General features: G+C 37.0%; 8 protein-coding genes across 10 annotated transcripts; 5 read left to right on the top strand and 3 right to left on the bottom strand.

Annotated features, from left to right (window-relative positions):
* Positions 1-783: 783 nt before the first annotated feature.
* Positions 784-1739, bottom strand: LOC112175298 (21 kDa protein). The gene has a single exon (XM_024312974.2). The coding sequence runs from the start codon at positions 1664-1666 to the stop codon at positions 1073-1075; it is 594 nt and encodes a 197-aa protein (XP_024168742.1). The 5' UTR covers positions 1667-1739; the 3' UTR covers positions 784-1072.
* Positions 1740-15589: 13850 nt separating this feature from the next.
* LOC112179836 (pectinesterase inhibitor 9) lies at positions 15590-18090 on the bottom strand. Its single transcript, XM_040511775.1, has one exon. It carries the CDS (start codon positions 16428-16430, stop codon positions 15807-15809), a length of 624 nt encoding a protein of 207 aa, XP_040367709.1. The 5' UTR covers positions 16431-18090; the 3' UTR covers positions 15590-15806.
* Positions 18091-18292: 202 nt separating this feature from the next.
* LOC112179835 lies at positions 18293-20423 on the bottom strand. Its single transcript, XM_024318315.2, has 8 exons — positions 20252-20423; positions 19996-20142; positions 19772-19869; positions 19569-19641; positions 19419-19479; positions 19236-19321; positions 19053-19142; positions 18293-18506 (listed from the first exon to the last, which is right to left on the bottom strand). Exons 1-8 carry the CDS (start codon positions 20351-20353, stop codon positions 18444-18446), a joined length of 720 nt encoding a protein of 239 aa, XP_024174083.1. The 5' UTR covers positions 20354-20423; the 3' UTR covers positions 18293-18443.
* Positions 20424-27396: 6973 nt separating this feature from the next.
* Positions 27397-29473, top strand: LOC112179898 (non-specific lipid transfer protein GPI-anchored 7). The gene is made up of 3 exons (XM_024318385.2): positions 27397-27830; positions 27968-28003; positions 29073-29473. Exons 1-3 carry the CDS (start codon positions 27518-27520, stop codon positions 29168-29170), a joined length of 447 nt encoding a protein of 148 aa, XP_024174153.1. The 5' UTR covers positions 27397-27517; the 3' UTR covers positions 29171-29473.
* Positions 29474-37040: 7567 nt separating this feature from the next.
* On the top strand, positions 37041-41992 carry LOC112177064 (FAM10 family protein At4g22670). Of its 2 annotated transcripts, XM_024315244.2 has the most exons (11): positions 37042-37270; positions 37369-37420; positions 37507-37662; positions 37753-37840; positions 37922-38002; positions 38112-38176; positions 38503-38643; positions 39590-39706; positions 39790-40101; positions 40374-40431; positions 41680-41992. In XM_024315244.2, exons 1-11 carry the CDS (start codon positions 37161-37163, stop codon positions 41775-41777), a joined length of 1278 nt encoding a protein of 425 aa, XP_024171012.1. In that variant the 5' UTR covers positions 37042-37160; the 3' UTR covers positions 41778-41992. The 2 variants fall into 2 exon arrangements, with proteins under 2 accessions (XP_024171013.1, XP_024171012.1); XM_024315245.2 differs by lacking the exon at positions 40374-40431 and having other exon boundaries at positions 37041-37270.
* A 6082-nt stretch (positions 41993-48074) lies between these two features.
* Positions 48075-49964, top strand: LOC112175109 (MYB-like transcription factor ODO1). Its single transcript, XM_024312772.2, has 2 exons — positions 48075-48474; positions 49121-49964. The coding sequence occupies exons 1-2, from the start codon at positions 48212-48214 to the stop codon at positions 49692-49694; spliced, it is 837 nt and encodes a 278-aa protein (XP_024168540.1). The 5' UTR covers positions 48075-48211; the 3' UTR covers positions 49695-49964.
* A 5688-nt stretch (positions 49965-55652) lies between these two features.
* Positions 55653-58576, top strand: LOC112175802. Its single transcript, XM_024313552.2, has 2 exons — positions 55653-55808; positions 57759-58576. The coding sequence occupies exon 2, from the start codon at positions 57792-57794 to the stop codon at positions 58335-58337; it is 546 nt and encodes a 181-aa protein (XP_024169320.1). The 5' UTR covers positions 55653-55808; positions 57759-57791; the 3' UTR covers positions 58338-58576.
* Positions 58577-59257: 681 nt separating this feature from the next.
* Positions 59258-63240, top strand: LOC112175800. Of its 2 annotated transcripts, XM_024313548.2 has the most exons (3): positions 59258-59479; positions 60698-62372; positions 62705-63239. In XM_024313548.2, the coding sequence occupies exons 2-3, from the start codon at positions 60701-60703 to the stop codon at positions 63064-63066; spliced, it is 2034 nt and encodes a 677-aa protein (XP_024169316.1). In that variant the 5' UTR covers positions 59258-59479; positions 60698-60700; the 3' UTR covers positions 63067-63239. The 2 variants fall into 2 exon arrangements, with proteins under 2 accessions (XP_024169316.1, XP_040366323.1); XM_040510389.1 differs by lacking the exon at positions 59258-59479 and having other exon boundaries at positions 60701-62372; positions 62705-63240.
* The last annotated feature ends 1124 nt before the right edge of the window (positions 63241-64364 follow it).

Raw genomic sequence — 64364 nt, 5'->3', positions numbered from 1 at the left:
ATAGAGTGAACCTAGGAATTGTTCGTGATAGAATACATAAAACCAAAAAACTGATACCATTGCATAACCCCAACAAGCGCTAAACAACACGAAACAAATTGACTATTACATTTAACTTTCAATAAAATGGAAAATTGCAATACAGGAACAGAAAAGCCAGCATAACTGCCAAACCGGGTCCCTAAATCTGCAAATCATAATGTTAAATACCACCGGCCGGCGGCTTATAATTTAAATAACAAAGAAAGCGTCACATTCACATCAAGCCTTCCTAATCTGTAGTATTGCTTAATAGAGGCCAGAGGCCTGAAAAGGACAATACATAGCAAATTGTTGAACCAGCTTTCTCTTCTGTCTTTCTCTTTGGACTAGGAAAAATATTGATCTGTATACATCTAAGTCCCCCAAGATGTTTTTTAATTAGCTTGAAATAACACATGGTGTTGAGAATATATACATCCCACATAGGAAAAATGAGACCTTGCTTATGGGTTTATAAGGCTTTGTGTCACTTCATCCATTGCCAATTTGTTTTAGATGTGAACTTTAGATTACTTTATCATGGTTGATTCATTTCCTTCTCATTAATTAAGCTTTTAGATAAAAATAATTGCCGACATTAAAGCTCTAATACTGGAGGTAGATCCAAGAATATTAAAAAATTTGTATCCCATTCCGATCCCCTCATTTACAAAAAAGTTTGCAAACAAGCAATAGTAACCTCTATACGAAATTAAGCTTAATTTCCACTTATCTATCCTAATTAAACAGAGAGATCATTAATTAGGATACACAATTCATTTCACAAGGTATTATATCGATGCTATAGTTCGAAAGGCTTACAACCACTTTACAGAATCATATTTACAGTACGTTATAAAAACTATGCTTGCTGAATAGTCTACATATTCCCTTATCTCTCACAATCCTAGCAGTTTTTATCAAATAATTTTCTTGTCCTTGATGCTTTTACACATGGACAAGTCTTCCATTTGGACAACAACAGACCATTTATTGGTCCACTCTTGAGTACGTAATGGTATACAATTCTTTCCCAAAGAGCAATACAGCTTTAGTTCGAGGCATAGTTGTTGACGAGTGCCAAGGCATTGCTCGTCAGATGCGCAATTTTCAGTATTTTCCTCCGGACAACAGTCTCCATCCTCCCAGTCAATTTATGCTCATCAAAGCCATCCATGCAGGTGTCCTCATCAGTTAATGCAGCACTAACCCATGTTTGAATATCGCTAATTTGAAACGAGAAATTTCTCGAGCCTCTAACTGCATGACCCAATTCATCTATGGACATCCGGAGCTCATCCAAAGCGTCACTAACCTCCTCCACACAGTCGAGTGCAGCTGCAGTCTCTATAGGCTTCAGTCCATGAACCCTTGAACACCTGTTTATTACCACAGAAGTTGCTTTGGTGGCTGCAAGGGTCACATTGAGGGCGGTATAAGCTAGCACTTTCGGGTTGGTCTTGATTTTTCCTGCATAGATTGAGAGGGAGGTGTAGCACAATTTCGGATAGATTGTGACGCTGCATGATGTCTTTATGTACTCGATGTTTGCTTTGCAAGAAGATGCTGGGGCGGCTGTGCAGGGGCTTATGTGGTAAAGAAGCAACTGGAGAATAGGCAGAGCTAGCATAAGATGGCATTCCATCTCTCTCTCTCTCTCTCTCTCTCCTCTCTTGAAGACTTCCTTTCTTCCTTTTGAGAGATTGATGAATTTGTAGAGGAAGGCATGCCTAACATATATAGAAATTAGCTAAGCTAGTGGTTCCCACTTATGTGGAGCACAAGGTTAATACCGTTAATTTAAAGGAAAACTTTTGAAAATTTATCAGGAGAATCTATTCCCTCTCTGTTATAAATCATAAATCACAAATCACAAATCATTCACTGAATTGTTAAATCAATCCTCTAAAGTAGTAATGTTAGGAAAAAGGATGAAATTCTTATACCAAACTTCAACGATAATTACCACCACTTTGGACAGACAATGCATAAATTCACAAATGGCTGGTAAAGTGGTAATGTTAATTATATATAATTAAGCATAATTCAATCGTACACGTAACTAATGGAGGACTGAAGTGACACTTTGCAACTTGCCAACATGCCTCTTCAATTTTCTCTTGAATATTAAATATTTGATCGATATTGATTGATGTGTTGTGTTTCTGTTCAACTTGGTGGATTGATTAAGAGGGAGAACTTGTGTTTGTGTCATTTTAATGTGAATAGTTCAAGCTTTTGGTCACTAGTTCTTAACTTCCACTACTGTAAATTCTATGCGACAAGCGATAGATCAGAAATAATTGGGTTTAAATTGAACACTACCAGAAATATTTGCTGCAGTACCTGCTGTAAGACCTATGCAGAAATTGGGTGACGTTCTGATTAGACCCAAAAAAATTTTCATCTGGTATTGACTTAACCAGGATCCTAGTAGTGAAAGAAAAAGAAGATTGCTTAAATTTCATTGGTCTTATGACCCTTTATATATGATCCATTCAGTAGCATTGATTTTTTTTCTCGGGTACCCTTTAACCCAATCATACTTCAAAGAAAATGGGGATCAATCCTTGGCCTTTTGGATGAAGACAAACTTATCCTAAGAAACATTATTGTTAGTTAATTTATTTTGTTTTTAAATAAACAATAGATAGACCTCTCCCAAGGAATGCTCAATTTCTGGCCATAGTTCATTTCTTCTGTTTTAGTCAAAGAAAATATTTCAACTTAATCTTACTAACTAGATTGGGATAATGAATACAAGTTTAGTAGAACAAATCCCAAAACCTTTCTCATCATCAAACAGTCATTTGTAAAACAGAAGCTTTAACTTTGATTTCATGAATCTTAGTTTTCTGTAGCTGCTTAGAGATATGGTTAAGCTATCAGCTGCTAAGTGCTATATATGCTTCTCTTATCTAATTGCCGAACTAGATATACACATTATCTATAATATTGGTTGAAAGCCCTGTTGGCAATAAGCAGTTCTGCTTTAACATTGATAGTTAAATACACTTGTACAAACAGGCTTAGCAAGCCCTTCTAAAAGCCTTTACACTATGATCTCTAATCATACTTCCAAACCTTACTGAACAGATATTTCCCCTTGAAAAGGTACATGGTGGTTGCCACTAATCTATTTGTGCTAAGCCATAGGTGATTGGTATAAACATTATTCCAAGACCTCATTCCACTACAAGAGAAAATAGCAAAAGCGAAGAATTTCATTGTGACAACTCAAAATTTGTCGTAAATACGAGGAAATTTTAATTGTCGCAACAACCAATTTGTCGCATAAAGTAGGAATTTGCAAGAAATTGACAGTTGTCGCCCATATGACATTATGTGACACCCAATTCCTCGAAAAATATCAATTAAGCGACAATTTCTACTAATTGTCAGTTAATGTTTATGTGACAACTTTAACTTCGTCACAAAAGATTAATTAGGCGACGACTTCTGTGAATTGTCGCTTAATGTTTATGTGATAACTAGATTTCTGTCACTGAATACTGATTTAGTGACCACTTATGTGAATTGTCGGTTAATGATTATGTGACAACCTTACCTTCCTCACTAAAAATCAATTTGGTGACAACTTTATTTGGTTGTCGCTTAATATTTATGTGACAATTTGAATTTCCTCTCTGAAAATCAATTTGGCGACAACTTTAATGGGTTGTCGCTTAATGTTTATGAGACAATTTGAATTTCCTCACTGAAAATAAATTAGGCAACAACTTCTACTAGTTGTCGATTAATGTATATGGGACAACTTTAATTTTCTCACAAAAGGCCTATAAGGTGACGACTTTTACAGGTTGTCGCTTGATGATTACGTGACAACCTGAACTTCCTCGCTGAAAATCAATTAGGCGACAACTTTTACGAGTTGTCGGTTAGTGTTAATGTGACAACTTTAATTTTCTCACAAAAGACCAATTAGGCGACGAGCTCAACGAGTTGTCGCTTAATGTTTATGTGACAACTTAAAATTCATCGCTAAAAACCAATTAGGCGACAACTTCTATTAGTGGTCGGTTAATGTTTATGTGACAATTTTAATTTTCTTGCAAACGACCAATTAAGTGAGGACTTGTACAGGTTGTTGCTTAATGTTTGTATGATAACTTGAACTTTCTCATTGAAAACCAATTAGACGACCACCTGTACGAGTTGTCGGTTAATGTTTATGCGACAACTTCTAATTTCGTCGCTTTTGACAATAAGTAAAACACATAAGGCGACAACTGGTTGCAACAACCCAAAGTCGTCGCATTTTCAATTCAGCGAGAAATTTTGACTTTTTACGACAACTTTGGGTTGTCGCCGATGACATTTTCTCTTGTAGTGTTCACAACAAGCTTTAGCATTAGCATATTAAAACCAGTTTATCTGGACCAAGGCAATACAGAACAAGGAATGAGATTTTTATCTGAACATGTTAACCAGTTTTCAGAAATTCTATTAGATTTGGGTTTCTTAACTCTTGAGATTCCCGGACTCCCTTGGATACATTAACTTCAAAACCTTTCACTCAAAATAGACCTGCTATATATACAAGGATACATTTTAAGCAGACTTTCTTGGTTCTAAACCAAGTAACATACCAGATCATGATTACTAATTTTTTCTGCCTCATTTTCCTTTTATTAGTTTATTACTTCTTTCAAAGTTTCATACAAACATAAACAGACACTCAAACCTATATTTACATAATCTCCACATGTGAGCTCCATGGCATTTTGTCTGCTTCCAATTAACTTTACAATGCAGGTTGAGCTTGAGCTTCACTATCACATGGTCCACAAATCACTTTTATGGGGACCGGAGGATTTCATTATGCCCCTTAATCATTCACCCATTCATGCATGCAACTGCCTCCCCACCATTTTGGTGGGGTAATTAAACTAATAATTAATCAACTTTTCATTATTCCATGTGCTTCATCTCATTTCCGTGCTCAATGACTAGGCTTGATAAGTCTGATACTCTGATATATTACTCAACTTGATTAATGACTCATTTGTTTAAGCTTAACCAAGTACTCTGATTCTGTTTCAAGCAGTGAGAAACAATTTTGCTGATTGCAGAATGTTTCCGGCACAAGCTCTTGTATAAGACTCCCATCCCATGAAAAAGGCTCTAATTTAAGAGATAAGTTTCTTTAGATATCTCTAATTTGGATTCTCCTTGACAAAGTAAAAAAAACAAAAGGATATCTCTGCATCTTCTTTAGACTGCTTTCATGAAGTGGAAAATCAACTAGCTCTAGATTTGGTCGTCTCGATTCTCGCCTCAAAAGGAAGTCCAAAAGTCGCCAAAGATAAAATAGCAATAATAAGAACTCATCACATTGAAGTTGCCTACAAAGAATAATCACATCGAAAATGACAATGCTTTAACTATAATTTGTTAGTTCATGTAGGCCGAAAATCGCGGCAAAATTGTCTCCCTGTTCTTTGGGATGAATTTTAATTATATATAGCTTCGGAAATCACGTTTATGTTGTGAGATCGAGGAGATTGTCGAATAAGAAGATGCTAGAAATTTTTGTAAAGAAATGCTTTGCGGAAAGCTAAATGAGTGAATGCTCATCCAGATGAACATAAAATTGGGATATGATCATCTTATGTGAAGTGACTAAATAAAGAAAACACTCGAGAAAACATCAGCTTTTACTGAGTCTTGAATTCAGGGTCCAGAAGACTTTGTCACACTAGAAAAGTATAATTCTCAGGAAGAAGGAGAACTTGTTAGGCATCTGCTGACTGCTGTAATATGCAGCTTTTAAATTAATGAACAATTTGATGCGGTCTTAAGCTCTGAAACCGAAAGTTTAGATCCATGTAATCTTTCAAACATTTGTAGATCTTGTGGGGGACATATCTGTTCAATATGTGAATCATGTGATCATTTTCCATTGATGTCTAATTGGTTTTCGTTGTGCAAGGAACTTTCGAAGTGCTACATCAAAGAATTAGGTTCGAAAAATATCAAAGTGGTAGCTGTCATTCTAAATTGAACAGAAAACATGTTGGAACTTGGGGAAGGTCTATCATATTTAGGTGATTGATGATGATGGATGACAGGTCCTAAAACATAGGCCTAGAACTAATAGCACACGTTCAGAAATAAGAAGAACACAACTCATTATAGGAAGCTAAAAATGGAAAATTACAAAATGAATATCAAATCTGTCCAATTAATAATAAAAATACAGCTAAATCTATGCAATTACAAATAAATATATGAGAAAGAAATCAACACTAATTTGCTGCCATGTTTATTGTTGCCTTAATTTTGACTGATCTTTAATTTGACCCATATATGCTCTTGCATCAAACTCCCCAGCTGGTTGGAAAGAATCCGTCCTCGAATTCAAGCCATGGATTAGGGAGAATCCTGGCAAAATGCAATGGTCCAAATCATGGTCAATTCTTTAGCTTGCAATTGGAATAGTCCATTCCAAATTAATAAATATTTGGAATACCTTCCTAATCTTGGCTTGAGAAATTTGGTTTTTGCCAACCCAAAACTTTTACCATCATTCTTCATATGATTGGCAATATCAACTACTATCTTGAGAATTTGAAAATTGAACACATTAAACCCAACAAAATCAACGGATCTGTGAACTTTTATTTTGTAGGTAATGCCTCCAAAACCCACATTTGTATTACTCTCTTCCAAGATTGAATCCTACCCCTGCCTAGTTTTTGGAAGTCCAAGAATCCAAGATTGAAACCCACGTTGGCATCACAAATATGACCACGTACGGTTAGGGTTCATATCACCAATCGTCTCACCAATATCAATTTTTTCAATACTCATACACAGGTAAAGGTCTTCCACTTCAATTGCTGGTACAATAGCTTCAACGACTTGGATAATTGGATCAATTTCTTGCATGTACATTGTAATATTTCCTACAGCTAGCTCAAACTCTTTATCAATAATATTGCTACCATGTTCGCCTCCAAACAATTTCCATCACAAATCTGATCATCACAATTGCCACAACAAGCCTCACAAAAACATTCATAAATTGGTGGTAAACTGAAATCCACAAAACCATCTTTTTTTTCCTTTTTCAAATTATTATTAACTGTTGTAAAACAACAGTAAAAGAATTTGAAAGAGGGAGAGTTTAGACACAAAGGAAATGGGTTCAAATCCCATTAATGCTTCTGGCATTTCGTATAGGTAATAAATTGGGTAAATGCTTCTGGCATTGTAGTAATATTAAATAGGAATCATACATATCAATGTGTCATGATATATGTCAATCAAATCCAAAAACATGAATAAATATATACGACAGATATATATGTATCAACCAAATAAATTAATAAAGTAAATTTGGGGTTCATGCATCATGGTGATTGTTCATATTCAATCAATATGCTCAATAAGCATGAATATAAAATTAGATTTTGGAAAGAAAAATATTTGATGAAGAACAGACGAATCTTTAGTTTATATGTGCAGAACTGAGAAGGTTGTCTTCTCAGCCAATCCAATAACTCAGGAGTTATTCGCCTCTTCTCTTGATTGAATGATGAACCACCTCTTCTCCACAACTCGCAATCTGAATCCTATAGCTTGTCGTGTTGATAACGTGTTGTAAAACGATAGTAAAAGAATTTGAGAGAGGGAGAGTTTAGACACAAAGAATGAAGTATGAGAAAAATGGAGTGATTCTATTCATCTCACAATGAGGTTTATATAGGAGTACCTCAGGTTTACAAAAAGGTAACTATTTAACGATTACATCAATCACTCGTCTGATTATAATCAATCAATCGCTAATTATATTCTGTTAATCACCAATCAATCTTAATTGGCGTATATCACGCAACACTAATTGCTATTACATGAATAGCCACATTAATATTTACAACACTCCCCCTTGGATATTTCATGTCAATAGTGTTGCCCCTGCTATGCGCTTCTAAGTTGTCTCATTAAAAACCTTGCCAAGTAATAAAAACCCTGTGGAAAAAAACAACCTTGGTCGAAAGAGAAAAAGAGCACAACGCGCTTGAGTGTGGATTAGCAGTATCACAGCTTTAGAGATACGTAGAGTCTTCTTATCAGCACCATAAGTAGGTAGTATGTCTACAAGAGGAATGCATTAGAGTTGCTACACCAAAACCTTGCCCAGTAAACCCAGTGGGAGAAACCCGTGGTCGAAGGAAAAAGATGAGCAAATGCATATATGTCAAATCAAAACATCTTCAAGATGTAGTATAAGTGGGGTGACCATGCTAAAGATGTGTCTCATCAAAACCTTGTCAGGTAACAAAACCCTGTGGGACAAAATAACCCTGGACGAAGGACAAAAAAAGTACACGATGGTCAAATCAGTATGCTTCAGGATACTCCCCCTGAAAATTACATGTTAGGTAATTCAGATAATTTACGTAGACCAATACCTTGTACATGCTTCTGGAATGTAGACTTTGGTAGTGACTTAGTAAAGAGGTCTGCACAATTGTCTTCAGATCAAATCTGCTTAACTTCAATCTTCTGATGCTCCTGTTGTTGCTGATTGAAGGAGAACTTCGGTACAATATGTTTGGTGTTGTCTCCTTTGATGAAACTCGCATTTATCTGCTCTATGTAAGCAGCATTATCCTCGGAGATAATGGTTGGTTCATCAGTGGTGGAATGCAGTCCACATGTGCTTCAAACATGCTTTGTAACGGCTCTTAGCCATGTACATTCACATACTACTTTGTGAAGAGCTAGTATCTCAGCATGATTCGAAGAGGTAGCAACAAGTGTCTATTTCATAGACCTCCAAGAAATTACAGTATTCCCAATGGTAAAGATATAACCAGTTTGGGAACGTGCCTTGAGCGGGTCTAATAGATAGTCTATATCAGCATATCCAACAAGGCGAGCATCATTCCGAGGATCAAGGGGGTTTGATCCATTCCTTGATGCATAGGGATAGAATAAGCTCATATCTGTCGTACCTCTAAGGTAGCGAAAAATGTCTTTTATGCCATTCCAGTGGCGGCATGTTGGCGCAGAGCTATATCTAGCTAACAAGTTCACATCGAATGAGATGTCCTATCTAGGGCATTGAACCAAGTACAATAATGCGCCTATTGCACTTAGATATGAGACTTCTAGCACCAATATCTCTTCGTTATCATTTGCAGGACGATACGGTTCTTTCTAGACTTCGGACGACCATGGGTGTGCTTGCTTTTATCCTCATTAAAGCATCTTAACATCTTCTAGATGTAATTTGGTTGATGGACCAAAATTTCATCTGCACACTCCTCGGGCTTCAGGTCGAGACAATAATTTGCTCTCCCAAGGCCTTTCATCTCAAATTCTGACTTCAGGTGCTTTGCGGTTTCCTTGATCTCTTCAGGAGTATCAATCAAATTCATGTCTTTGACATAGACCACACAATTGCTAACCTGGAACTTGTTTCCTTAATAAACACGTATGGGCATAGTTTATTATTCACATATCCTATCCCGATCAAATATTCACTTAGACGGTTATACCACCTCCGTCTAGATTTTTTCAATCTATAAAGTGAACGCCTCAAAACTAATGAAGAGCGTGTTCCGTGGTCTAGAACTATTTGCATCGAGTATCATAAGTCCTTCAGGAACTTTCATGTACATCTCTATATTATGATCCCCATAGAGATAAGCTACGACCACATTCATAAGCTGCATATTCAGTTTTTCAAAAAACTACCAAACTGAAAAGGTAGCAGAACATTTTGACGTCCATTACAGGAGAATACGCCTCCTCGTAATCAATCACAGGGCATTGAGAAAATTCTTGCGCCACTAGACAAGCCTTGTGTATCACAATCTAGTTTTTCTTATTACGCTTCCTTACAAATACCCATTTAAATTCTACGGGTTTAACATGGGGAGGTGTAGGGACAACAGGTCCAAACACCTTTCTCTTTATCAAGGAATCTAATTCGACCTGAATTGCTTATTTCCTTTTTTGGCCAGTCGTCTCTTCGTTGATATTGATCAACAAAGCAAGGTTCGAGGTCATCGCTTTATAGTTTCGGTGGCCACCGCAAATATAAACATATCATCGATAATAATCTCATTCTGATTTTAAATCTCACTAAATTTACCAAGATTTCTCTATTCTCGGGAGTGGGTTCAAATGTTGGAGCGTCCCCCAACATGGTCTCTTCTAGGATGTACCCATAATCCTGATTTATCTCATGAGATGAATCGGTTTGAGATAGCGATGTCAAGAGGATTCGTTTGTGCCAAGTTTACCCTCTTCTAGGGATAAGGATCCTTCGAACCTAATGGTCTACCTCACTTCTGGGTAGCAACATATGACTGGTTAGCCGCCATGGTCGTACCTTGTCCATCTGGGACTACACATCCTACAGGGACTTCTATCCTTGCAGACACATTTGCAGCAGGTATATATGATCTCATCACTTTTGCTAGATCAGAGAAAGTATCTAGCATATTGTATTCTTATACTCTATAGATCTAGAATTGTCCGCACTTCACTATTTTTGTGCGGTTTGGGGATCAAGATGAGACATTGTGGGGACATTCCATGTTAATACACGTCGTTCATCAGGAACGGTGACGTTCTTATCTCCCCCTAACGACGGGAAGACTGTCTCATCAAAGTGACAATCCGCAAATTTAGCGGTAAAGAGATCGCCTGTCAAAGGCTCTAAAGAGCATATAATGGATGGGACTCATAATCGACATGTATGCCCATCCTTTGTTGAGGACCCAACTTTGTACGTTGTGACAGCACAATTGGCACGAGAACTGCATACCCAAATGCGCGTAAGTGCGAAACATCAGGTTCGTACCCAATCACTAGCTATAACGCAGAGTAAGGTTGGTAGCAATGGGCCTCAACAGGACCAACATAGCTGCATGCAAGATTGCCTAGCCCCACGCAAAAACGAGAAGCTTAGCGCGCATTACCAAGAGTCTATTTGCGAGACCATCTTGGGTGTGAACATAGGGAACTATATGTTCAGCATCAATCCCAAGGGATATTCAATAACATTGAAAGATTTTGATGTAAACTCTCTAGTATTATCAAGTCTTATAGACTTTATGGGATAATCCGAATGGTGAACCCTCAATTTCATGATCTGGGTGAGAGTTTAGCAAAAGCAACGTTTTCTTGTGGACAATAGTGTAACATGAAATCACTTTATCGATACATCAACCAAAACTATTAATATTTAACTGGCCCACATAGTGGTTGGATATATATGTCCACAAATTTCCCTTGCATTCTGTGCAGCAAAATGGTGGTGTATGTACTAGTCTTTGCATATGATGGTCTAGTATTAAATATTCTTAACAAGTATGGTATAGTGTGTCATTATATACAAGACCCTTATTTAGAAGGGGATGCACTTGCGATGAGTTGAGAATACGGTACATCATACTTTGACTTGGGTGTCCCAAAAGGTCATGTCATAGCAAGTAATTGCTTGAATTAGTTAGCTTCTAGCTAACAGATTTCAATTTCTCCAATGTACGCTTCTGGCCGTACACTCGGAGCTTATGCAAAGATATTCCACTCATTTTTCTCAATGGTTTCAACGTGGTAACCGTTGGTTCGAATATCCTTAATACTCAATAACGTTCTTCTGGAAAGTGGAGAATATAAGGCCTCATTGATGGTAGGTTCAATACCATTGGACAACATACAGTGGGTTTTGCCATAACCCTCTAACAGGTTGGATTGGCCTGATACGGTTGTCACAGAGATATGAATAGACATAAGTTTGAAAAATATCTCCGATCTGGGAGTATGGTGTGTGTAATAGCACTTTTAACCAGACAACAAACTTCCCCACTAGACATGCCTATTCATAAATTTAATTCAATGGATCACATGTATGAATAAGTTTATTGAATTAAATATATTCGAACATAACCACATTTTTATAATCCAAAATAATTGAAAACATAAATCACCAAAATCCGAAGATGTTTTATGCATTAAAATGAAATAGATATGGCACAAGGGGCCAATTATACCCATGTCTTCGAGTCCTAATCCTTAGTATGTTCAATAACTGCCTGAAAATCCATGATCTCTAATGTGGAATCAATAGAAAATGACCCTTCAATAAAGTTGGTATTTCGAGTTCCGCGACTGGCGTAATACTCATTTACTGCTTCGGTTATCGCACAGCAGGTGCGGGACCAGCAGTCAATTCCTCCACATCGATAACAAAGATTATGCTGATTTTGGTGGCAGCGGGGTATTCTTTTCCACTCTGGCTTGTTGGGCAAGGGCACTATAACATGGGGCCATGTTTTGGGCCGGTTATATGGGCCATTTATGGGCCCACATCTCTTTCCTTGTCTCGAAAGATCGAACTTTTTGTCCCTTCCACGGCCACAATTTCTCCTTTTGCGATTAGGTTTGCGATGAGTAACATCATTTGCTTCAAGCAAAAGTGTTGTTTAGGTACTGATGGGCTTGGCTTGATTATTCCTCAACAGGAGGTTGTTGTTCATTTAAGTGAGCAACAAAATAGTGATCAATTCTGAGAATTAGTAAAGTGCCTCTCCTTGTATTGTTTTGGGCAGATGGGCTTGTTCAATATCTTGCTAATCATGTCTTGCTTCAGGCAAGAAAATAGTCACTTGATGATTAAAGTACTCTTCCAGAGTGACTCAAAGAGTCTATGGATCCTCTTCATCGGATACTCAACTTGGAGTGCTTTCTCCATATGTTTTGTTATGAACATTATGACACTCGCCTTAAAAGCCTCAGTGAGGACATTGTCAGTATCGATTGTTGATCTCATCTTCTTTGTAGTCAAATGAATTTTCACATCTTGAGTCCACTTTAGATAGTTTCTTCCGGAAACCTCCAAAGCAACAAAGTCAAACATGTTGAGATTTGACATTTCTTACAGGAAAGGAACAAATAATATTACTGCTTTGGATAATATCATCCATAAGCAAGTAATGAGAACTTCAGGTTCTATAACATGGTATGAAAAATCAGATTAGACATGTAAAATCTACTGGTTTTATCATGTGTGGTGAATTTATGAAAGAAACTTCAAGTTTCTTAAATGGCATTATCGAAACTACAAGTTCGATTTATGTATGAACTATTGGTTCATTTAGAACTTCTAGTTTATTAGGTACCTGCATTTTCTACACATATATTCTAGTGCGAAAATTTAGACAAGTAACACAACAATATTGAATAGGGCAGATTAAAATAATATCTCACAAATTGGATAAATGAAAATCCCAAATCAATTGACATATTAATTGCATGCTAGTAATATAACATATTAATTATCACACAATTATGTGAATAATGCTTCTGGCAATTAATTACACATATTAAATATGGTGAATCTATTTACAATATCAAATCATTTTTCCTTTTATTTGATTCTGCTGGACCAAAGGAGTGGGCTTGATAGTGAAGCCTACGGGGCTTAGTTTGCGAGCTCGTGACCTAGGCTTTCATGCACTAGTCAAAGAGTATGTGAGGCCTGCTGGGATGCTAGGTCCTGCACAGGGAGAGTGGGTCTACTGGGCTCAGGCTGGTCTGCCAAGTAAAAAGTTATTACTCAACCCTTTAGGTAACTCCAATTGAATACGACCAGGTAAGGAAGGATGAGGTTTAGGTGGAGCGAGGCTCACTTAAGTACACGGCCTCATCTGAACCTTGCCTAGACATCGCATCCAACTGGATGAGCCTAATTTGAGAAGATTCATAACTTTTGTCATGGCAACATGTGGTGAGCTTCTGTTTTGGCCTTGCAACTTGGCCCTGAGCTTCTGGCTCGAATTTTTTTGTTGTGACTTTGGGCTTGATTTGAGCTTCTAACTCAGCCTCTATTAATATTCACAATTATAACATAACCAAATTCAATATATGTTATTAAATAGTAACATAAATAAATTAATGCAGCGGTTATGTACCTAAGGAAATGGGCTCAAATCCCATTAATGCTTCTGGCATTTCGTATAGGTAATAAATTGGGTAAATGCTTCTGGCATTGTAGTAATATTAAATAGGAATCATACATATCAATATGTCATGATATATGTCAATCAAATCCAAAAACATGAACAAATATATACGACAGATATATATGTATCAACCAAATAAATTAATAAAGTAAATTTGGGGGTTCATGCATCATGGTGATTGTTCATATTCAATCAATAGGCTCAATAAGTATGAATATAAAATTAGATTTTGGAAAGAAAAATACTTGATGAAAAACAGACGAATCTTCAGTTTATATGTGCAGAACTGAGAAGGTTGTCTTCTCAGCCAATCCAATAACTCAGGAGTTATTCGCCTCTTCTCTTGATTGAATGATGAACCACCTCTTCTCCACAACTCGCAATCTGAATCCTAGAGCTTGTCGTGCTAATAACGTGTTGTAAAACGATAGTAAAAGAATTTGAGAGAGGGAGAGTTTAGACACAAAGAATGAAGTATGAGAAAAATGGAGTGATTCTATTCATCTCACAATGAGGTTTATATAGGAGAACCTCAGGTTTACAAAAAGGCAACTATTTAACAATTACATCAATCACTCGTCTGATTACAATCAATCAATCGCTAATAATATTCTGTTAATCACCAATCAATCTTAATTGGCGTATATCACGCAACACTAATTGCTATTACATGAATAGCCACATTAATATTTACAACATTAACTGAAAAGTTAAAGATAGTATTTGAACCTTTATAGTCGAAACTAATCGGTTCCACCTTTTCGTCCGACTCACACAACAGAGCACAGTGATGAAAATGGCCAACGTCTCCCTCCCCGTCGGAACACTCACCATCTTGGTATGAGGTTTCGATGCAAGTGACACCCTGATAAACGTTTCTCTCCCTGTCGGAACACTCACCGTCTTGGCATGAGGTTTCGATGCAAGTGACACGCTGATAAACATGTCTCTCCCTGTTACAAGTCTTACCTCCTTGGTGTTGAGTTTCGATGCGATTGATACGTTCTACAAGTTGTTGAATTGTCTTCTTGATTTCCTCCATGTCGTTGCTATGACGACCCTCCATTCGAGAACCTCTCCGATCAAGCCTGCTTCAAACTATGGAATCCACCACGCTCTCACCAAAACTCTGATACCAAATTGATGGGGGACGGGTCCTAAAAAATGGGCCTAGAACTAATAGCACACGTCATTGAAATAAGAATAACACAACTCATTATGGGCAGCTGAAAAGAGGCTATATTTTCATTATGATGTCAAAAAAGCTCCCTTGCAAAGATGACAAACTCTTGCTTAAATAGCATAAAAGTCTAATCAAGATAAGGAAAAGTAATAAATGGAAAATTACAAAATGAATATCAAATCTATCCAACTAATAATAAAAATACCACTAAATCTATGCAATTACAAAAAAATATATGGGAAAGAAATCAACACTAATTTGCTGCCATGTATGTTTATTATTGCCTTGATTTTGGCTGATATTAAAGTCACTTAATTAACCCATATATGCTCTTACATCAGATGAGATGCTCTTTGAGTCTGTCCAAATCATTTGATGGTAAATGTGAAACCATTTCAGACATTTTAATTAGAAGGGAGGATCTTCTTCAGTCAAACAAAAGCTTAACTGGTGCAAAACTTAAAGGTTGTCATTTTACACATCAACAAGCAACAACAATACCCTCTAACACAAAATCTAGGCCAGGCACGAAGTCACAAACCTTACTAATACCATGTCACATGTACATATAACCCCTAAACTCACTTGCACTAGATCTAGGGCTCTTTGGCAGCTGCGGCCGCCCTGTGTTTAGCAGCAAAGCGATTAACCAGAGCCAGTGCGTTGCTAGTGACCTGAGCAACATTATTGACCCTTCTTCTTATAGCAACCTTGATATTTCCATCCATAACACGACCTGAAAACCCATCAAGACAAGTGGTCTCATCAGTGAGTGCAGCACTAACCCAAGTCTGCACATTGCTCATGTGCCACATGAACTCCTGACCAAAGGCCCGACCGGTATGTCCAAGCTCCCTCACCGACTGGCCAAGCCGGTCCACGCCATCCCCCATGTTCTCTATGCAGTCCTTCACAGCGCTGTACTCCCTAGGCTTGATCCCCCTGACTTTAGTCAACTTGGCCACAAAGGATTCAGCTTTCCGCACCCGGGATAGGCTCACTGCCAAAGCAGTCTGAGCTAGCTGTCTTTCACTCTGTCGAATCGAGCGTGCATAACCTGCAAGGCATTGAACACAAAGAGCTGGATACTGGGTTGCTCTGCATGAAGCTTCGATGAATTTAGTGGAACTTGAGTGTCTAGGAGGGGTTGAGTGTGCTTTACCAACCAGGCAAACAACATGGAAGAGAACTAGTAAGGAAATCAAACCAAGTCTTGCCATGTTTGCTAAGGATATAGGAGATGAAGGATTTCAATGAGGGTATTGAGAGTTTTATAGAGAGAATTAAGAAGGGTTTAGTCTTTCTTTTGGAGATATGAAATAAAAGTGGTCACATGCCTACTTTTCTCTTGAGCTACTTGTATTGCTTTCCGTTTTCTCATCCCTCTTTATTGTTCTTTTACTTTTTCGAACTCTGTTTGGTTCCAAGGAAGTTAAGCTCACCAGTTTTCTTCTGATATGTACCGTAATGGAGTAAATGTAGGCCTAACCCTTTGCAACCCCAAAGCACCTAATCTATGTACTTTATTACATTAATTTGAACAAATTATTTGAGATTTGGCCAGTAGGCATATGATCTAGAAATAATTTAGTGTTGAGATACTGTTAAATGGTCCAAGTAATTAGTCTGACTTCCACCTTATGCTGTTATATGGTCTAATGAATAACAAGTACAATTAGTGAGATGATAACTAAATACGGAACTACTAACACAGGGAGATTAGGTAGAAACTATCGATAATATCCAAGGATGTAAAGCAATATTTGCATCTCATGATACAGAAAAATTACTCAGACTAAATCAGAACTTGCTTAAAACCCTCATACATAATTAGTATAATAGTATAAAAACATAGGCTGGTTCTGAATGCACACACAGAAAAGTGATGATATGTCAAGTAAAAGTATGAGGCTCATTGTTTAGATCCAGCTTAGGTCACTACTCTCTAACTTGAGGCAGACCGTCCACTAAGGTTAGGCACTTGCTGGAAATAAAATATACCAACGATTCTGGTTTTTTCATAATTCTATATTACATCGAATCTAATTGACTCATAGTTTTACTACATTTCCCCAAATACTTTTCTACTGGAGCCAATTAAGTAATGACTGAGACGCATGGAAGATCCGCACTCAGTAAAAAGCCGAATGACCGCACACAAAAAGGACAATCTAGTATTTCATGCTTGAAAACCTAGCTGAGTCCTTGTGCCTGGATAATCAGCTAAACAGTTTGAGTGTATCTACCAAAGTTAGAATGTCTGTTGTTCTTGCACCTAATTTTAGAGGAAGAAGACCAATGCTTACAGTACTGAGTCCCCTTCCATGTTTCAAGAACAGACTTCCCAGCCTCGAAGAGCATCTATATGATATGAGAGAATGCTTGGCATTAGCAAACATGTTAAAGAAAGCACTCAGTCCTGACATTGTACTACTGGCATGTCACTTTTTGCCTCTCGAGTGCTTTACAGAATAGTGACCACTTCTCAACCAAATATTCAGTGACCACTTTCTCGGATCACTGCTTCTCAAGGACTCAAAGTTCAAACCCCATTGTTAGTTTCTCATTTTAATGAACTTATCAGCTAAATAATATGACAGCGTAGAAACAAAGGGAAAAAATATATATATATATATACACACTATTGAAAATGGAATAGGGAAAAAACCAACAGAACAACTTTTAATGATTCCTTGCTTCTTGGTATTTCAAATGTGTGGTATCTAGTTATGTTCTGTAGCCTTCTATTCTCTAAACTTTCTGTTGTCGTCAAGTCTAATCCTTTCTTTCAAATCACTTTATCCAAATGAAGCCTAATAGACCATGATATTACACTCGACGCTATGTATTCCCTTCCTTTTTTGACAATAAAAGGTTGTTCCTTTTTGAAAAATTACCACCTGAATGAGCCCTATTGTCTCATCCTACCAGATCCTAGACACTGGCCTAACTACTGTATCATTATCTTTTGTTCTCATGATTCTGTGTTTTGAGATTATCTTTGTATAGAGATCTAGATTCTAGAACATCACTATATGTATAGTATTCCAAGTCTTAAGCATGTATTGATACAAAAGTATACTCGATGTTTACGCTTATCTTGTTCTTTTATAAAGAAAAACATAATCTATCGAATTTAGTGTTGCAACACAATATAGACAGATCAAACTATCAAAGTTGCCAAAATTTCGTCTAAAATACTCATTAGGCACATAATATGTACCAACTCATCATTAAACTGTCATGTACTTGAGAACAGCTCCACGAAGCTTTTCCATGAAGTCCGCTGCTTGCTTCTGCAAGTCATAAGTTAACATTGAAATAAATCTACTGACTTGGTTCACCATTGATGCAGTAACTGAATAAGATTTAACAGCAACTTTTTGTGTGTTTTTATGTTCTTGTTCCAAGACCTACACGACTGGTATATAGGTCAAGTGGACAGTGGTTGCTACATAAAGAAGACTTTTACCTGATTACTCTATGATGAAGTTAAGAACATTGAGAAGTTGGCAGGGGGTAAAAATGAGGACTGAAATATGTTTTCTTCCACTACGTTTAAACCACCATATCATTTTGCAGTGGGCTAAGTGATTATGAGCTAGTGTCTCCTTGCACATTCTATTTTCATTTGTGGTACCTTCATTAGAAGATCTGTTACCCCAAGTTTCATGATTAGTATTATTTATATGTGGCATAAAGCTAGTACGTAATATCACGTTCAGGCGAAGATGGTGTGTTTTATGAGGTATTCTGAAGCCTCAAACTTGGAAAGGCAAACAATACCATGAGATCCATAAACTATATGGGGAAATCTGAAGATTCTTTCCCGAGACGATTACCTGGTTACCCTGCTGTGCACTTGCTATGTTTTCATCAAGAATTGTCAACAAGGATCTATTAAGTTCGTTGCTTTCAACCATCTCCAGTAACTGCATTGTCAAGAATAATGAACTTAGTTGAGCAACACAGTACAAAAGTGTTCATCAACTTCAAAGTCGATGAGTGAAAATAGCATCACGTACAGTTTCTTTGATATTCTTTGATGACAAGATTTTGGTCAGACTTTCCTTGGCTTTAACGAGGTCAATTTGCATTTTATCATACGCTTCTGTAACAGAAAACGCGGAAAAAAAATTGGCAGTTTCAGTAAGCATGCAACAACGAGGTGAACTCTTCATCATCAAAGTGCGTGGACTTTAACAAACCTGTTCCTTCCTGCAGGGCTTTCTGCAATGCTTCCAGCTCAATCAACCTATCTTCCATATCCTAAACGAACCACCATCAAATGCACACTGTCAATCCATTATTCAAGTTGTGCAGAAATTGACCGCTAAAGTATAGTTTCAGTAACGAACCTGAGTTTTTGAAACCGCAAACCGTAGCTGACCTATCTCAAATTTTAGGTGCGAGAAAAATTCCTTGTTCAATCTGTACATAACATATTTAATATGTTAAAGAGTAAAAATTTGATGTGTTCTTCCATTTTTCATACGTATACGTATTCCCAACATTCACATTTTCAAGAACGTTCATAAGGGAATGGATTCAAATCACCAACCTTGGCCTCAACCTCGAAATCTCGAACTCAATCTCCCTAGCTTCAGTATCAAGAAAGTACTCGATCAACCCCTCCGCAGTATCTGGAGCTACTCGAGACTTAACAGCAAGCAAACAAAGACACAAAACCACAAAACAATCACAAACACAGTAAAATAATATTTATTTACTTCAAAACTGAGATACCAAATTAATCAAAATTCAAAACCAGCTTCTCAAACTCACTTCTCTGACAGCTCGACGGCGCTCTTTTTCTTCAATGACTTGGCGCTCGAAGGCTTCTCGAGCATCGGAGTCCTTTTCGAGCCGTCTCTGGAACTCTTTTCGGGCTATGTGGCCGGTCTGCGGCGGCCCGAGTATACCTTCTGGATCCTTCCTTGGTTTAGCAACACCATTAAATTCGAAAAAAAATTCAAGACTTGATAAAAAGAAGGATGTATGGTTTTGAAATTGGAGAAGGCAGATCGAGTTTGAAGGTTACCCAGGCGACGCAGGAAATCCTTGTGGGCCTGAAACGGCGGAGTGTCGGCTTTGAAAGTAAGGCGGAGCTGGTGGTGGCGATGCCAATGCTTAGAGCTGCCATTGGTTTTTGATTTTTGAAGCTCTGCTCAGCCTCTGGTTTTTGCTCTGTTTCGGATTTGTTATCCCACTTATCCCCTTTGGGTGGCAGAGAAGGTAAATATAGCTTTATGTGTGGCGGGAAATGCAACGGTTATCTGAGTAATTTTGGGCCGGTTACGTGCGGAGTTGCAGACATTGAAGGCCCAAGCACGAAGCGGTCGGGCTTTTTGGGATCGGCGGAATATGGTGCTGTTTTTGGCGATATTGATGCTTGTTCTAAGAAAGTGAAATCCGCATTCCTTATTTTACAATCCACATTATTTTTTTAGTACTTAAATTTTGATTTTAGTATTTTAAATTTTGTCTTTTAATAAGTGCACCGGAAATTCTGGTGGTTATTGATGCTATATGGGAGGCTAGGGTTGTGGAGAGGAGGCGTATATAGCTCAAGGTAATGTCTAAATCTGTGGTCCATCACGTGAACACCTCTAACTGATCAATTTATTGGGGCTTTTAATTTTTTTACTTTAGACGACAATGTAACTCCCCACCCCACCCCATCCCTAATGTCAGTGAGATTTGAACTCGTGACCTCCACAGTGTTAGTTAGGCTAGCTAACCAACAGGTCACGGCTCACCGATGGGGTTTTTAAGAGCTTGGACGAACTATTTGAGACATATTAACAATGTGTCAATTCATATTTTCATATTTTTTCGAAAAAGTAACTAAGTGAAAATGTTTTTACAACTTTTAGGGATTATAATGTCGGTATGTCATTAGTGGTTTTTTTTTTTTTTAATGTTTTTGTGTGATCTCCCCCTTCTATTTTTGTTGCTTCATTCTATGGCAAGGACTTGAGTGACTTCCTAACTCACTTGTCGTCTTTCTTTGCCATTCTTAAAAGTGGGTTACGGAGATTTTGTTTATTTGTTTGTTTTTTTTTTTTTTTGTTATTTTGTAGTTGAGTTAAGGCTTCATATTTTACGTAGTGTGATAAACTTTTTCTTGATTATTAATAGATATAGACTCTTCCGAGTCATTATTTTTATCTTTCAAATAGAAGGTAGATGTGTTCATTCTAGTTCAAAATGGAGAAATGTCAAACAACTCTTAAGCAAGCTGTCTAATTAATAAAGGGTTTTTGTCCATTTACCTAATGGTATAGGTTAGCATAACCTGTAAAACCCAATCATGTTACCTAACGAGAGACCTAACGAGAGAATTAGGTGAATTTAGTGCAAGTATGAGTATCGATTGCTTACAAGATAGCAACTCTCACCTAAGTTTAGAACGTCTAGTAATTTTGGGACGTCTCAAGCTTGAAGAATAGCATAACTTCAAAGTTGGCCAAGAAAAACAAACATTAAATTTTAAAATTTAGTCGCACAAGCGCGTTTCCTAAAGAAAAAAAAAATGACTTCTCCTTCAATCAAAAGATAAACTTCAAAATTACGCAGCGAGATCATCGTTAATCGTTTTCTGCTTTTCAATCTTGTTTGATCGTTTCTTATCCAACTCTATGCCAGCTAACTTCATTATCAGCCTGCTTTGTTCTTTCTCTATTCTCACGGAAGCATTCAAATCAAAACTTGAAACTACAACTCATCGAGCAAAATAAAATCAAAGCTTGAAACAAGAAAACAATAATTCTTCAACAAGCATTCAAAGTAATAATACATATGATCACGACAAGAAAACAAGAAGACATCCACATTTCAACAAGACTGTTGCTCGCTTTCTTACACAACTTTGTCTATCACTATTCTTTTGGTTCCTTATATGTTAGGGTCGCAGTAATTCTTCGTTCACAATCTATCCGCCTAGAATCATTGACCGCCTACTTTCAAAGTTCAAATCCATCATAATCCTATGTGAAAGCGTTGATCATTACAATGCTGTCTTCCCTTTTTTTATGATTCATTTTTGTTTCATCTATTTTTTACAGATTACGACCTTCTCTCTCATTATGTGCAAAACTCCAAGGTGAAACCATAAGTGCCAACGGTGAGAATCAAACCTAAATGTATGGTTTGCCCAGAATATTTCAACATCTTCGGTCACGAACTATATATGCCCGTATGATTTGTTGGCAATTAAACCAAGCCCATTATTATCTACTTAGTATTTTTGAATTGTCTAGAGTTTTCTAGTTTGTGAACCTTTGATATTCCAAGATAGTTGGTAGTTGAGTTTTAATGTTTCAGTCTAGAGACTTCATGTAGTACTCTTTTGATAATCTGTGATGAGACTCCCAATAAATAGGATAATTAGTTTTGTTGTTGAAGTAGAACTGTAGAAGTCATTGAGATATCAATGAAGTTTTCTCTATTTTTTCTCTTGGTTAGTTAGTGTTTGGTGTGAGTCGTTTATTGTGTTTCCATCAACTACGGTGAACATATTCCCCGCAACTACTTGCTTCTGTTATTTTTGAGTTTCTACACAATTCATGGTGAATCAACCTAACGGAAAAGACACTTTATGATGATCAATCTCTAAGGATACCTACTCAGTACAACTTAATTAAGGATGAATTCTTATCATAAGAACCCTAAATCACTGCATGTAAACACTACTTCACTATAAAAACTAAAATCTAATCTTTATAATTTAGAGATTTCACTAACTTCATCATTGAAGGGAACAATGGTGCATTCATCTTCTAAAAATTTTGTTTCGTTTAATAGCAAGTTATCTTTGTCTAATTAAAAGGGTGAAGAAATCCGGCAAAAACATGCCGCTTTACAAAAGTCGATCATCTACTCGTACATCATTGACCAGAAACAACATTAATTTTCTTAATTCAATCACCCAAAAAAAAAAAATTAAGAGAATTATTGGTCCTACTTGTCATAAATGAAGTGACAAAATGTCCTAATCATTCTCTTACGTTAAGTGACAAGTTGCCAGCTGGCTTAGTCTCACGTCCTGGTTGAGCGAGGCAATGACCTAAATTATCATTTGCATCCATATGTAGACAGAGATGGTATTGGCAGGCAGGCAGGTACTACCTCGTCAAATGCTGACTTCGTCTTCCTCGATCGAGTGTTAATCTTCTAAGCACGTAAGCGGCCGGAGCCCGACAGCAGGAAGGCTAGCTAGGTTACAATTCCCAGTCTTATATTCACATTTCACAGTCGCATGCACACGAACCGTACCGATGCGGGTTTTGTTCTGTTGCTTTGGGGATCCGAGTCATTCATGAGGAAATGATTCCTTTTATTACCTGTGTAATCCAAATCAGTTTGAGATCGACATCAAACAATGAGAACATAAGAAATACATAACCTAATAAAGTATTTTATATGCTTGATCTGTCTAAAACTGAGCTAGGATCGGATTGATTGTTTGAAAACCGTTTTCTGTTCATTAGTGTTCGCCGTCGTTAATTTGAAGGGAAAAAAAAAACCATATTTATTTGGTAATCATCCAACTCTCCAACTACTCTAGGACGTGTGCAGGGTGGAATTAAATGAAGCATGTGGGTCCAACGATTAAATGAAGGCCAACTTCTAAGTAGTTGTACAAGATATAGCTGATTCAGTTGAGATGTAGACAAATGTTCGGGGAGGAGCCCCCTCAGGCCGTATATTAGTTCCGCCACTGGACACGTGTGATGGTGTCATTAGTTGTTAACATAATTTGTTTAATTAAGTATACTAGTCATCTTCTCTTAAAATAATGAGTTGCAGATTCCGAAGAAAATTCATACATAGAAACACCAAATAATACGTTGACAGTTCAAATCTATACCATCCGTGCATATGTCAAACACATCATATGCATAAATCAAGTGGAGTATTGTCAATCCAATGTTTATCCCTCTAATTGAAGTCCGATAAATTTGATTATGTTGTGCATTTTGAGAGCAATGAGAGTTGGTCGCCAATTCTATATGGCGTTTCAAAATCATTTAATTTAAGTGTGATTCAATATGATAGACAATCATTTATTCAATCACCTAATGATTCAAGTAAATATCAAAAAGTACATATAAACAATAACTATACATACATCTACATACGTGTAAATTTTTTTTTATCATTGAATCAATTGTTAAAACATATATGATTTCATAAAACGTGATGTTTATCATGTATTGCCGTACTGGTGTATTGTAGAATAGTTTCACATACACATTCTACTATTTTGGGAAGAAAGTGTTGCCTGTCTCATTGCATTCTCTTTGCCCCTCCCTAGCTAGCTCCCTTATTCTAATACTTTCCTTCAAAAATGCTGGCAAAATTAGACTTCCCCTATTACCAAATGCTACATGAGTTAGAATATTATTTTCTGTTTCGATGCAAGACCTCAATTAAGGGGAAAATATGTTTAAAAAAAAAATGGTCCAAATTTTACGCATGTCCTCTCTATTTTCCGATTGTTACATTTACCTTTCTGTGTTTATTTGTCCAAATTTCCACAGAACTTCTACATGATGCCAAATTTGCATGTGAACCTGAGAAGCATTCAACATCACAATACTGCTCATATATCAGCTAAATGAAGCGATCATAACCGTGCCATCAATCACGCTGAATATGCATAATCTAATGCCCCAAGTAATGTTCATTATTAACGCCATTGGAAATTTGGTGGTGAAGCCAAAAGAAAAAAATTAAAAATTTATTATATATCAAAATTTTAATAAAATAATAATTTAGAAAAAATTTTCAAACTTAAAATATATTAAAACTTTGAAGTTTAAAGCTATAAGAAAGAATAGTGTTAATATTAAAAAAAAATTAAAAAATATATATCTCTAATGTTGTAGACACAAGCAAGCCCCTGCCACCCGGGCAAGTTGGCTTTCAGCTATATTCTGGCTATAAATGTTATCTAGCAATAACAACAGACTTGGACTTGTCTTAGCTTGCCAATTAACTCAGTTGTCATTTCGAGACTCTCTGTAAAATTTAAAATTTGAGTTACATACAATAAATACAGTGTAACGTTTTTACCAATCTCAGTACTGCCTCAACCAGATTGTGTCCTGCCCTACTTAAAAATCGGAAATCAAGTGAAGGTTTCTTTGGTTCAAAGTTGTTCACATTTTTTTTTATCATCCACATTTCTCTTTATTCTTTAGAGCAAGTTCACCCGTAGTCAAGAAAAGGTAAAGTCGAGAAGTCAAGAATTCGACCAGTCAAGTTACTATTCACTGCCACTGGACATGAGTTTCCACCAGTTTTTTTTCTTGACCGGTCAAAACTGTTCATCGATTTTAACTGTTCATACAGCTTAAAGGACCGTTGGAATCAAATTTCTCCTCATACAACGGCTGCTGGACACGTGGCGCAGTGCCAGACAGGGACGAATGGTTCCCTGTCTGGCACTACAGGATAAAATCGTGACCCCCACGCGGAAAGGCGACTTCTGCTTCTTCCGTGCAGTCCACTCTCTTCTCCAGCCCGTCTGGTAAGATGGAGTCAGTGGCTGACGTCAGCCACGTGGGGGGTGGGCCGAGCTGGAGCGTTTGCTTGACTGGTCAGGAGTTTAGTCAGGGCCTTGCCCTTTTGTTTCGCCTTGGTCATGCAAAGCCAAGTTTTGGATGGTGAAGAATCCATCGGTGGAAGATGAAAATTCCTTCAGCTGGGCAACACATCATCAATTCTGAGCTGGTGCTCGGTCAAGTAGAGACCGGTGGACTTGCCCTTATTGTTCCTGAACCACCAAATAAATAATCAACTACTTTAATTAATACTGGCCTGTTCATATTTTAGAATTTTTTTTTTTTTTTTTGGGTCTGCTCTTCATATTTTAGATGGGAGAGGATCCTCTCCTGAGCTAGTTTTCTAGCTGAGCTTCCTGACCTTTTCACCATTAACTGGCACGTGTCCAAATATACATCCAACGGCTCCTATGTTATATTGTACTTATTTGACCCTTTGCAGCTTAATCCAACGGTTGTAACAGGACCAAAACATTCTCACTCTCACTGCTGCTCTCTTTTCTTCTTCGTCTTAATCAACTTCAGTCTTCCACCTCCATTCCACTGAATGGATCTCTTTCTTCATGATCATTCTGATATTTTTTATTTTCTTCCTTGCTCTGTTCCATTTCATACAGACCCAAAAAATAAAAACAATCCTTGAGTTCTCAAGAACACGGGTAACTGAGATTGAACCTCAACCATTTGAGATTGAACCTCAGTAATCCAAATCTCATTCTGATTTGATTTGTTTCTGTTTATGAGAAAATAAACCAATTTCTGGGTAAAATCTGAGATTGAACCTCAACTCATCATCAACATAAAATCAAACCTTTGGTAAAACTATAATCCTTCAATTCAATCCATTGAACCTCAGCAAAATCAATTCTAAATGAGAATTGAATCTCAGATTTCACCCTTGGCATTCACTCTTTTCTCTTCTTGCCCAAGTACCCAGACCAAATTAAGGTTGTATTTTCAATTAAATATCAACCGGAATCTCTAAGAAATAGAAGATGAAAATTGAATCTTTTGAGGTTGTTCTTTCGAGACCTGGGTTATCTACTTTGTTTTCTATTTGATTCTCCAAGGGGTTGTGAATGGGAATTCGAAGCCGGAGCAGGTGCAACAACATGGCGGTTATGGGAGCTCTGAGTCTCTAACCACATATACAAGTGAGAGAGAGAGAGACTGAGAGAAAGAGCATGTGCCTCAACTTGTGTTCTGGGAAGATAAGAAGATCGAGATGGAAGAGAAAAAGAGAGAGACGAGATGAAGGTATATTCATAAATAGATAGGAGCCGTTAGATGTGTTTTTAGACACATGGCGGAATAAGATGAAAAGGTCAGGAAGCTCAGCTAGAAAACTAGCTCAGGAGAGGATCTTCTCCCATTTTAGATAACACTTAAGTTTCTTGAAAATGTATATATGTGTGTATAATATTTATATTTTAATTAGCTGACGCACAATTTCGGGATCATTCAAGTGTTGAAATGATGTAGAAAAAAAAAAAACAAAGGAAAACTATGTAGAAAATAATTGGGAAATAATTAGAACAAAACTTACGGAGAGCGTGGATCAACGCTCCATGAACCCACGTGGTCAATCTCCTTTGTCCTCACAAGTAATCAGAGGTTCACAGCCGTGTAACCAAAACACAAACGGGAAAGAAGACTCACAAGGCAACCAGACAGAAAGCCAGAGCAGACCAATCCTCTCCCAATAATAGAGAGAGCAAAACAGGAGGTTCTCACTGATGGGTTCCTGGAACATATCCACACTGACGGCCATGGTGGTTCTGGTGGCCTTGTTGGGCTCGCCAACCAAGGCACAAGAGTCGACCTGCGCTAATGACCTGGTGCCTTGTGCAAACTACCTCAACAACACGGACCAACCATCCACCACCTGCTGCACCGCCATCAAACAGACCGTGGCTACCCAGCTCCGCTGCCTGTGCAATCTCTATTTTACCCCCGGACTTCTCCAGGCCGTGGGCGCTAACACCACCTCGGCTCTCAGAATTGCCAACGCTTGCGGCGTCGACTCTGTCGGTGTTGATCAGTGCAAAGGTATGGTTTGATGATGAATTAATGCACACTTTTTGAGGTTGATTTTGGATTTCTATGCACACCCTTTTCAGATCTTGGTTATTATGTATGAACTAGTGTGAACTAATGTTTTACTGTTGGTTTTTGGCTTTTTGCAGCTATCCTGGGAGCACCAACTGCTTCTCCACCTTCAGGTACCAAACTTTTTCTCATATTAAAATCCTTTTAATGTTACATTTATATTCCGACACAAAATATTTTAGATGGCCTCTTATCAAATTAGTCTTCTTTAACATGAAATAAGGGGTGTCTTAATAAATACTTTAATTAATCTTGTAACATGATAGACTATCTTTTATCAAGTTTGAAATTCTGACAATGAAAACTGTTTGTGAAATGCACAATTCAAAAATATTTCATGACATACTCTAACTAATTTTTATCAAATTGATAATCGAGCTGTCTAACAATAATCATTTGGAATTCACAAAAAAAAAAAAAAATGTATATTTGAAGTCCTAACATCATATATATATATATATATATTTTCCGGGTAATTATTAACTGTGAGCAATAGTTTAGGCTTACGCTTCATTCGCAATTAGGTCACCAATTAGAGAGTTTTCATGGTTTTTGACTTGGATCGTTATCATTGTCGTCACTTTTCCCTATTTTAGAACATTTTAAATAGTTAATAGTCCCCAAAATTCGATTAGTGTATAAAAGTAGGTAAAGGACAGAGTGTTTTGGCCAAAACAAAGAAGAGGACAGAAGCCCAGGCATGTGTTTGGGACTTCAGCTTGCTTCCAATTTTTTTTTTTTTGGCAAGGAGCTTGCTTCCAATTTTGACCACCGTATTAAAGATGTGAAAGCATGGAAAATTTTCTAACCTTTTGGCAGGTTTCATGGGTCGTCTTCATAATTATTAGGTTTCTGAAAATGTAGAGTTTGTTAGAAAATAGATGTTAAATTTAGTGCTCATTAAGATATGTCATGCTTTTTTGAATGCTGAAGCTTCTTCTTCTCCAAGGACCAAAGTCACAGGATTTGATTATTGGATTTATGTATTATACAATATACCATTGTGGGTGGTACATTTAGGGTTTCTTGGGTTAATTGAAGCAATAAAAGCTGCAACATCAATCACCGAGTTACAATACTTAAACTGTCAAAGAATGAGTCAACAATAATGTACAGATATCACTATTGAATTGAAGTGGCAGTCTCCTTTGTGTTCATATACTTTTGTGATTCATCTTGCAGCTGTACCGGGAGGTGATGGTAGCAGTGGTTCGGGCAGGATTGCATGGACCGGACTCCCTGCTCTGCTCTTATTCTGGGCTTCCGTCATGTATTATTAGTCTTTTCGCAGCCGATAATTATAGTCTATTGAGTAAATAAGGCAAAGATCGTTTTGGTATTAGGGTCCAGAGCAGAAACTGGAGTTCATTGTATTTGCTTCTTGTTGGTCGAGATTAATTTATTTGAGTAGCATTTTTAGCTTGGGTCATTGCTTATGATCGTGTGCTTTTGGTAGCACCATTGACCAAATTCGTGCTTATATCGTGATGGTTTTCTATAGTATTAGTAATGAATCAATCTTTGCTGCAAATGGGTGAGACTCAATGTGGTTTGTAAAGGGGAAATGGATTCTCTACTCTTATTTGTATCTGAATCCAACCGCGAAACTGTATTTAACAAAAATGGATCACATTTGATGCCCTGTTCGTCTGAAGAGTGTTCAGAATCCATCTAAATTATCCAAGTTGGTTTTACTAATTTGAAGTTAAAGTTTGCCTATATACTAGTAACCAAAAAGTTTGCCTATATACTTCATCTCAGAGCTTAGGCCCAGTTTGGGACTGCTTTTGAGCCTAAAAGTGCTTTTACAATTTAGTAAGGGTGTTTGGCAAAGTAGCAGAAATTGCTTTTGGGGTGGAAGCGCTTCTGGTGGCAGCGAAAAATGAGAAGCAGCACTAGGGTGCTTTTCATTTCTGCTTCTGCGGAAACCATCTCGAGGAAGCGGTACAATTAAATGATTTTTCTGTAACTACCAACCTGCCCTCTTCTTTCTCTTCTCTCTCTATTGTCCCTCTTCCTCTCTCTCCTAGCCTGTCAACTACAACCTCTTTTCCATCTCATCAGTTAGAAGTATTACCATGTATGTGTTGATCTGCAGGTTTTTCTTTCTCAATCGATATATTGAAGTAATACTTTGTTTGAATTTTTGAGTACCCGTCTATTTCCTTCTTTCCATACTTCTATCAATTTAAGCAATTTATAAATTAATTGATCCTCTCTCTACACAATCTGCGAATTCATCCAATCTCTCCAAGAATTCGCCCAAAGAACTGAGGAACCATTAATCAAATTCCCAGTAAATTCAGGATTTCTGGTAATAAATAGAGCCAAATCCTTTAATGGGCAAAGGTTTTGGCCATTTTCCACCATACAATTCCAATAGTTACCTGTTCTTCGTAGCTCATGAATTGAAATGTGTGCTGGCGAATGATTAGAAATGGGTCCTGAGCATGGATCTCGACCAGAAAGAGATGGAAGGAAAGAAAACTCTTCATTAATGTTCATTATCGTTTTAAACGAATATAAAACAAATTTAGTCCAATTACATGGACTTATTTTGTGTAATGGTTCTGGGAAATGAGTCTAAATATTATGGACTTATTTTGTGTAATAGTAAAACATGATATGTATATTTAAGGATTTAAAGTAAATCTTTTATTCAGTCAAAGCAAGGGTACAAGGATAATACATGAGAAATTTTTTTATTTGGTATGGTTACCTAATCAAAAAACAAAAATATGTATTTTAGTAGCATATCTTAACATGTATGACCATTTTAATAATTATACCCAGCCAAATCACTTTTGTCCTGTAAATTACCAAACACTTAGAAATTGCTTTTTGTTCTCACAGCACTTTTCAAAATAGTTTACGAAACACTCAGCTGCTTCTTCTCACAGCAAGTTCGGAAGTGCTTCCTCTCACAGCAAGTTCGGAAGTGCTTCCTCTCACAGCACAGCAATCTCAAACTAAGCCTTAGTCTTCCTTTCCGATCTCTAATAGCATTTCTCTTTATTGCTGCTCTCACCGGCCCTTACCTACACAGAAATGGCATTACTTCGGTGGTTAGGAAAGTATAGATTCTAAAAGGAAGTGGCTTTGCTTATGATGAAATCCGTACTTCATATTAAGCACAACTGCACAAGCTTTTTCTATCTAGTTTATAGTTACACTAAACACTTTGATATCGTCATCTTCAAGTGTCTCGTGGCTGTCCTTCTCAGGTCATATTTATTAGTTCATGCACCACTCTCTTAAACAATTTGGACGACGATGATCAGCTCGACCACATACAAAGTATTTGAGTTTTAACGTAGGAAAATTTTCAGTTTACTACCCTGATGTTTGACCTCGACGTGATGTTAGTCCATCCTCTTTCAATTTCATCAACAACACTCCCGTGCTCTCAATTTCCCTCAATCGTGCCCAAAATCTTCTCATGCATCCAAATTGGACATTAAGTGTTGAGCTGGCACTGACAAACTACTGTCGTGGGTCCACTTAGAGGGCTAAATTTGACATTTCACATCATTTTTCTCCCAAAATCGTAATGGCAAAAAAAAATTGGGATTTTAGGAGCCCAAACGGTTCTGATTTTTTATTTGATGGAAACTAAAAGCAGAAGAAGTGATTTGAATTGGTAAAGAGTTTGAGTAGAGAAGAAGGCGAGGACTTGGCGACTCCTCCTTTTACCTCCCCTCAAGCCCAATCCCAGCAACTCCTCCTTCGCTGCCACTCCTCCCGCAGGAATATGCAAGCGCGATTGGCTTCTCAAGCACTGGACCAAAGTCGCTATCGTCATTGCCATCCTCATCTCCTCGGGATCAGGTTTCAGGCAACCTGGCCCTGTAGCTCGAGCTCTGCTCCGAAATCGACAATCTCAAGGGTCTCATCCACAGCCGGAGCTTCAAATTGGTCCTCGTCGTCTTCTATCCAATTCCACTAGTCCGTAAAAACTCAAATCTCCCTGATTTATGTAAAGATTACAATTTTATTGTAGATTCATTCGATTCATTGTTGGTAGGAAGAGTAAGGAGTGAAATGAGGAAGATTTTCTTCTCCAAAAGCTCGATTTGGAGACTGTGAGTGTTGAAAGAGATATTTATCTCTCTACACGATTGTATCGCTTTGCAGATTCATCAATGGGTTTGTGAAAGGCTTTTCTCAATTGGCTTTGTAGGTAGGGTTGTCAATGGGTCATGTTGGGTTGGGTTCGTGTCGGTTCAAGGTATTTATTGTGTCGCAAGATACAAACCCAAACTCAACCCATTTAATAATCGTGTCAAAAATTGAAACTCAAACCCAACCTATTTACCAACCCGCTTAACCCATTTAATAAATAGGTCGTGTCATGTTAGACAAAATGACCCATTTAAGGGTTAACAATGCAACTCATTTAACTAAAAAAATGCATAAATTGATTAAATTCACTAAAAACTCCACAGGATGAAGAATATAAATAATTATATATAATTCATAAATAATTATATCCAATAATTATAAAGCAAAATATTTCAAATTGTCTAATCCTATGATCAAATACTCTCAGCGTCTAAAATTTCAAGAAGAAGTATAGCGTAATCGGGTTATACGGGTTCACTTTGTGTTGGCGAGTTGACCCGTGGCTGACCCATTTAATAAATGGGTTATGGCGGATTGACCCACGGGCGATCCGCTTTTTAATCGTGCGGGTTCAACCAGCTTTATTTCGTGGGGGTTTCGAGTTGTGTTATCGGGTCGTGTCAGAATTGACAACTAGGTATGTTGCTCTTTCTCTCTTTCTTAATTCAATTTTGAGCTTTCTGGTTATGGGTTTTGGGATTTTGAGGATTGGATTAGACTCCAGTATTGGCAAATTTGTTTTAGGAATTTTCTTGTTTGATTTTCTCATCTTCTTATGAATGCAGCATTTTGTTTATGTTTTGGGATTGAAAGCAACAATCTTTAGTAGAATCTGGTTTGGATTTTGGTTGAAATTCACAAGCTGTTTCTGGTTTCAAAAAAAAAAAAAAGAAGTTGAAAGTCGGGTTGTGATGCAGGCGACCTAGACAAACTGAAATTCACTAATCTCATAAGTGTCATGAAGTCACTGAAATTGCCTCTTCTTCTTGTTGTGCGAGTCTAGCTTGACACCAACAACCACCGTCTTGCCTCGTCAGGCTTCTTTCTGGTCATCTGGGTGTTTCTGTGAAGAAAGTCAGTTACATTGGCCCTTTAGGATTGCAATAGAAGGAAGAAGGTGAGAGGGGTTTTGTAGAAATTAGGGAAATGGGTAGTGGAATCTGGGTCTGGTCGGGTGGTTGAGGATCGTGGTGAAGGTAATGATAAAAAAAAAATTTTTGGAAACTGATTTGGATGGAGGCTTTTATGCTTTTTATTCAACTTGTTATTGTTACCTTGTCTATGTGGAGAGTTAAAGAGTGGGAGTGAGGATCTTTGCTATGGCCTCTGAAAATACAAGGACAGAATATGTTTTCTGGAAAATGGGGATTGCAAGGCACGTATCAATCTTTACTGGGCAGAAACCAAAAATCTCACACAGAACACTAGATTTTTGGTTACTCAATGAAAATCTCAAAGTTGAGATTAAAAACACTGCACGACTCTTACTCTTGAGAACCCAAAAAGAACAATTAACTTATAACAAAGGATATGTTTTGTACAAAACTCAAGTAGCACTCAATTTGCTACACTCACTCGACAAAACTATCAAGAAGCTTGTCTTCAATCTTGAACTCCTTCTTCACTTGAACGATCGCCAATTATCGCTCTCCTTTCTTCACAGCTTCTTTACTGATCTCAAGAGAATTTATGCATATGGAAAAATGATCAAGAATACCTATATATGGACCAAGTGTTTTGACTCTTATGAAGACTCAATCTTAAGCAACCAAGGAAGACTGCTAAAAAATTCTTGCGTCAAAAATCTCTCACCCTATGAACGTATGCCTTTTCTCAATATATTCAGAGCCAACGCAATATATATCTTCAACCCCCAAAGATTCTACCCTAATTAGACTCTTATTAAGAAATGAACTTTAAATATAAGATATCCAACAAATTCTAAAGAAAATCAATTAGGAATAGACAAATCCTAAAATTCCTAGGACTTCAATACCACGATTCTATCAATTGGAAATAGAGAGTTTCTATTGGAACCTCTAAATCTGCTCACTTGACCTCACTCTATTATGAATTGTTAAATTACATATATAACCTACTATAAAATGACTATTAAGGACAATAATTATACCAAAAAAATATTATATTTATTTTATGTAGACTTTCCAATTCAATAATATTATATTGTATTTCTTATTATTTTTCTTATCTATTTTCATTTTTCAATTTCACTACATACTCATTAAAGCATTCATATATATTTAATAAGAATTAAAAATATGATTAAGATCATGTGACATAAAAATGTATGATATATATGTTGAACGCATATTGATGAGGGAAAACAAAATAAATCCTCTTATGATTTATGACCTAAATCTAAGTCAATTAATTATATTTACAAAAAAAAAAATAATAATAATAAAAATATTTAAATAATTACTCATGTGGTACAAAAAATACAGGAAAAATAAACATTAAAAAATGAGGGGAAAAAAATACAAACAGTACCCAAACTATGGGCCACTAATAATTTTCGTACCTCAACTTCAAAAACTATCATTTTGGTACCTGGACTTTTCACCCCGACCCAAGATTCATACATGCCATCCACTTTGCCGTTAACGGTGTTAAATTTACAAGGGTAAATCTGTCATTTCACTGTTCATCTCTCTTACCATGGTACTGTTTTTTTTTTTTTTTTTTCCTGAGGAGAGGAAAATTTTTTTTAAAAATGAACAGTACCATGGTAAGAGAGATGAACAGTGAAATGACAGATTTACCCTTGTAAATTTAACACCGTTAACGGCAAAGTAGACGGCATGTATGAATGTTAGGTTGTGTTAGATAATCTGGGTACCATCGTGATAGTTTTTGAAGTTGAGGTACGAAAGTTACTAGTGGCCCGTAATTCAGGTACTGTTTATAAGTTTTTCCCAAAAATGAATGATTTTTTTTTTGTTTTTGAGAATAAAAACAAATGATTTCTTCATTTTTTTTGCACAGCTAAAATAGAATTTTTTTTTTAAAAATATAATAGTTCATGGCATTTTCTTATTGACTAGACATTAATTTTTGAAACTCAAGTTTGATTAAGAAATGTAATTTAGTTAAAATTTATAGAGTGATTAAATCATAGAAATAACTAAATTTTTTATTTTAAAGATAATAATTTGTTTGCAAATTATAAGAGTGAGGTTATTTGAGGAAGTTTAGTGAGTAAATTTAGTATTTGAAAATTTGATAAGAGGTGTAAAAAGCATAGAGGTCAAGTGAGTAAATTTGGAGGTTCCAATAGAAAAACTCTTGGAAATATCTTTAAAAACGCAATAACATAAAACTCGAAACCTACTTCCCAAAAATGGACTCCCAAAAGGACTGACTACTGACTCGGGGATTCCAACACATGTTGCAATCCCATGCTTATGCAGATGTATTTACCTGAGATTCTTCGAGATCAATAAACGGACTTTGGCATAGGTTTGTATGGGAATGCCAACATGACATGTACAAGAATTGTACCTGCAACTTCTGCTCTAGATAGATTGTTGCTTTATTCAGATTTCAGAGAGAGTTTAAGTGAGATTGGGTTTAGAACAAAATTAGGTTAATCGAAGTTTTCAAGGGGGAGGCGTCTGATGGGAACCCATTAGGGTCATAATTGGAATTTTGTTCTTCATGTGGGCCCACTCAATCAGTTGGTAGCTGCCAGTTCATCACTTAACGTCTAATTTGGACGTCTCGGCAAATTTTGGACAAGGTTGATTCAAATTGAGAGCACAGGGGTGTTGCTGATGAAATTGAAAGGAGTGGGACTAATATGATGTTGAGCGCAAATTACAGGGTGGTAAACTGAAATTTGTCCTTTAACATAAGAAAAATACATATCGAGTTGCTGATAAGTTATAATGTATATATATATTTTTAATACAAAAAGACTATTAATTATAGATGGAAGCCTCTTGGACAACCAGAGTTTACAACATCGAATACCAGAGCTCTAGAAGCTGCACTAAGGACCATATTGGTCCAGGAATAGCATTACAAGCATTGTGACCTAGATTTGCAATAGCATCTGCTACAAAGTTTGCTTAGAGTCCATGACTGGCTTAGAGTCTCCTTATACTTGGACATTGAGATAGCGTTTTTGCTGAGCGCTGATAAGGCCATCACGAAGAGCTATTGCTTCTGCCATTGGTACAATTGTATTCCCCAATCTTTTACTAGCTACAACAAGAGGGTTACCATTGAGATCTCGAATGATCAAACCCCTAGATGAAGAGTTTATGTTTACAAATCCATCAAAATTTATTTTAACAAAATTACTGGGAGGCAATTGCCACACGATGGTGGTTGGATGGTTTTGGATAGTATCTCCTTATTATAATGTGTATATTGATAACGATATTTTAGTGTAATTCTTGTGTGTGCCTATATGTGAAGTTTCATTTTAGGGAATTTTCTTATCTTTAGACACTGCTAGGGTACTAGCACGTGAATGAAATTACTTGATATTAACAAATCTTCCCCTTAATACACTTAACGAGTTATCAATAGGCATCCATGCATTTAAATACCCGTAGAAAACGTCATTACTTAACGTATTTTTGAGTTTCCTTTAACATTAAGAAACTGTCTGAGTTTATGATTTCAAATATCGATAAAATTCTCCAAACAGGCAAATGAACCCTTTTGAATTCCCGATCATTATATCAACTCTCCAATCTCATCAATTCATACATGCATTTAAACATAATGCGAGAGAATTCTTCCATCTTGTCTCCACTATAAATATTTTGTCCGAAGTTTTGAATTCTATCACTTGGATAAAAATCTGAAAATGGAGAAAGCTTATGAAGGTCAGATGAGGCCCATAAACAAAGCCCAATATGATTCAAAACGCCATCCTGAACCCGCCCATGGTTTCACTGGCGATGAGATCGACCGGCGTCCTTTAAAACGGGTAATAGAACTCGTTCCTATCCAAATAGAAGCTACTAGAACAGCCTAGTCACCCCCCGAGTCACTACAAAGTCCCCTCTAAATCCCATCGCTTGCCAAAAAAAAAAAAAAAAAAACCAAACCACTCCCTCCTTCTCTCCTCAGCCTCTCTAAAACCCTATTCCTTCTCACTCTGATACTTCGACAATGGAGGAAGCGAAGCTGAAGCAATTGAAGCATTTCGTCGAGCAGTGCAAGTCCGATCCCTCCATTCTCGCCGATCCTTCGCTCTCCTTCTTCCGCGATTACCTTGAGAGGTAAATCCATTTCTGCTATTTTTTTTTTTTTTTTGAATTCTGTAATGAAATTTACTTCATTTCGGTCTGGTATTGATGAATTAAACGATTCGTTTCAGTCTCGGTGCTACTGTGCCTTCATCTGCTGGCAAGAATGAGGATTCGAAACCGGTAACAGTCTTTCTTTCTATTACGCTCTGTGATTTCTGTTGCGATATCATGTACATGTGTTTGATTGAGGGGTTTTGCGAGCGTAGAGGAGCTATGTAGTGGAGGAGAGCGACGACGACATGTCGGAGGAGGCTGAGCCGGAGCAGGTTCATGTTCAGGAAGAAGAGGAAGAAGAGATAGTCGAATCTGATCTCGAGCTTGAAGGTGACATTGTGGAGCCTGACAATGAACCTCCTCAGAAGGTTAGTTTTCGATTCACTTCGGTGTAGTTTGTTTAGTATGTGAATCATTTCCGTAGTTTATGTGTAGTGATGGATTTACTTGCTTTGCAGATGGGAGACGCATCTGTTGAGGTCACTGAAGAGAACCGTGATGCCTCGCAGGCGGCCAAGGGCAAAGCTATTGAGGCCATTTCAGAAGGTATAATGAGTTGCAAGCAGTGTAATTTGTATGTGAATTGTGGGCATTGGTTAGGATTTTGATGGATTTTATGTGATACAGGTAACTTGGAGGAAGCCATTGAGCATCTCACTGAGGCAATTTTGCTCAATCCTACTTCGGCAATTATGTACGGCACCAGAGGTTTGAGTTCTTGGCTCTCTTACTTTCATTGTTATTTCTCGTTGGTTGAATTAATTAGCTGATTTCTTAGCATTTGGCTGAGGTTCTGTTTTATGTTTTGCTTTAACAGCCAGTGTGTACATCAAAATGAAAAAACCTAATGCTGCCATTCGTGATGCCAACGCTGCTTTGGAGGTTTTTTAATTTTTTTATACCTTTTCTGCTTTGTCCAATAAAATTTGTTTCCCATCTATAATTGACATTTCTTTATATGTGTGCGTGTGCGCTCTCTCTGTATATTTTGCTTGCCTACTTGACAAAGTGTTAAAGTTCAAATAACATGTTCATCAGCATCTGCGTGTACTGCTTTGTGTGTCGCAACAAGATAATGGAAATAAGATCTCTTTTCTTTATTCATATGACAGCTTTGCTTTTGCGACTTTGTTTATAATTCTACAAGCATGTATTTTGAGCTTTAGCTACTTGAAAGGTGTAATTTATTATTATGTACTCTCTGTCAGATTAATCCCGACTCTGCTAAAGGCTACAAGTCTCGTGGCATAGCTCATTCAATGCTTGGTAATTGGGAAGAGGCTGCAAAGGACCTCCACTTGGCATCAAAGCTAGATTTTGATGAGGAAATAAGTGCCGTACTTAAGAAGGTTTCTCTCTCATTTTCTGCCACTAGTTTATAGCAGCTTCTTGCTTGTCCTATTTTCATATTTATTAATCTTGTCTCGTGCATGAATGAATTTGTTGCTTCTCATACTTTCCCTACTTATCCGGTTTTCTCATCGTACATGTATCGGACATTCTTACTGTAAATACCAAATTAGTTGCCAACTATACTGGTTTCAGTGGAGGAGCATTTAATATCTTCCAAATGTTTCTTATGTGCTTCATAGACAGTTAGTTTTTTTGCTATCACTTAGGCCTCGTTTGGTTCACGGAAAAGAAAGTAATTCCTTTGTCTTTCCCATGGATGGGAAATTAAATTTCCCACAACCTTTCCTTTCCGGTGTTTGATAACATAAGGAAAGTTATCAGGATAGTTGTTAAATTTTTTATAATTAATGCAATAAAATAATGAAAAGTGAGTAATAAATGCAAGGAAAGAAGGGGGAAATGATTCCCTTGGGCTATGGAAGGAACCACTTCCCCCATATTTTCCCTTCCTCCAGGAAAGTGTTTCCTTTTCTTTTTATCCCAAACACAAAAAATGATTTGAGTTTCCTTTCCCGAGGCTTCAATTTCGTGAACCAAACGAGGCCTTAATGAAACCGAGAATTGGTTTGCTTATTGGGCGGCCAACTAGGTTTTGGGATTGATGAAGAGCACTGTATCACTGATCAAACTATGCGATATTGAAAAATGCAACACATTCTAGAAAATTAATTATTGTGGGTCAATTCTTGAAAGTCCAGTCCAGATACTCTATTTTCTGAAGGTGTTGGCACTTGGCTCATAGACAAGAAGGAAAAAGAAAACCATCACTTGTTAGAGGACTATGATATTCTCATTTGTCGGCTTATTGCAATTCTTGGGCTATACTTGTTTACTATTTTAGGATTAGGTTTGCTGTCTAATTGGAACTCATGGACTGTGCAGGTTGAACCTAATGTACACAAGATCCAGGAACACCGTCGTAAGTATGATAGGCTTCGTAAGGAAAGAGAGGACAGAAAGATTGAGCGTGAGAGACAACGTCGCAAAGCTGAGGCGCAGGTTAGTTATATATATAAAGTAGAAGAAACTTTTGTGCATCAAGTTTCCGTCTGATTCTGATATTTTGGTGTGTTTTCTCCAAGGCTGCGTATGAGAAGGCTAAGAAGCAAGAGCAGTCGTCTTCTAGCAGAAGACCTGGAGGCTTTCCTGGTGGAATGCCTGGAGGTTTTCCAGGGGCAGGAGGGATGCCAGGTGGCTTTCCTGGGGCAGGAGGGATGCCAGGTGGCTTTCCTGGGGCAGGAGGGATGCCAGGTGGTTTTCCAGGCGCAGGAGGGATGCCAGGTGGTTTTCCAGGTGCAGGAGGAATGCCAGGTGGCTTTCCAGGCGCAGGAGGTGCGCCTGGAGGCTCTGCAGGAGGGGTTCCTGGAAATGTTGACTTCAGCAAAATATTAAATGTATGTCTGGTCTTGATAAAATTTAATTATTTTAGTGATTATTCTTTTTTGACTGTGGTTACACATCAAGCTGTGAAAATCAAAATGAAAATAATAGTTATCCTTACTTTATATATGTACAGAATAATAGTAAGCTGAAGTACAGAATGGTAGTATAAGTGTGCATTGTCGACAGACTGCATAGTCTTTCTTTTATATTTATTGGAGCATTGTGATCTTAAGTCAGAAATGCTATTTACACACCAAACTGTCTCTGTTGGAAACTTGTGTAGGACCCAGAACTGATGGCTGCATTTAGTGATCCTGAAGTTATGGCTGCTCTTCAAGATGGTACCTTTTGTTCTCATACTTATATTTCTCAAATTGGCCTTGTCTCCCTCCTTTACCTCTCAGATTTGATATGAGATATATGTTGCACTTAAAAAATAGATCTTATAATTCAGTTTTGGAACTTAGATTTGTGGTTTGTATCATGCTGATAGCATATAAGCTCATCCTATCGTTTGAGTTTTGTCTCTCCTGGTCATGGTGTCACAGGTCGAGTCTAAAAGAGTTCTATGTTGGTGATGTGGAACACCACCACAGCTGTTGAGGGCCAGTATAGGCCCATTGCGACCCGTGTCTTATGACACGGAGAGCAAAGCTGCCAATCTTCCTAGATGATATTTATAAATAAGGGAACTGCATTAGTGACATCATCCATATTGAGCTAAACTCCACCTTTGAGCTTATGGTGAGTAGCTGAAAGGTGGAGTTTAAAAGGCGCTTTTCAAAATTTTAGGAGCAATGTAAATGCTAAGGTTACTGTTACTTTCTATAACAATTCTTGACTAGCATCTCAGACTGTTTTAGCTAACTTTAAGGGTCCAAGAGATATGTAGTTCTTCAGAGTGAGTCTTCTTAGCTAAGTTGATATCAGCTATCCTCTGTTGGATCCTTGAGCATTCATTCATGTCTTTCTCATAGGTGGGGATGGATTTTCTAACAGTTCCATGTGTTGTGGTGTCGCAACCTCGTTGTTTTATTAGTCAGTCCCCTAAATATCTTGCCAACTTATATGAAATGAGACAGAGATAGAACATCCGGATTTTCCATATAGGCATTTGATTATGAAGGTTGCATGCTGGAATAGACAGTCAGATTTGTAAACCACATAATTAGAAAGACTGCTACAGTTGAAACTAGCTCTTGATGTTCGCGCAAAGTGAATGCCATATATAGGGACGTTTCTATCTGGCATTTGTTTACATTGTTAGTTCTTGATGCGCTGATTAATGTCATCTCTTATCCATTTGATGTGCCCTTCTTGTAACATTGGTGTATACTAGTGTACATGGTTATTTGTCAAGTGGTTTGATGCTTGTGTTCTTTCACCCAATTCAATTTACCTTAATTTTTTCTGTTTAGCCTGCTACTGATTTCGCTATATGCATCCGAGTGTAATTGGCTGATATGTTTGTCAAGTGGTTTGATGCTTATGTTCTTTCACCCAATTCAATTTACCTTAATTTTTTCTGTTTAGCCTGCTACTGATTACGCTATATGCATCCGAGTGTAATTGGCTGATATGTTTTGCAGTGATGAAGAACCCTGCTAATCTAGCAAAGCATCAAGCAAATCCTAAGGTGGCGCCTATAATTGCCAAGATGATGAGCAAATTTGGTGGACCGAAGTGAAAGTTTCTGAGTTGTTGTGATGTTTTTGGGAGATGAATGAGGTGGTGTTTTGACATAGTGCTATACAGAATAGTTTCATGTGCAGTACCTTGATGAAATTGTGCAACTCATTTACTCTTTAATTTTACTGCTACTGTCATAGTCGGTGGACCATGTCTGACTATCCTTGGTGAAATTTTATCAATTTACTGGAGGGTTAAAGGTTTTTAGATTCTCTTTCTTTTGTTGAGTTTTTTTTACCGAAATCTTCATCTCATACATTTAAGAGGATTATTATGCATGCTATGACTGATCGGTTCTGAAATTCTGGGTTCAACCAGATGCCTAGTGATATTTTGTCCTGGATTCTTGATATGGTCAAAAGAGAGGTCTGTTATGGTAGCCTGAATATTTCTTGCCTTGACAAGCAAGCAAAATGGCTGTGCGGCTCACTCACTATGTTGCTGGAGGTGTCCGTCAAGCACTGCCTTGAATGTGAAACCTGTTTGCTAAAACCCAAGAAGTCATGGGTTGTTTGACCAGTGCTTGTTTAAACTTTGCCACCAAACACCAACGACCTTTCATCTTTGCTTAGAAAGAATGACCAGGACGTAGAAAACTTGGTCTTCTCCATGAATGAACAGCTCGTTGGTGAGCTATCTAGCTCACATGAATGGTTGTATGCAAGACCAGCATTTCTACCAACCAATGTCCTCATTCGGGAATGTCTTGTAATTTAGGGTTTCAGACCACCATGGAAGTTGGTTGCTTGCAGTTTTCAACGTCCAAAGTCTTATTACCCTCAGATGCATTCGATTCTGTTCCAGTTCGATGAGTTGTTCCTCTCAAAGCTTGTGTACTGCGTAAAGATACGCAAATGCACATCTCAGAGTGAAACCTAAGATGCGTTTTGGATCCCGGCCGTGGTGGTCTGTCCTCGACAAGCTTAGCTCTTGTTAAGGGTTCTTCAGAGTCTAATCATATTGCGGAATTCCTGGTAGTGGTCCAAAATTGTTACTTAAAATTCATATTTACAACCTAATGACGAATGCATTACTTGCTATCTCTGTAATTAGGTGTTTTCCAATAAGTTGCAAAACCCATAGTGGTAAACAATTCAAACTTCGTAGAAAATGTTAGTTTGAGTGGTTAGGATATATGGCTTTCAATTCAGTAGCTCAGAGGTCGCTTTAGGATATGGTCAAGCCATAATTATGCTTTTGGATGCTCGTGGAAGTATTAGTGGAATTGGGGGATGGTCGCTGCGACATTATATGTAGAAGAATGCTTGATTCACCACACAACCTTTGACCCCAAATAATTTGTAGTTCACCTCTTGTTGAAAGACAATAATGAAAGCAGATTCATTTGGTGAATGAAATTTGATGAACATGTGGGGAATAAACCGGTAAATTTCGATTCAATTTATCGTTATAACTCTAAAACACGAAAAAATATTGGCTTGTCAGATTATAGACCAAAGAGAGAAACAATTCCAATATTTCTTTTACAGCAAGGAATATGTGGAGTACTTCCCAATTTAGTAGTAAAAGCAAGAGGTGGATGCTGATCGACTCATCAACATCCTATTGAAATAAGATCTGCAAAGGAAAAACACAAGTTAGGGTCAATATCTCTATTTAGGATATATATATATATATATATATATATATATATATATATATATATTTTGATCTTTTTGAAAAAATAACAAAATGAGTGGAGTCTCTGGAGTGACAATTGGTATCATCTCGAAAACATCAAGTTGAAATACATATGATTTTCAAATTAAGTTTCAAAGTGATTGATGCAATTCTTTTATGAAACCTTTAATTTTAAAAGTTATGGACCGTAGTACTTCTTTTCCGGGTTTTGGCCATATATATCATGCTCAATGTATGATTTTCCCAACACTAATAACAATTGGTATCATCTCGAAAATGTTCAGGTCAAAATACATATGATTTTCAAATTAAGGTTAAAAGTGATTGTTGCAATTCCTTTATATATTTATATATAATTTTAAAAATAATATAATTTCAAGAAACCTTTAATTCTAAAAATTTTAGACCGTAATACTTATTCTGGATTTTAGCTATATGCCATACTCAATATGATGTTCCTAACACTAATAATATGGCGTGAGACTGAGTCTCTCAATTCATAGGATTCCAAACCATATTTGAAAAAAAAAAAAAAAATTGGAGCTACGAAGTAAGGGTATTTTGCTGGATGAATTGAAACGTCATCAGCTATATATTGAACCCTACATGGTATTTTATTTGTCCTTGCCATGTTAGCAGTAGCTAGTATTAGTATATCACATAAATGAACGTATCCGCCATATAAAAAGTCATGAACATTTCACTGATTCACACACATGCACATTTATCAGACATAAACTGCTGAATATATATGGTCCGCAGAGGCACACGGATCTTATACATAACTAAGATAGCTAGCTTAGATCCCTCAGATCAGTTAATGACATTTCAACTTTGCTGTACGTTACTGCTAGCTAGCTGCACTATTGCTTTCATTTCAATTTCTCATTCCAAATTTGATTCCGAAATCTCACGTAGTTTGATTCACATCGTCTACTCGAATAAAACGAAACAGCTAGAATATTAAGTGCGTCTTAAGAGATATCCAATATGGAAGGAACTGTATGATATGTGAACATGTGTGGATTACAGTCGTTGATCGAAGCGATGGTGAACTCTCAACTGCTGCAGTACCAGAAATGGTGTGTGTGTGTACCAGAGCCACATTCCCACTTAAAAGCAATCCCACCCCATTTCGCTCCCTAATTACACTAGTACCTACCTCTCTAAATTATACCTAATTCTACAAATTCATCTACAATCAATTCTACTTCACCTGTCGATACCTTAAATAAACACTTCCATTTTACACGTACATTTGTTATATATAAAGTTTGTTTGGATAGCTTAAGAACACGTCGTGTAAAGTTTTTATAGGTGAGCTAGCTGCATGAGTTCCTTTCCCTAAGCAGAAGGCATACTCTGGCTTCCATTAATACGTATTTATTTGCATGAAAGAAAATATGCAGATATTTTGCAATATTATAAACATCACCTAAAGTGCCTTGCAAGTTATACAGATCGACACCCGCTTGTTTAATTGTCTGTTTCTAAAACTTGGCCGGCAGTCCCAAACTGGATAAGGCAGAGAAATATTTAAAATATTTGGTTTAGGGATATATTTAGCATGTTGACCTCAACTCCATGAGGTTCAATCCAAAGATAGATTCTTTTGTAACATGTTCGTATCGACTATATGATTTCTTCGGATCCACATTGCGCTTGAGGAAAACATGGAGCAATAACCTACTTGAGCGGTTCAATGGACAGAAAAAATGTTGATTAAAGATGATTGCTTTCAGTATCATGTTATTAGATTTGATAGTAGCGACATGCCATTTATGATCTATGTACGTATAGAAGTGATCGAGGTTCGTGATCTATAGCTAGCTTTGTGAGTATCCTATCTTTGTATCATATGTGACTGTCAATGTGTTCAACAAATAAATGCAATACAGATCAAACACATAAGTAGTTCTTATTTTTGTGAACACATAGATGGATAGAGTGAGTGGCTAAGTGATGAGAGCTGGGAGGAAGGGTCCACTTTGAACTAAACGCACCTAAGCCAAGAGCTACAAGTCAAGACCAACAAATTGGATAATTAACTACCCTCAACCTAGCTAGCTATATGTTACATACTAAAACATAAACTAAGATTGACCATTATGGAGAAAACCCTTACATCATGAGGTCAAAAGGCTTATGAATCAAAGGACAACAGACCTCTCCTTGGTATACCACACGCAGGTAATTCAGTACCACATAATGCAAGTTCAAAGCTTATGAATCAAAGAAGTTGGTACCAAATGTCGGGTAGTAGTATATATTCTTCCAAGGTCATAAAATCATAATGCAAGTTGTATGTTTAACCAATGAATTAACATAGACATAGACTTGGGAATGGAGCAATGTAAATTAATAAAATGAAGCATGCCACGCGTGGCACACAGATAACACCTAATGGATGGTTATGTGCGTGCGTGTATATACGTGTTTGACACATACGTGGTCCGTGTCAAAAATACTTAACCATTTCTTGTGATCTATTTTGCTAAGATATGCACGGTTGTGTACGAGAATGGCCTGGCTTATAAATGTGGTGACACATGTCTACATGCCCTAGCTTAGCAAAGAAATTAGCTAGGGCTTAAGAATTGGCATTGTGATGGTTCGAGTGCATGCATTTAATCTAGACAACTAATAAATAACTGGGAGAATTATTGATATGATTGACTTAATTTATAGTAAAAGTATAGCTAGAAAAAAAGAAGAATGAATTTTTGAACTTGTTTAGAAATGGCAATGAGGAGGGGCGGCGAGGCTAAAGGTTTTGAGGAAGGTTGCAGTGGAGGGACGCCGTGGGCAGCGCCGGCAGGAGGGTTGCGCTACGCTTTCTGCCGGCACGTTGAACTTTGGGTTTGGGTTTTGGCCCTTGACCCCTTTATCCTTTCTATTTATTGCTATTTTTATCTATTTTTAATTAGAACTGGCTCTATGTCAGCAATAATTCCCTATCACTTTTTGGTATGGCGATGTGGGCATTGTTCCAGTATGCACACTCAATATGTCTTGTCTGGTCTGCTGAGGCGGTGGGCTATTTGCTTGATCAAATGGACGCAACCTCCTAGTGGCAAAATGAAATTGAGTGTCGCCGGATTTATTTCCGTGCGGCAACATAGTGGAAAAACTGTGCTATTTGTAATGATGCTTCTTCTTTATAGAGTTATATTTCCGGTATGTTACCGCTATGTCAAAGCAAATGGAATATTCGTGCACTCTTTGCTAATTGATGCTTGTTAGAATACATAGATTTTATTGAGACTCCTGGTATTTTTTTATGATATTCTCTGTATGCTTATTGTAATCTGGGGTTCATGCTCTATGTCCCCTCCTTGTATTCTGCAATTTCATTAATCAAGATTTGAGGGCAGTCGCACCGGTCCCCCTTTCAAAAAAAAATAAAAAATGGCAATGATGCATGAGACATAATAAATATGATGTGTTTATACGATATTTATCGATTATATCTTCTTTTGGCTAGCTACATAAAATATGTTGGTACAAAGGATTTTATATTTATCTATTATATTGCTCATTACTCACATAGAAATACAGCTGTTTACATCGATCAATGTATTTAGTAACAGTCAGTTGTGTAACAACGTAACAATGGGTAAGCTTATCATGTATGGAATGTTTCTAGGTGGCCGATATATAAGTTTTTGATAAATAGTAGTTAAGTTTTTATTTTAAAAATAAAAAAAATACTATGTATTTAGTATTTATTGAAATGTCACGATCCATCTTTGAAGTATTTTATAAGCTAAAAGAAGATCGAGATACGTTTGTAATCATTTTCGCAAGCTTTTTATCACGCTCCACATTTCGCTACTATCTCTAAACATATAGAAAATGCTATTTGCATTCATAAAATCTTATTGGGTTTTCAAGAGAACGAAAAAACTGTGGCTACGTACTAGACTAAAGGTCAGAGAATCACATGCATACAGGAGTACAGGACTCCACTCAATAAAATCCAACCCCAACATTAGGGAAGTGCTAGAGATCGATTTGCCAAGTGCTGGTTCGCTCTAATCGGTCAGTTGAATGGAGTACTGCACACAAAAAAGTGCTTAATTATTGGTTCTGAAACTAAAGCCACTATACAGAAAGAAACGAGCTTTAAGATAGAAGACGATTGGATGACAGTCCATACATATTAGGTGGCTAAGCATGCTTTCCTCCTCATAATCAAACACATCTAGGTGCCCTAGTTTCCCTTAATCCACCAAAATCAGAAATTAAACACTTAACTATGTTGTTAATGTGAAGCATATACAAATTTAAGCTTAAAAGCAAATACAGACCAGATGATTTACTCCACCACGATAAGGACACGTAAACGTAGTGATGACGAAATGGGTGATGGAATGGTTGAGTAAGAGTGCAATCAAATTGTGTAGGAATATGGGAACAAATTAAATTTCTTATTAACCTTCATGAATTTTCAAATTTCACATATGTATGTAGCTTAGCTAGCTGTTCCTTTAGGTCACCTATCTTTCGCTATCACCCATTTTCTGAAGCCAGACACACCAGAACACAATGTAGTTCCCACATCCTTTTCACCCCAATGGTGGACCTCTCTCTCTCTCTCATTTTATATTATAATGGATTTGGACATGACATGGAGCTGGGAAAGGTGAGGACTTTATATAAAGGTGGGTATGGAGCTTTTGGGTCTCTAGGACAAGTAGTGTTGGTGAGCCACTAGCTAGCTGATCATCGAGAGCATAATTAGTTTATTTGGTGGTGTTTTATTAGTTATTAGCAAGATACTGTGGAATAATGGGAAGGCAGCCTTGCTGTGACAAACTTGGGGTTAAGAAAGGGCCATGGACAGCCGAGGAGGATAAGAAGCTCATCAACTTCATTCTCACAAATGGCCAGTGTTGCTGGAGAGCCGTCCCCAAGCTCGCTGGGCTTCGCCGCTGTGGCAAGAGTTGCAGACTCCGTTGGACCAACTATCTCCGTCCCGACTTGAAGAGAGGCCTCCTTACAGAATCTGAAGAACAGTTGGTCATTGATCTCCATGCTCGTCTCGGAAATAGGTCACCACCCTCTATATGTTAATTCATTTCGTTTTTCTCTGCATTCATATATATCCAGCAATACAACAATAGTGTTGGGAGAGCATCCATATAAATCTTAATGATTCTTGTTATTTGGAATTGTTTGGTGGCGAACAAGCTCCTTTCACCTTCCATCATATAGTTTGAAGTGTTAAAATAGCTCATTTATAATTTGCAAGTTACGTACAACTGTGGTTTCTACTTTTCTTGTGTTCAATCATGAACTAGAAAAAGATGGTATGAAAAAGTCTCTATTTTGAAATGATAGTGCATTCAACAAGACAACTTAGTTGATTAAGGTTGACGTGAGAAATGACCTACAAGTATTCCTTCGGTTCGGGAAAGGTTATATTTTAGTCCAACGAGGGTTTGTTACGTGTATCATATTTACAAATCGCTTCTTCCACAGATTTGGTCTAAATAAAAGCGTTGGGTAACTTAGTTGTTTCAGCAGATTGTATGGCGCAATAATAGGTTTTGTAGCTTAAGAACATTTTAGTTATATTGGTTGCTGAAAAGTTTAATCTACAGTTATTTCTAATTCCATCATAACTTGCATTGATATAGTTATAAATTGCTTGTCTAAGCATGATCATGTTTAACTGTTTTAGGTATCTGTGTATAGGTGGTCCAAGATTGCAGCCAGATTGCCAGGGAGGACTGATAATGAAATCAAGAATCACTGGAACACCCACATAAAGAAAAAGCTGCTTAGAATGGGAATTGATCCCGTCACGCATGAACCCCTCCACAAAGATCAAGATGACTTGATCAACAAGGAAACTATTATTTCATCCCATACTAATCAAGCTAACAATAACTTGCCTCAATCTACAACTGAAAACTCATCTTCAAACTCATCACCAGCTGAGAATTCATCATCAAGCTCATCACCAAATGAAAATTCTTCTGGAGACGACCAATCGACTTTAATTGATAGCATTTGCAACGTTGACGAGTCGTTGATGAACAGTCTTTGGGTGGATGAAACTCCGCTAATCGATGCATTGTGGAACAGTGATCAAGTACCAGATGGAGGAGATTACATCGAAAATGGCATGGGAGTGCAATCTAATTGGGAGGAGAATTGCTCATGGCTTTTGGACTGCCAAGACTTTGGCGTTCATGATTTCGGTATGGATTGCTTCATCGAAACCGAATTAAATGCCCTCGACACATTAGGGATGGAGAAAATTTAAGGCAGCTGTTATTTGCACTCCCAGTTTACGCTATGCAGTTTTTACGCGCTCGATCACTAGGGAGTGCAGAAGCTAACAGAAGTACTGCATATAGTGAAGAAAGATTAGTAGTAACCCAGAAAAGAAAAAATTGAGGAAGTGTCAAAGCTTCAAATGTGTACATGTTACAAAGTACCATGTCTGCTGCCTCACTTTTGTTAAGTTCATTTCATGGTGTTGAACTTTATGTAAATTACTTTGCATGTAGAATAGTCTTGGAAGGTTGAGGTTTCTGATCACCAACCAAAGAAACAGCAAGTAATACCAAACTGCTAAGAAAAAGATGTCACTATATATACTTAAAATTATATTTCGTTCTCCATAATTAAAGATCGATGTTGTTATCATCTCTTACGTAAAAGTTAGGACACAGAACATTGTACTACTGGGTTTTTTGTTCATACGAAAGAAAGTAAAGATGAACTATGTATCTATTTTGGTGAAATTAATGAACGACAGGGGTTTAATTATTGTGATTACATTTCTTGAGAGATTAGCTATAGGGATCATCAAATTGTTGGCCCTTCTGTTTTTAAATGAGATAATAACATAGGTCCCCCTCATCAACATTTATCATATTGTAATCTGAAAAATATAGAAAAAAAAAAAAATTATCTTAAACTGCATTGTGAGCTTCAAGACTTCAATGGTGGGTGGGGTTGCCTTGCATATGGTAGTGGACCGGTGATGATGGTTGTAGCTTTACTTAGCTAGTGGAGGTTTTGCCACCGTACGTGGTTGTGCTGGTTTGTGCTGGTTTTAGAATGTGGAAAATTTTTAGTCGAATCATCACATTAAAATAGAAAATTAAGTTGACGTAGATAATTAATCGGCGTACTTAATTCAAAAAATAAAATGTTTCTGAATTGCAGCCATCATCTAGTCAAGTTTTTAAATCTAAACTAAACTATACACATTCATCACGAACAATGAAGTGATGATATCTCTTCAAAAAGAAATGAAGTGATGATATGCATCCTAACCCGGAGAAATGTGAAACCCCTGCAAGCTAGGATTGAGGTGGGTATTCTTTCTTCTTCTTAATTAGGGCAAATGTTTATTCTAAAAGTTAAATTGCTAATGTTTACCATGCCAGTTGCCAGTTCCCAATATGACTACAAATTAGTTGGGTATTGGGATTTGATGGCCGTAGTCTGAAATCTTCATAGTGCTACCTTTCTACTCAATTAGCTAGCTGCCTAGCTATAGATTCTTGACAATATTGCTAAGATCCAGATGTCAATACTTTCGTGCGCATGCATACTATTAGTGGAGTCTCCTTCAAAACTTGTCACCCTATCATCATTTGATTGATCTTCCAGGAGAGAAAAGTGATATACTCAGGTAGGTAGCTACCTAGCTCGCTAGGTCATAGAGACACTAAATACTAAGTTATCCAGTTCGTTCTTTACTGGTTATTTGTGGCTTCTAGCTAAAAGTCCCTTTAGCAATTAATCTAATTGTGTTGGTTACAATTAGCCCTAACAATTAATCTAACTTTTGCACATCATATTATTGCAACACCAACTTTACCATTTTATATTTCTATTTAGATATTAGGGGGTGAATCAATTATAATAATAAATTTAATTAAGTGATAAATAAAAAGATAAGCTATTAATTATGTATTAATTTAAGAGATATGTCTACAAATTCTTTGACCAATATTTTCTTCATTTAATTAAATTCTTTCCTATAATTTTTCTTTTCAAATGGTAGTAATATATTGAATTAGGTGTTAAGAAATAGGCATCAACTTTTCTTTCCAAACATTGATTAATTTCATCCCAAAAAATAGCATTAATAAATTGATTTTGGAAAATACATATGTCTAAATTAAGAGGTAAGAAAAAATTTCATGTTAGTACTTAGTAGCAGCCATTAAGTTTCATCTACAATTAATCTAAATATATGAGAAAAAAAAAAATAAACTCAAATATAACGTTTAAACCCTAGCTACATAAAGAGAAAAAATGAACAAAAGAATATATATAATCATATGAATGTGAAAATATTTTCAAAATTTACAAGAACCCAACAAAGGTTGAATTCATATACATGTGTTATGCAAATCTATTGTGATCGAATATATGTGCAAATCCATTGACTGAATTACATGACATTTTTCTATTCTTGATTGAAGAAAAAAAAATTGTTGTTTAAATATAAGCATGAGTGTAATGAAAGGAAAAAATAAAATAAAAAAAGCCAAAATAATTTTTTTTAGAAAGTCAAAATAACTTAGAGTTATTAGATATTTTTTTTAAGAGTTACATGACATGATTTGACAAATAAGTAATGTGTGTAGATGACATGACATGACATGACACCTAAAATTGAGGCCACAAATCTTAGACCTCATTGACGCCACAAATCATTTTCCATTATTGTAATGCACGTACGTATTCAATCGAGTCCTATATCTAGATGATCCATGAGTCTTAGTACGAGAAAATTAATATAATTACCAGTACGTCCGCACTGAATTACCAAATTAATAAGATACACATCATGAAAACGATGATTAATTGACACAAGAGAAGAATGATTTGGACTGAACATGCATCTTTATTATATAACATCATAATTAAGATTGATTGATCTTATAATCATGACTTAGATATAGGTACCTGCTTAACAATTGGCCCTGAAATTCAACCTATCTAATCCCTTGTCAGCAAGCACTAACACTAAAAAATTTTCAAGACCATGTAATATATATTGAAACATGAAAGACATATGTATTTTACTCTTTAAATTAATTATTTCAGCGACTTGGTGATTAACAAGAATGATATCCATCACTTGCATAATCATGATGTCATTATGAATAATTTTCTTAGGAAACAAGCCAGTGAAACTATGAATCATCATATAAGCCAAGCTAATTAAAAAATAAAAGGCATATCACCTCCTCTCCCTTCAGGCGATATGGGATCTCACAGTTCAACATATTATTTTGATTATCTTCCTACATAAACTAAGAGTTTCATCAATGTGAATGAAAGAAAAGAAATCTATAATTTATGTATAAGTCCTCCATAATACAATGGACTTCTGAACTCGTGTAAATGACAAAACAACATTTTTTCGAATAATCTTACATTTGAATTTATAATTTATATAACATATAGAAAAAATGAACTTACATGCGTATTCAAAGAAAAAATAGGTGAGAGAGACCCTACACCTAAAAATCTCATCAATCCTCATCAAGCGCTGTCATGGGGTGTTCTGGTCTGGTCTCAAATAAGGAATGATTCGTGCAAAGTGGAAGATTGAATCATATGATTCTTATTGTGGTTTTTGACTTGAAACGGACCTTGTTTTCAATCAACTTGATCCTCAATATTTTAAGTCACTTTGAAAACGAGGTAAAAGTATTCCCATTTCCCACGTGAATGGTAAAAGCCATAAAGGTGGCAATAAGATAGCCAACTCTTTTGATGTGTTAATACCATCCAGAGTTGAAATCGATCGAGTTCAACAAAATGTGATAGTTTGTAGCTAGGTTTCAACTTCCATAGCAAATCCTTCACAACAAAGTGGAAGATCAGTTTATACCTATTTCTTTACAGTTGTGATAGAGTTAATTAGATGTTCTTATCCAAAGTAAAAACAGTAAGTAATTGTTTTCTCAGTGATAGTTTGCAGAGAGAAGGATTGTAATTTCGAGTAATGATGCTACAGATATATAGATGCAAAACTATGAGTCTAACAATTGATGGGAAATACCTGAATTGGGTTCTAATTTTATTACTCACCTAATGTGAGTTAATTGTTTCCCTTTATCTCCCGATTGTTTTCGAAACCAATCCAAGTGTTTAATACTGGTTTTCATTTATTAGCTGTTGATTAAGCTGTTGATTAATCAGAGACAACTGGAATGAGAGAATAAAATAATCGGTATGAGAATCATTCCTAAATCCATCCCCCCCTTGGTTATCAAATTAAAGGTTTGTTGGTGACAAAACATTTTGCAGAGGATTTTGGCTCACCAATGAATGCGGACCGGAGCGAGAACTGACCATTAATGATCGAGAAACTTCCTTTGAGAGTTGACTTGGAGTTTGACTGTCGGCTAGAAGAGGAAAGGGGGGTATATGCAGAAAAGCCTCCTATGCTTAAGTATGTAACTGTCTAAGTCGAGTGTAGTAGAAGGAATTGGAAGGAGATGCATTACCTGGCCGTCGAGCCCTCTATTTATAGGTGAACGCTTACTTGGTCGGCAAGTCGTCATCGTTGCTGCACTTATGGTCGTCATATACTGCACTTATGGCTATCATCATTACAACACTTATAATTGTAATCATTGTGCACGTATTGCTGTAACCGCCTCTGTATTTAAAGCTGCAATGATTATCGTATTCATAGCCGCAGTCAAGACCGCATTTATAGCCTCATTCATAAGTGGTTATTTGTCATAATTACATGTGAAAATGGTTGACTACACCCACATCTATGAATGAGGTAGGACCTACATCTATTCCAATAACTATATATGTGAAAATGGTTATTCAGGAATCGATTCCTAATAATGAGGTAGGATCTACATCTATTCCAATAACTATATATATTAGTAAACGCAGGAATCCAGGTCCAATGGCGTTAGCTCAGTGGTTAGAGCACCCACTACCTAGGATCCAGGTCCTGGGTTCGAGTCACCATAGGGGTAGGAGGATTTCACTCCGATCCTCTTTTAACCAAAAAATTAAAAAAAAACTTGAAATTTAGGTATTCTGCTGGAGCAGTACTAAAAAAGTAACTAGTTATATTTTAGCATTAGCTACTTTTAGAGATGCTCGCTAATTACCTACCATAATATGAGTGCTTTCTTGCGAAATAAATCTAAATATAATTTTAAAGAGACAATTGGCTTTATGTAAATTTCTATGTTTAAATATATACTACATTACATAAAATATATATATATATATATATATATATATAACTTATATTTCAAATAGAAACCAAGACCTTATGGAATACTCCAAATCTATAGAGAATTATGTTTTCTCTATATTAGTAGTGCTGCAAAGACTCCCACTGCACAACCACTCTTTTGGCATAAACTTCTGTCTGATAGATCTGTGGTCGGATGTGCGAAAGGCAGGACGGCAATCGGGGGCGTAAACCATCGGTGATGGAGGTGCAATGGGTTGCCGATGGTCGTTACTGCATTTATTTTTTGCATTTTTCTCTTAATTATAAAGTTAATATTGGACTAATTGATTGAAGTTTTTTTTGTGTTTCTAAGGCTATCTCCAACCCAAAGGGCTAAAAATAGCAGTAAATTCCGTACTATTCATTGATCTGACATCAACCGTCTCCAACCCGTCAAAGTTAAATTATAGTCCTAAAATATATTTTAACATTTTAGATATGTTAGTCATATATATATGTTCTTATTTTTTAAAGTCAATTGATTTATAATAATTGAAATAATTTTTATGATAAAAAATATTTTTTTGGTTGTATTATTTTTAAAGATAATTAAAAATAACGAATGGCAAAAAAAAAAAAAAACCTTAAACAACCGCTAGCTGCTGACGTCAGCAACTAGCCGTTGCTGACGTCATGCTTTTGTCAACTTCCACTACTAGAAGTGGGCCATATAATTCTGATTCAATTTTTTTTAAAGGGCCAAAGGGGCATTCTTAGGGTTATTTTTAGCCCTTTGACCTCACCTATAGCCCTCTTATTTGGCCCTTAATATCAAGGGTTGGAGTTGAATTAGGCTAAAATTGACCCCTTTTTAGCACTTTGTCCAAGTGGGTTGGAGGTGGTCTAAGGCTCAAATAACAGAATCATTGGTGCTTGGCCCAATCAAGAGTGGAGTTGTTGGGCTGCAAATTGAAGGCCGAAATCTCTATGCCTACTGCCCGCTCAAAAGTTAAAGGTATTTACAGTTCCTCCCCAAATTTAACCTCCATTTACACCTCCACCTACACTCTTTTATTCTCTCTCTGCAAGTCTCTTTCGCCGATGCCCATACCGAGCAGAACAGAGTCCGGCCCAAAAAGCCTATAGAGAGCATCCTTCGTTCCATTCCTTCCCGCCGGCGCTGAGAGCCAGGTTAGCCATCTCGTTCGCGATTCTTCTTACAGATCGATCGATTAGGGTTTCGTCTCAATTCCACTATGGGATTGTTCTATTAGGGTTGTATGGAATATATATATGTATCTCTCTACAATTAACTGCAATTCGTATGATCATGAACTAGATGCTGTGAGATTTGTTTATAGCTGTGAATTTAGTTTGGGGTTTTGGAAATAATGTCTTCTTAGGGTTCTTCCTCTTCACCAAAATTGTGGTTTGTTGGTTTCGGCTGCCGAAGGAATTAGATTTTAGCATTCATGAAAACCGTGTTGATAATTTAGGTGCTACTGTGGTCATAATTCTGATAGGCTTATTGGCACCATGAGAATGTAGTACCATTAGTTTCCTTGCTTGAGGCAATGCTGAGGGAGGCTGGCAGCAAGAGTTGACATACTTACGCAATCCATTCGATTGGAAAAAGTCATTTTCGTCCACGGTTTTCTTCATAAGGTTGCAAGTTATCGGTGCAAATTTACACCAGAAATGTGATGTTTTCTATTTTCGAGCAAATACATGGGAAGAGGGATTAGTTAGTAGTCCACAAAAGTTGCAATACTAAGTTGATTTTTTCCCCCTTGTATCTCAACTGCATTATTATTCTCCACGCTTACATGTTGGTACTCATCAAACTGTAACTCTTACATCTTTTATACATGTATATACATGCCTTTCTCTTTCAATTCTGGGAAGGAAAAACGAAATTGTCCGCTCAAATGAGTGTCTTTTGCATTTACCGTCTTTCTTGATTCTATAATCTAAGTTCTGTTTTATATATCTTTTTTATTTCTGCTTTCTTTTTTGGTCTGAGTTCTCTTATGTCTTTATTTCTAATGTTTGGCACTCTTATGCTGTTTTCTTTTTCACTGCAGAACTATGCTTATTTACACTCTCAATGAGTTTAATGTTACTTTAACTTGACATTGATATCTTCAATACCTCTTATCAGATCATTTGAACACAGAGTTTTTCAAACTTTAGCAAGCAATGTAATCTGTGTAACAAGCAGGATAGATGTAGAACCTTTCAACTTAGGGTTGCAAGAGCTGGGAAAGATGTTATTTTTACAAAACTTTAGAGGAACTCCTAATATTTAGCTCCATGGTTTATACTGTAATAGATGTGCCATTCCAGTAAAGCTATAAAATAATTGAAATCTAGAATTCTTGTTTGGCTTTGTTGATGCTTTCTGCTTTAGTTTATGGTGAATTTGAATATTAGAATTCATCCTGCATAGTTCGTGAAGGTTGAGTGCTTCCTTAAATTACAGTGATGGAGTTGTACATGCAAGTTCAAAAGTAAAAATCATTCACAATGATGTTCCTTCATAATTTTTGCGCGCACAAACTTGACTTTTGGAGTTTGTCCAAGAGATGGGGGTGCTTGTTTTGTCGGCTGCCACTTCCTTTAGAATGCATGAAGTAAAGATATATACAGTGCCATAAAAGATTATATGATTTGTGACTCTATTGACTATTGAAAGTTTTGGAGTAATGAGATCAGTGAGCTGCCTGACCCAACCCAAATATGTAAAATCCGATAACCAGTCTATCAGTAATTTGCTATATTACATTTAATGTTTTCAGATTTGTAAAGTTCAAGAACGAATACCCTATCCTATTATGGTTCCTTGATTCCCCTCATTCAACCAAATTTCTTGCTATCTTCACAGGCTGAAGTGTAATTGCTTGTTGTTTGTAATTTTGATTGTTGATTTCCTTTCCGATTTCTCGCGCAAATCAACTCTCAAATTTGCAGTTTGTAGCAACATGGATATTTTGCTTTACGATTATTCTCTTAAGACAGGCTTGCATCTTTTCATTTCTTGTTCTCCTAAAAAGTGATCGTTAGTATCCAAACTTTGAACCAACAATACTTTTATTTATTGTGATTTTTTTATGCTCTAAGCCTGCTCCATGAATTTTCCAGGTATCTCATCAGAAAGCCTAGAGCGGTTCTACCATGGGTGATTTTAGTATTCAGATTAGCACCAATTTGGTTAATAAGCTTGCTGATGACACTGAGAAATCAAAGAAGAAAACCAGAAGAACTAAACCTAAGGTACCCCGAGAGCCTCAGCAGCCCCAACCGAAAATAAACCAAAAGACGGTTTCTGCTGATTCTGAACCATTCAAAGGGTCAAGTGCTAAAGGATGGCCTATCCAGCCTCCTCTATACATGCCCGTACCCCCTCCTTCAGAGTCTACCAATGCAGACTTGGACGCAATCAGATCTGTTCTCCAACAGAGTGAGAAAGTCGTGGAGCGTTTGAAGAAGCAGGAGGAGAACATGGCACAGGAGGTGACACAAAGAGCAAAGGAGCTTCGTGACAAGGAGTTCAAGCTCCCATACCAGAAGCCTATGCCTTGCTTAGCTGAGAAAGATGCTTGCGTGGATTGCTACAAGGAGCATGGGAAGGAGGATCCTCTCAAGTGTGCTGGTCTTGTTAACAGTTATGCAGATTGTGCTCGCAAAGTTAGGCAGCAGGTCAGTTCGGGAAACAAGTAAATGCTTTAGAGGGATTTTTCTGGTCATATACGCGAGTGCAAGCTGATTTCCAAGATTTTTGTAGCGGAAAATAAACCAATTAATTGGTATCCCCATTTTTGGATTGCTTGCAGTGTTTCTCATACTGTCGCTAGAATTGCACTGTCAAAGTCTTGAACTTTACATGGCTGAACTGTTTTTTAAATTCACGAGTGCAAGTGGAATTGATAGTAAGTTGGAAGTTATCCTGTTAGCACTCACTGTCTGATGCAATCTGCCGGACTCGTTATTGCTAATGTTTTGTATCCTAACGTCAACTGATTTTCATTGGTGAACTGGGTTGGAAGAGGCACATTTGTGATGTGAGGAACCACAGATGCAGTCCTATTGTCCAATAGATGTGTGAAACCTTTGCCTTAAACCAATCCTTTGGACTTGCAATACAAGCTGAAACCGATTATTCAGATTCACTCCGTGATTTTTCCAAAACGCATTTAGGTGCTGGCCACTACTCAAGCTTGTTGTGCTTCCTTCCACTCTCTCCATCATCATGACAAGGGTGAATATTTGTTTTAAATAAGTAGGTGAAGTGATGATGGAAATGAGAAAGAAAATGTACTGAACCAACTAAGTTCTTGTATGACATTATAGATACAGATGCAAATATTCAGATTCTTCCTTATTATGAGAAAAGAAACTGCTCATCTTTTCAAACATATAAATGAGTTCGAGTTACACCTAAGTCAATTTTTCAATGAGAACTTGAATTTTGCAAACAATGATCAAGGATGACTCGATATGATTTTTATTATTCTATAGCAACAAATTCATATGGTGAATTCGCTGAACCTTTCACTTACAAATAGAAAATTTGTGTCACTAAATCAAGTAGTTGAACTTGATAGCAATGTCACAGCCAGGACACGTAAATGTCTTCATCAAGTTGGTTGGATTACCCTAAGTAAGTCACGTGCAAGGATGTAAGCCTTTTCCTCGGTACTATCCCCAGCGAGGAGCCGAGGACCACAGAAATATCACCGTGCTTTTCCATTTCCTCGCCACTTTGCCTCCGTCCTTCCCTCCAAAATCGCCGATCCACTTTGCAGATTCTGACGCCTTTGATTTGTCTCCGAGCTCCCCTCCCGAAAAAGCAAGTAAACCAGGTACCCTTTCTCTTTCTCTCTTTCTAAGCTCAAACTGCTCGACCACATTCGTAGTAATAGCACAACTCAGTACCCAATCAAGTAGTAGTTTCTTAAGCTCTGTAATTTTCACTTAGTGATGCAATTTTTCATTGCTACAAATGCATGAGCTGGTTATTTAGAGGTGATAGTTTTGTGGGCTACTGGGAAATTAACACAAAGAGGCAAAGAGGAAGATAACTAAAATGGAGAAGAAAAAGCTAAAATAGTAGAGCCCAGTTGCAGTGGAGGAGTGGAAACACTTGTAGGCTTTCAGTTTTTGTTACCTTTGGATTGGTCTCATTTGTTATTGGATACACTTCAAAGTTAAGTATCTGCCATAGGATTTGAAGTCGGAAACTAGAGGTTGTAAGTTGCTTATGATATCTGGTAATGCTTGTAGTGAAGTACAGAGTTCATATTTTGGGAGAGATCTTAAGTAGTTAGGCAGTAGTAATCATAGTGATACAAGAATGGGTTTATTAGACCATGCAGATATAACTGGCATTGTTTTGTGTTATTTGACCCACCACAGCTTAGAAATGGGGAGTTTTTCCATGGGGAATTCGTCTCTTAGTTGCTTATCAAGTTGCAAGGATATACTTTCTTTCAGTGATTTTCAATTAGTGTATTGTTTCTCTGAAGGTATAGGAATAAAGAAGATTTAGTTAATACTCTGATAGTGGGAAGGAGGTATGAAATTGTAAAGTTAGTGAGACCTTTGGTTAAAACATGTAGTCTGATTGATTAAGCATGTTTAGGTGCACTTTTTCACAAGTGAAATGCAGTTTGAAGGCTAAGTAAGTGTCGGAAGTGGATGCTATTGTTATATAATGACCCTAAAACTTCAGCTGCTAAAAGCCAATCCCTTTGTTGAGCCTTATGCGGAACGTGGAGAGGCAGATATGTGCATCCCCACACTTCACCTAGCAAACATAAATGATGTGTGGAATGAAGATTGGAGGTTTAGATACCAGGAACTAAGACTCTGGTTACATGTTAGATTATAACTGGAGCCAGAAATGCATAACTAGCCAACAGCTCGAATACTCTATTGGATTTCCATGCAAGTTCAAACCAATTGTTGTCTTCTAGTCTTACATCTAACTAGTGCTTTTTGACAGTTACCACACTTTCTTGTACCATTTGTTTTGATTTAAATGGCAAATAATAATCATTGATTTTTTTAACTGGTCAAAGATTATGGTTCGAGGAAGAGATGCCTGTTGGGAGCACTGTGTCCTTGTCGATGCAACAAAGCAGAAGGTTAGGTGTAATTATTGTCAACGGGAGTTTAGTGGAGGTGTATACAGGATGAAGTTTCATTTAGCTCAAATAAAAAACAAAGATATAGTCCCCTGCACAGAAGTCCCAACTGATGTGCGAGATCACATTTTAAGTATATTAGAAACTCCCAAGAAACAGAAAACTCCCAAGAAACTGAAAGTGGATAAAGCAGCTCTAGCCAATGGTCAACAAAATAGCTCTTCTGCTAGTGGTGACTTCCATCCTAACTATGCCTCTAATGGACAGAATGGAAGCACCTGCCCATCTTTGTTATTCCGATTTTCTTCACCAACTTCACAGCAACCAGTGGACGATGTTCAAAAGCAAAAGCAGGATCTTGCTGATAAAAGAGTTGCTGTGTTTTTCTTCCACAATTCTATTCCATTTAGCGCTGCTAGGTCCGTATATTATCGGGAAATGGTGGATGCTGTAGCAGACTGTGGGAGGAATTACAAAGCCCCGAGCTATGAAGTATTGAGATCCACTCTGTTGGAAAAAGTGAAAAGTGATATACATGATTGCTACAAGAAATATAGAGATGAATGGAAAGAAACAGGTTGCACTATCTTATGTGAGAGCTGGTCTGATGGTAGGAACAAGTCACTTGTCATATTCTCAGTTACGTACCCCAAGGGGACCCTGTTTCTGAAGTCTGTTGATTTATCAGGTCATGAAGATGATGCTCCGTACTTGTTTGAGCTGTTCGAGTCTGTTGTCTTGGAAGTTGGTGTTGAAAATGTTGTCCAAGTTATAACGGACACTTCTTCCAGTTATGTTTATGCAGGAAGTCTTCTTATGGCCAAGTACAATTCCTTGTTTTGGTCTCCTTGTGCTTCGTATTGCTTTAATAAAATGTTGGAGGATATTGGTAAACAAGAGTGGGTGTGCACGGTTCTGGAAGAGGCAAGGACCATCACAAACTTCATATGCAGTCATGGATGGACTTTGAATATGATGAGAAAATTTGCTGGTGGAAGGGAGTTGATCAGGCCAAAAATTACTAGATTTGTGACAAATTTCCTCAACTTGAGGTCGATCGTGATTCAGGAGGACAATTTAAAGCACATGTTTTCTCATACAGAATGGTTATCTTCAGCGTCAAGTAGACACCCTGAAGCCCAAGCTGTTAAGTCGTTGTTGTATGTAGAGAGGTTTTGGAAGCATGCACAAGAAGCTGTGACCATTGCTGAACCACTGCTTAAAATCCTTAGAATTGTCGATGGGGACATGCCAGCTATGGGCTACATATACGAAGGAATAGAGAGGGCAAAGATTGCAATAAAGACACATTACAAGGGTATTGAAGAGAAATATATGCCACTTTGGGATATAATTGATCGGAGATGGAGTATGCAGCAACAATCGTCCTTGCATGCAGCGGCAGCGTCTCTTAATCCTTCTCTTTTCTATAATCCAAATTTCAAGATTGATTCAAGGATGAGAAATGGGTTTCAAGAAACTATGTTAAAGATGGCTACCACTCATGAAGATAGAATGGAAATAACTAAAGAGCATCCTGTGTATGTTACTGCACAAGGCGCTCTTGGCACTGATTTCGCAATCATGGGAAGGACATTGAATGCCCCAGGTACGTAAAGTTGTAGCTATTATAAAAACGGAGGGAAAAGAAATACACGATTACAGTCGCATGCATCAATTTAACAAAATTATCAAGATAATGCAGTTTCATCACTTAACACTAGATAACGTGTTTGGCCAGAAGAAAATTCAAGTGTTAACAAGATATAGAAGTTAGAAAATAAAACAGTTCTGGCCACTTATATCAAACATGTGCTGGCCCCGGAAGAGTGATTGATGGTCTTTCTTTCATAATCATTTACCTTAGGACAGCATCTCGTTCGTATGTATGAGCATTAAAACATTGTGTTTTTGTCTAAGATGATATCATTTCATTTGTAGGCGACTGGTGGGCAGGATATGGTTACGAAGTCCCGACACTCCAGAGATATGCACTAAGGATATTAAGCCAGCCTTGCAGTTCCCACTGGTGCTGTTGGAACTGGAGCATCTTTGAGAGCATACATGCCAAGAAGCACAGCAGAACAGAGCCGGAAAAATTCAATGACTTGGTTTTTGTTCATTGCAATCTTTGGTTGCAGTCCATTTCTCAAAATAGAGATGGGAAATGTAAACTCATCGTGTTCGATGAAATAGATGTCAGCTCTGAATGGCCTACAGAGTTGGAATCTCCTGCCCCAATTTTGGATGATTCATTATTGGATAGCTTACCCTTGAATGTAGAGGTACTCTCCGAATTGTAAAACAAGAAAGTAAAATTGTATAGAGTTGTAATTAGGGGTTGACTTGATGTATAAAGTTGGCAAATCTCTATTGATTCATCTGGAATTGTAACAGTGAATGATCTAATGAGACTGATATGGAATTGTATAGCGTGAAGGATCTGATGAGATTATCTAGATTGTTTGCCATTTTTGCCATTAGCTCCGTTGTCGGCTTCAAACAAACCGGGCCGATGGAATTTTAAATTTTTTTACTTCCAATTATTTTTTTTAGAAATCCTTCTACACCAAACACTGACGAGATCCTTAAAAAAAACACACTGGACGATATTGACTGTAATCCGATACAATCAATTCAAATCCAACCCTATCGACTTATTTAATACAGTTGAAGGCACAAAGCACGCCGAACTTGGAAGGTTTTTGTCACACTCAATGACGATGCTAGAAGTAAGATTTTTGCCACTGCCCCATTAAGATTTTGACATTTGTCTCATAATTATATGATTTGCCTCCGTCAGAAAAAAATGTGACAATATATATTGTGTTTCCATAATTTACAGGCCACAAAACATATGATGGCTGGACTAAATATATTAGCAAGCCCACAATTCACGATTCCCACAAAATAAGAGAGGGAATATGAAGCTTCTTGTGTACTCTACTCAGCATATATAATCAAAACTCAACTATCACAGCACTGAAAGTCAAACACTACTGAAATTGCTGGCTTGTTGCGATGAGTTCGTTTGTTAAACCTCAAATATCAATATCTCTTTGTTGATCCATCCAACATCTATGATAACGAAATTCATATGGAATTATAGTATCTATTGTCTTATTGTGATTCAGGATAATTAATTTGGTTTTTTTTTTTTACTATTTTTCTTCTCCGTTCTTGTATATGCAGGGGATCTATTTTGGTTCATCAATGGTCTATTTTAGTGTTTGGTTAAATTTTTTGGCCCCCATATATATATATATATATATATATATTTCTCCCTCCGCCACCGGAAGCGAGCATGTAATATAGAATTACTGTATGTTAGGGATGATAGAGACTCGCAGACAGCTTAACAAGCTTAACAAGGCCTTCTGATTACAAATTAAACAAGAAGCCCACCTTGATCTTTCAGACCCTATGAAACAAAGCTAGGCGAGAAAAGAGTAGTAACCATTCCTAGTTTGAAACTCCATCATCCATCAATACCTAAGGCCTAAAGCAATGATTCGATCCGCGAAACTCTAAGATGCCTTTTGACTTGAGCTTATTTTAAATGCTCGTCGGTAATGGAAGATTATTGAAAATCATTGTAACG

The sequence above is a fragment of the Rosa chinensis genome, chromosome 7, assembly GCF_002994745.2.
Source record: "Rosa chinensis cultivar Old Blush chromosome 7, RchiOBHm-V2, whole genome shotgun sequence".
NCBI lineage: Eukaryota > Viridiplantae > Streptophyta > Magnoliopsida > Rosales > Rosaceae > Rosa > Rosa chinensis.
This window is presented reverse-complemented; position numbering and strand designations above follow the sequence as displayed.

What these genes read in the sequence shown, in the direction of transcription:
- LOC112175298 (XM_024312974.2), bottom strand. Translation starts at nt 1,666, where the DNA reads ATGGAATGCCATCTTATGCTAGCTCTGCCTATTCTCCAGTTGCTTCTT.
- LOC112179836 (XM_040511775.1), bottom strand. Translation starts at nt 16,430, where the DNA reads ATGGCAAGACTTGGTTTGATTTCCTTACTAGTTCTCTTCCATGTTGTT.
- LOC112179835 (XM_024318315.2), bottom strand. Translation starts at nt 20,353, where the DNA reads ATGGCAGCTCTAAGCATTGGCATCGCCACCACCAGCTCCGCCTTACTT. An exon ending in GCCGTCGAGCTGTCAGAGAA is followed by an intron (nt 19,870 to 19,995) that starts GTGAGTTTGAGA and finishes CTTGCTGTTAAG; the next exon opens with TCTCGAGTAGCTCCAGATAC. An exon ending in TTGCGGTTTCAAAAACTCAG is followed by an intron (nt 19,480 to 19,568) that starts GTTCGTTACTGA and finishes TGGTTCGTTTAG; the next exon opens with GATATGGAAGATAGGTTGAT.
- LOC112179898 (XM_024318385.2), top strand. Translation starts at nt 27,518, where the DNA reads ATGGGTTCCTGGAACATATCCACACTGACGGCCATGGTGGTTCTGGTG. An exon ending in CGGTGTTGATCAGTGCAAAG is followed by an intron (nt 27,831 to 27,967) that starts GTATGGTTTGAT and finishes GGCTTTTTGCAG; the next exon opens with CTATCCTGGGAGCACCAACT. An exon ending in AACTGCTTCTCCACCTTCAG is followed by an intron (nt 28,004 to 29,072) that starts GTACCAAACTTT and finishes TTCATCTTGCAG; the next exon opens with CTGTACCGGGAGGTGATGGT.
- LOC112177064 (XM_024315244.2), top strand. Translation starts at nt 37,161, where the DNA reads ATGGAGGAAGCGAAGCTGAAGCAATTGAAGCATTTCGTCGAGCAGTGC. An exon ending in AGAATGAGGATTCGAAACCG is followed by an intron (nt 37,421 to 37,506) that starts GTAACAGTCTTT and finishes TTGCGAGCGTAG; the next exon opens with AGGAGCTATGTAGTGGAGGA. An exon ending in AATTATGTACGGCACCAGAG is followed by an intron (nt 38,003 to 38,111) that starts GTTTGAGTTCTT and finishes TTGCTTTAACAG; the next exon opens with CCAGTGTGTACATCAAAATG.
- LOC112175109 (XM_024312772.2), top strand. Translation starts at nt 48,212, where the DNA reads ATGGGAAGGCAGCCTTGCTGTGACAAACTTGGGGTTAAGAAAGGGCCA. An exon ending in CATGCTCGTCTCGGAAATAG is followed by an intron (nt 48,475 to 49,120) that starts GTCACCACCCTC and finishes ATCTGTGTATAG; the next exon opens with GTGGTCCAAGATTGCAGCCA.
- LOC112175802 (XM_024313552.2), top strand. Translation starts at nt 57,792, where the DNA reads ATGGGTGATTTTAGTATTCAGATTAGCACCAATTTGGTTAATAAGCTT.
- LOC112175800 (XM_040510389.1), top strand. Translation starts at nt 60,701, where the DNA reads ATGGTTCGAGGAAGAGATGCCTGTTGGGAGCACTGTGTCCTTGTCGAT. An exon ending in AAGGACATTGAATGCCCCAG is followed by an intron (nt 62,373 to 62,704) that starts GTACGTAAAGTT and finishes TTTCATTTGTAG; the next exon opens with GCGACTGGTGGGCAGGATAT.